The 72089-nt window shown below is 40.3% G+C and overlaps 2 protein-coding genes across 4 annotated transcripts; one reads left to right on the forward strand and one right to left on the reverse strand.

Annotated features, from left to right (window-relative positions):
* The first annotated feature begins 41034 nt into the window (after window positions 1-41034).
* On the forward strand, window positions 41035-45970 carry LOC136216894 (serine/threonine-protein kinase BSK3-like). 3 transcript variants are annotated; one of them, XM_066003437.1, is made up of 10 exons: window positions 41035-41670; window positions 41770-41981; window positions 42533-42668; window positions 42873-43006; window positions 43104-43209; window positions 43403-43488; window positions 43591-43779; window positions 44257-44406; window positions 44499-44612; window positions 45493-45970. In XM_066003437.1, exons 1-10 carry the CDS (start codon window positions 41583-41585, stop codon window positions 45745-45747), a joined length of 1470 nt encoding a protein of 489 aa, XP_065859509.1. In that variant the 5' UTR covers window positions 41035-41582; the 3' UTR covers window positions 45748-45970. The 3 variants fall into 3 exon arrangements, with proteins under 3 accessions (XP_065859509.1, XP_065859511.1, XP_065859510.1); XM_066003439.1 differs by having other exon boundaries at window positions 41039-41670; window positions 41770-41904; XM_066003438.1 differs by having other exon boundaries at window positions 41040-41670; window positions 41804-41904.
* A 1251-nt stretch (window positions 45971-47221) lies between these two features.
* Window positions 47222-49627, reverse strand: LOC136216896 (uncharacterized). Its single transcript, XM_066003440.1, has 3 exons — window positions 49188-49627; window positions 48643-48697; window positions 47222-47627 (listed from the first exon to the last, which is right to left on the reverse strand). The coding sequence occupies exons 1-3, from the start codon at window positions 49524-49526 to the stop codon at window positions 47368-47370; spliced, it is 654 nt and encodes a 217-aa protein (XP_065859512.1). The 5' UTR covers window positions 49527-49627; the 3' UTR covers window positions 47222-47367.
* Between the last annotated feature and the right edge of the window lie 22462 nt (window positions 49628-72089).

Consider the following 72089-nt stretch of genomic DNA (forward strand, 5'->3'; position numbering starts at 1 on the left):
CCACGTGTCAGCATGGACTTTGATCCAAACGAGTTTGGTGTTGGCCTCGATACCGCGGAGGAAGCTTTTGCTGTTGCTTCCGGATCCCTGGCATCGTTTTCTTCGCTTGAAGATGCGAACCAGGTGGTTCAGAGCATGGGTGGCGTGCTTTCGGCGCATGAGGACCTTGAGGTTGCTGGAGACATTCCACAAGGGATGCCCATGGAGGAGCAGGAGGCCGAGCAAACTGTTGAGGTGATGGCTGTTGAAGAGGAGCAGTTTGAGAAGCAGCTTCAGGGGCCCCTTACCCGGAAACGTAAGAAATACAAGGGTAAGGCCGTTGCTGGGATGAAGAGCGACCAAGTTCGTGCTGGAGATGATATTGGTGGAGAAACCGACATCTCTAAGAGAGCGTGTACCAAGGGTGGTTCCGATCTCGGAGCAGGGATGATGGATCGCGTAGGCGATCATCCGGAAATGATGAAGAGAATGGATGTTAAGATTGCCAAGTTCCGCGAGTATGTTATGGGCTTGTCGGTCCATTCGAATATGGCGACATCTGAACTAGCTCGGACGATGGCTCGCGTAGCTAAGGTCCCCAGGGAAGTTGTCCGAATGGACGGTGTGTCCAAGATGAACCTTGGCGTGGAGACCCTATCGGCGCTTGGTGTGGTAAGCTCTCTTGATTTGTTCGCCTAAATTTGTTTCTAACCACTGTGCACTAAGTTATGCTATTTTGATGCAGGCCATTCAAAATGCTAATACTGTCTTTGACATGTGTGTTAATGACGAGAACCTGTTTCGGGATATGGAGCAAGGCCTGCGAAACGCGGTGAAAGAGCTGGAAACGGCGAATGGGAAAGTAGCCGCCGTCGGGGAACTGTTGGAGCGCCGAGAGGGCGAGATTACTGTGCTGGCCGAGAAGCTAAAGGTGGAGACAGGAAGCAGGGTGGAGCTGGCGAAAAAATTGAAACTTGATGTGGAGAAAATTCGCTCTTATAGAGTTATGCTCAAGTTCGCCACCCTATGGACTCGCCGAATGAAGGAGAAAATTGACGAGAGAGCCAGGCAAGCCGACGCGCTGTCCGAGGAGAATGAGAAACTGAGGCAAGAGCTTGAAGCTGCTTGGAAGGAGGCTAGCGAGCTGCGCGCTCTTGCGGGTCAGCGCGAGGAGAAGCTGATCAAAATGGATAGGATGATGCTGATCACGGCTGCTCACTCCGCCGGGTATGACGTGCCTCCGGAGGTTATATTTTCTCCAAATGTGTACGATAAGGCGGCCCAGGCGAAAGTCGTAGAGTTCCGCGCTCGATTCAAGAAGAAGTGATTTAGACTGTTATCCAGTGTTTTTGTTTTTTAAAGGTGTAATAATTTCTGTACGGTTGGTATCTTTATGGATCTTTTGGCAGTTTAATGTGATCATCATTTTGCATTCTGATTTGATTTGAGCTTGCATGATGTGTTTTTCAAGTCTTGTCCTTCTTTTCTATAAATAGGAGTCGATTTTTGCTTGCGGTTTTCGTTCATGTGGTGCTCTTACTTCAAGCGCTCATATTTCTAGTTGCCTTTTTTACTCCTAGTTTCGTTGTGATGTCACTCCGAGATGTCGTGGATTCTACTAAGGTGCTCGAAGTCCATAAAGCTATATCGGCGATGCCTCATCCCTATGTGTATTGTCCCCCGAGGGATGATCACGAGCTGGATAAGAAAGTGCGATATGCTTCTCCTGTATGGATGAATCGGAGTCTTTCGCGGAGAAGTCGAAACGGGGAGAGTGAGAGTTCCGCACCCTATACTGGATCCGCGACTGACTCATGCGAAGTTGTTATCAGCGCCTTTTGTTCTACTGAGAAGAAAGTCTGGTCGCAGGATGGGATCGGGTTCTTGAACCCTGATGAGTCAGTGGTGCCCGTGACAAATCCTCATCCTGTCTAGGTTAGGCGGTTGTTGGCCGATGAACTAGACAGGGTTATGAACCTTCCTCTTGTGCTGGAGAACCGTCGTCCTGGGCGCCATGCTTCGCCGAGCCGTCCCCATAGGGCGACGTTCGTCGATCCGTTGAAACCTCGCAGCGTAGTTTTTCTTGAATTCTCGAGACAAGGATTTCTGGGGCCTATACCGACTGATCCGGCACACCGAGTGACTCATGTGGGGAAAGCATGCTTATACCATAGGCAGAACGGGCATAACACCGATGAATGCATTGATTGGCGAGCAGTGCATCAAGCCCTTATGGACGCGGAGGCAATCCCGAACCCTGACAGTGTCCGTGCTACTCTTGAGTGATTGCGACGTGTTTGATCTGTAGTTTTCTGTGTTTTGGCCGTGGTTAGGGCCTTTCTTCTGTTTATGGACTTGTGTAATGTTTGGCTTGTTCTAAAATATAAGTCTATGCAGTTTTGCTTCTTGGTGTATACCCTGAAATTTCTTCCTTAGTGAGCGTTTAATATGTTTGTCTAGTGCTGCTTAACGGAGCATGATAATGTGGTTATAACACGAGATTGTTTTGGTGGCCAAGAGACCACCAGAGGTGCTCGACTAGCCTTGTGGATAGCATTTTGATGCAACGCAATGTGGTGTCGACCCGCAAATCATGGATAACAATATGCAATTGCTAGGCTAGTTCGAAGGCGATCGAGATGCTCGATGGGCCTTTGGATAGCATATAAATGCTCTTGCAGCGGAAAACGCATCGTTGTGCCCGCTTTAGAGCAATCGATAACAATATGGGATTGTTGGTCGATTACGAAGGCGATCGAGATGCTCGATAAGCCCTTTGGATAGCATATAGATGCTCTTGTAGCGGAAAACGCATTGTTGTGCCCACTTTTGAGCAATCGATAACAATATGGGATTGTTGGTCGATTACGAAGGCGATCGAGATGCTCGATAAGCCCTTTGGATAGCATATAGATGCTCTTGTAGCGGAAAATGCATTGTTGTGCCCACTTTTGAGAAATCGATAACAATATGGGATTGTTGGTCGATTACAAAGGCGATCGAGATGCTCGATAAGCCCTTTGGATAGCATATAGATGCTCTTGTAGTGGAAAACGCATTGTTGTGCCCACTTTTGAGCAATCGATAACAATATAGGATTGTTGGTCGATTACGAAGGCGATCGAGATGCTCGATAAGCCCTTTGGATAGCATATAGATGCTCTTGTAGCGGAAAACGCATTGTTGTGCCCACTTTTGAGCAATCGATAACAATATGGGATTGTTGGTCGATTACGAAGGCGATCGAGATGCTCGATAAGCCCTTTGGATAGCATATAGATGCTCTTGTAGCGAAAAACGCATTGTTGTTCCCACTTTTGAGCAATCGATAACAATATGGGATTGTTGGTCGATTACGAAGGCGATCGAGATGCTCGATAAGCCCTTTGGATAGCATATAGATGCTCTTGTGTTGTGAGGACCGAATCAGGTAACTCGCTTCCGGTTGTCATCAAGATGGGGCTTTTCCAAAAAAAAAGGAAAACAGAGAACGAGAACCCTTCATTGATGATTTTCTTTACAAGCTATTGATAATACTTCTTCAATGTCTGGATATTCCAGCTATTGTCGTAGACCAAACCGTCTAAAGAGGCGATCTTGTAAGCTCCATTGCGAAGGACAGTGTCGATCTTGTATGGTCCTTCCCATAATTGTCCGAGCTTGCCTTGAGCCAATGGGGACTGTGCAGCTACGGCGTCTCTGAGCACAAGGTCTCCGACTTGAAAAGTGCGGGGGAGAACTCTCCTATCGTGATAACGCGCTATGTTCTGCTTATGGGCCGTGATGTGCAATAGAGCATTAAGGCGCTCCTCTTCTAGTCGGTCACTAGCTTCCGTGAGCTCCGCACTGTTGTCGATTTCTTCGAAACTGGTCTGCCGAGGGGAGCGAAGGATGACCTCAAAAGGTGCCATTGCTTCTGCCCCGTAAGCGAGGAAAAAAGGAGTGTGTCCGGTACCCGAGTGAGGGGTAATGCGGTATGTCCACAATATTGCCGCAATGTGGTCGGGCCACGCCCTACCTTGGTCGGATAAGCGTGTTTTAATTCCTCGCAGGAGTGTTCGGTTGCTTACCTCAGAATGTGACTCCTAGGTTATAGGGTTACTAACCACATTAGTAACTAATATGCGATTCACATTAATCCCAACCATATTGCCCATTAGTTTATGACAACATGAGTTTGCTCATCCAATTATCATAATCTAATTTAAGTATTACCCCATATTCATGAAAGAATGACTTTCGATAATTCAGGTGTTACCATAAGACCCCGAGCTTGAGTTTGCTCAACAACCCAAAAGCCCCCAGTACTGCCGGCTGAATTATAATATTAGGGAGGGGCAATCGATTTTAATAACTTGCTTATTTACTTAACTTTTTAACGAGGGATTTTATTTAAGTCTCATAATCTAACTTAGTCTTGATTTGCTTTAGCATACATCAGACACACATACATTCACATACATTGGCGTTATGGACATATCATCTAAATTATTCCGTCGAGCCAGAGACGGAATAAAAAGGGGCAAACCTAAGGAAATACTAACTATTACATATTTCTCTTTAGGTCCTCCGTCTTCTCCATGGAGCCTTGAAATTACATATTAATTTCTATACTACTATAAGAAAACTTCAATTGAATTGAAGGGAATCAGATGAGAGGAGAAATTACAATAGATAGTAGAAAGGCAGGACGCGCAGGCCCTATTTCAAAAATACCAAAAGACTAAAAGAGGGTCCAAATATGTCCATAACTCCAAACATGCATAGACTCAATTAAATAAATTTAATTGGTTGATTACATAACCGGCTTATGTAATATTTAGGTTAATCACATTAACTCGTCAAATTAACTTTCATCCAATTTTACTTCTAATCGTTTTGTATCTTTATATTAATCCTTAGATTAATATAACCATATAAAACGTCGATTATGCATGTCCAAATTATTTTGATTTCAATTCATTTAACACTTTGATTTACAACTTGGTAAAAACAAACTTTTAAACGAATTTTCATTCGATAATCAAAACAGAAAACTATTGATTTCCGAAACATATATATATATATATAAATTATTTACAAGCCGATTTTAACAATTAAAATCAAGTGGGATTCGGGCCGGGGGCCCGAAACTGGGCTGCTGCCGTTTGGCAGCAGCCCCGCGGCTGCGCACGCGGCTGCTGCCGCGAGGCAGCAGCCGCGCGACAGCGGCTGGTCGCGCCGTGAGGCGCGACCCGAGCCGCTGTCGTATTTATTTTTTTTATTATTTTATAAAATATATATATATATATCAGATTTTAAAACGGTTTTAAAAACGATTTTCAGAAATAGGAAAAACTACAATAGATTTCCGTTTTATCTTTTAGAATTAATAAAACTAATTTTATTAACCTAACTATAAAACTAATAGATTTTGTTATAATGATTATCAACCGAAATAATTAGGAACATACGCATAATCAATTTTAATTAACAATTAACTAAAATTTATTTATCCTTAGAATTAATTAATCAAACAATTTGTTAATTAATCCTAACCATAAATATTTATTCAATCCTATTGAAAAACTTCTAAATTTTCATATATGAAATAACGGATTTAACGATGGCTCTGATACCACTGAAGAAAATTAGGGCTAAGGTATAGCAGCGGAAATATAAAATTTTAGCCTACTTCCTTTTAACCATAGGATCTGTTAATCGTTATTTCATTTAAAGAGGGATAAGAAGAAATACCTTTTGAAGAACAATCTACCGTTGTTAAAGAAGCGCCCACAATTCTTCTCCGAGTTCCCAAGCACGAAGTATAACACGGTGAGGTTAAGTTAGAATCAACCGTATGAGATGCAACCAAAATAGATTGCCTCTAATTAACCAACACAAGATCAAAGAGAAAGAAAGATAGATGAAATTAATCGATCGATGGAAGCCGTATGAATTCTTGTCCACGAACTAGGGGATGCGAATTCACTTTCTCTCTCTAATTGTATGTTTCGAAAATCACAATGAGGGGAGGGGTTAGGCTTAGTCAAAATTCACATAAAGAGGGGGTATATATAATCACTTGTATCTAAACCCTAGTTAGATAGGAATAGGTTACTTAATAGGAATTCAATTCGGAATAGGATTCCCAATTATTATCTTATAATATATCTAATATATCTAGGATAATAATAAATAACCTAATTGGATAATAATAGGAGTATATTAATCTAATTAAAACTCCTAACTTAATTATCTCTTAATTAATTTAATTCACAAACCTAATCAAATTAGGATTAATGGAATTAAAATAATTCCTTATTTATTATATATAAATTTCGGCCCCCTCTATTTAAATGGGCCTTACTGGGCTCAATTGGGCTTCCATCTATTAATGACATCCATCTCTCTTTTGGTTCCAAGTCTTATGTGTGATCCATTAGGTTATTACTACTTCTGGCCGTATGCAACTATTAAATTAATTTCTTCAAGAATTATATTTAATCCTTGGATAACGGAATGATGTACTGAGTATGTTATTGGCAAGTCTGTAATCATTCCCCCAGAGTCCGTTAAGAAGACAGGTTGATTCTGTCGTTAACCCTTCCGTATTAGTTACAGTATAATTCGATCCTTTATCAACTACATCCTTGAACTGAATCTTATGACTATGGGTGATGTCAAGTCACATATAGCGAGACGTTCATTTTACTTGTACAGGCCGAGTCAACTCAAATAGATAGGTTAAGTGAAATCTGCATTTCAAGTCTTAAGCTATCACCTTGCAAGGATTTAGAGTCGGGTCTTCCACAAGCGATCCATGGACGTATCTCCCATTAATCGGGAGTGATAAATGCTCAATCCAATGTATAACTACCTGACATTACCTCCTGTGACACCCAACCTTTGCAGTTCACACCCTAGAGTCATCTCTGTTAAGGATCGTGGGACCGCAGGATCAAAGTCTCACATTCAGTAATTCAGGATGACCAATTAACATTCCTTTGAGTCTGAGGATTAGTTATACCTAGTAATACCAATGAGATGAACAGTTGACAAGGATGAATCTACCCATCCTGTTATCTCAAATCGGATCCCCAATCCTAATGAACAACATTTCATCGGATCTGTGTAACTGTCCAGATATCTATATATATGAAGCTCGTGAGATCAGCTTTCTGTCGGAAAGAAGACATTGTTACATACAAGTCTCAACAGTGATATATCAATCCTAAACATATCACTTGACTTGGGGTGGTTTTAAGTTTATTAGTTTATTATAAAGTTTTGTCTCACTTCATGCTTGTATGAACACTTTATAATCACTTTAAACAAACTTACGGATTTCCTTTTATTAGACTTTATTTAGTGCTTAAAAGGGATTGCCTTTATATAGTTATAAAACATATATCTCATTAAAACAAATGATATAAAGAACAATTCATTTACATTAAGTTTGTATCCTAGAACAATTGTCTATAGGACACCAAACCCCAACACGCACGGTAATCTTTCGGCTAGCAACAACTCTTTATTTCTTCCAAGTCACGGGATACACCATCCTAGCTTGGTTATAGAAAATCAACGTTTCGTTGAATCGTATGCTTATTCGAGGCATGGATATTACCGTTTTTTTTCATTTAGGCACGAGTTAAGCAAACACGCATGTCGGGCCATATTTCGTGTAGTTTTGGTAACGGTCGAAATGATCGAGCCATTAGTCAAACCCACAGTCTCGTCCATATGGTGCGATAATGCGGTTTTTTAGCTTAAGTCGGCTTCGTGATTTTAAATGGCGTATATATCAGTTCAAGGCACGTATTCAACGGCATTGGTTCATTTTCTTTAACTATTCTCGGGATGGATATATATCGTAGATACAGAAAGATTTTGGTCGTTTCATTTTCTTTTATTTCTTTTAGTCACTTTTGCGGATACATCCATTTCTCTTAAGAACAACACAAGGCGTAACGTAAGAGCTCGTTTTTCATTTGGAAGGGACGGGCCACATTTATGAATCTCTTTACGTTACAACAGCGTCGTTCGAAATAGAAATGTTCTTTGTTTTCGTTTTGTCATGATTTTGCTTTATCCCAACTATTTAAAGAATGTGAATAACGTCTACCGTTAATATAATCTTTTGAATCGAGATACAACTATCCTTAATACCAAACCGATTCATACTAATACGTGCTTACGTCATAACGTATTTCCTGAACATGTGCCTTCTTCGGGACACGGAAAGGGACCAGGCGGGTCGCACAAGTTCATTCATACGAGATGACTAAGTCGTCTTTAGTTCGAATCGTTTCGATGTTTTGGGGTAGTTTGTATATCGGTTTAAGAGTATATATTAACGTACCGTTTCATTTTCTTTACATATTTTAGGATTAGACACGTATCATGGCAATTTGAAAACACGAACTGATTCATTTATCACATCAAAAATAGTAACAGGTAATCCTATGGCAACTTCTAAGGCTACTATATGCTGACACGGCTGATCGCGGGACCTCACAGGACCGCACAAATTCGCCCCTAACGAATGGATGGGGACCCTTTAGCGCCTTAATGTAAGGGGGAACTTACACTAGCCTCTTTCGAGCGACGAATGGACTCTCGCTAGAGGTTTCGCGGAAATTATCCAAAAGGTTTGCAATAATGCGTATGAATGCATACGAAAAGAAATAATACGATCCGTCCCCGTTAAGGGCTTAATACACGCCTTCCGGAATCAAATTTCTCGCTTCCCCAGCAGAGTTGCCACTTGTTAGACAAGGTGCCGAACGGCCTCGCCCGGGCGGACCGGGGGGTGGACACCTCATGGCGACGTAAGCGGTGATTGGCGCTGAAAGCAACCAATCGTGGAATCAAGTTGCTCGGCAGGACCGGAGCTCGGAGTATGGAAGAGTCGCCACCCACGAATGGGAAAATGAACACTGATCCCTTGCAGGAGACCGGTGAGGGTTCGGGAAACTTAGGTACGAGCCGAGAAGGCTAGCTCCTTTCCGGAGAAAGGCTACTAGGCACCCCGACATCGCCCGGTTATGAACCACCGGCCTCCTACTCAGCGTGTTAGGCGATAAAGGACTAATCGCATATTTCTTTAAGTTTAAAATTCATTTGAAACCTTTTCTTTCTCGCTTTGAAAACCGTTTTGAGCATGTCATTAAAAGCCACTTGAGTAAAGAATCACCCATTTTGTATAAATTAAAAATACATAGGAGAGAGAGGGGGAGAAGAAAGAATTGATTTATTCACAGTGTGATTTTATGCTTTTAGACTATACACTAACTCTAAGCTAATCTCATTCCCCAAAAAACGAGTTTATTTACATGTTTCGTTCCTTAATCGCCGTTGGAACGATTTAGGCACGTTTCAAAACCCCGTTAATGACGTTCACTCGAATCGCCGTTGGAACGACTCGAGCGTTTGAAAACGTTGAGCAAACATTTTTAATCTAAAAGCGTGATTAAGCATTAAGTCAATTTATTTTGTACAAAACTGTTTAGTTAGGAAAACGATTCAAAACTTCATTATTTACAATGAAAAGAAACGATTTTAATTACAAGGTTCGCCTAACCCGTCGTTGGAACGAATTAAGGTTTTAAAACATGATGTTTAGGAAGTGGTTCGAAATGATAGAAAAAGCATTTTATTTACTCTTTAGGAATATCTAGAAAAACTTTTAGTTTAAATAAGCAAATTAAACTCTCTTTTTGTGGTTTGTTTTCCCTTTTTTCACTCAATTAACCTCTAATCACAACAATTAAGAAATTTAGTCTAAATCAACCCAAATATATTTATAGAATATATACATATAGAAAACCTAAAAGGAGAATAAATATACATATTTATACATATATACAAGAATGGTAAAAATAGTAATAATATATGTAAGTTAAATATATGGTAAGAAAAAATTAATAGTACATATATATAGGTGAAAATAGAGATAATACTAATTAAAATACACTTTGATTTTGATTTAAGAAACAATGTAAAAATAGAGAATAAAATCCATAAATAAGAAAGTTAAATTCATCCCAAAATATAGTTTTACATAATAAATATATAGAAAATAACCCCCACCCTAAATAATGGCTAATATAACTCAAATAAACCAAAAACTATATATATGTACAAATATGTTACTTTACAAAACTAAATTGATGTAAATTAAGTTTAAAATATAAAGTAGATAGATAAATAATATGTAATTAATAGTTATATAACCCAAAATAATTTTCATAAATACATTACATAATTATACACATATATATACAAGGACCAAAAGTCTAAAAGTTGAGAAAGAGGGATCAAAACAGCATTTTTTACATTTCAGCAGCTTTACCGACGGAAAATCCGTCGGTAAACAGCCTTTAGTGACAGAAAACGGAAAATTACAGAATCAGTCCAACAGTTTCCAGATTTATTCAAAAGCTTTATATTAGATCTATTCTATCGTTTTGGGTCCCCGAACTACCAAAATTGGATCATAGTCTATAACGGAGATTCCTAAAACGATGTTTTATTTCAAAACGTTATTTAGAAATATTTTCAAAAACTTATAATTACAACGTTTTTTAATCCCGAACTACCTTTGAATCGGATCACGGTTCGTATTGGGATATTAAAACGAGGTTTTTATTTCAAAACCAAAACGAACATTTATTTAATACGGGACGAGAATTAAATAAATACGGGAGAATAAATAAACGTGATAAATAAATAAATAAAATAAAGACTAAAGATAAAAATAAATAAATAAAATAATTAAAATAAATAACACGAGTCTAGTCCTCGGATAATACCTCAAGTTCGGTATTGACAGTTGAAGTCGGTTGATTCCACGAATCGTGATTTTCCGGTGTTTTTTGTGTTTTCGATAAAATTTTAACTTTTAGGAAATTCGGAATTTTTAGGAAAAAATGTTTTTTCCCAAAAAATAACTTTCTCTCTCTAAAAAATGTTTTAGAGTGAGAAGCTCTCCAAAAATCCTCCTCTTGAATGCATGGGGATCCGTGCCTTTTATAGGCACGGATCCCAAAAAAAATTGGGCGTAGCCCGATGGGCGTCGGGCTACGCCCAAAATGTTGGGCGGACGCCCAAAATCAGTTGGGCGAACGCCCAACATATGTTGGGCGCACGCCCAACTGATGTTGGGCGCGCGCCCAACTTACGTTTGGCGTTCGCCCAACGACCGTTGGGCGTTCGCCCCACGTCGTTGGGCGCTCGCCCAACGGCTGTCGGGCGTGCGCGCCCAGCGGCCGTCGGGCGTGCGCCCCGCGCTGTCAGCCGCGCACCGACTGCCGCGAGGCGCTCGCACCACATCGCTGAGCACTCGCGAGCCGTCCACTCGACGACCCCAACTCTTACTGACCTCTCATTTTTTATTATATATTTTTTTGCTTTAAAACTCCCAGAACCAACCGCTTCAACCGTCTTGTTATAGGTTTTCGTCACAGGTCCTCCGACTCGGTGTCTACAGCTCCGTCCCCTCTTCCTGAGTTAAAACGACTCCTACTGTTTCATCGGCGATGGTGAAGTATAGGTGAATATCCCGCTCTGGTATTGGCACCGACAGCAGTGGGGGTGTGGCGAGGAAACTTTTGATGGCGTTGAACGCGACCTGGCAGTCCGTAGACCACTTAAAGGGATGTTCCTTCTTGATTGCTTTATAAAAGGGCAAACACCGTTGTGCCGAGCAAGAGATGAAACGTCCCAAAGCGATGATCCTTCCATTGAGTCTTTGAACCCCCTGCAGGTCGCGCGGTGGCTCCATTGCCAAGATTGTATCGATCTTCGCGGGGTTAGGCTCTGATAACATCGTGATATTATCCCAAGGATCAAAAGGGATATTCGCCTAAAGAACGCCACGTGTTGGCATCCTGGTACGGGAATTCCGCGGCATATCAAAGTAAAGAGATCCGATGGGCGGATAACCTAGGACTCGCCAAAGGAGACCCACTAGCGAACCTGTGAGGCGGATCTCCCTCAGCTCTCAATCCGCCATAAGAACGGCTGAGCCAACCTTGCAATAAAGATCATTAATGAGCTATCAATTAGCTAACCGCCAACTTAAGGGTAACCAGTAACCGCCATTAATGGGGCATTAATGGAGACTTTCTAGTTACTGAGAGTTACAACTTCACAACTATATATAGCCTATGTCTCAGGCTATCAAGGTACACACATTCATCTTTACCCTTTGTCAATTCAGTTTGCACTCTTGTTCATCCTTACTGACTTTGGCATCGGAGCTTCCCCCCGTCGAACCCAACGACGCCCCCACAGGGACGGAAGCTGATCAGAATTTCTCCTCAAGTCATCAATTGGTGCGGTGAAGGTGGAAACCTTAACCAAATAAAGGGTTTTTCGTTCACTTTACAAGAATATGGCAACTGGAGAACCGAACCCCACATCGGGGGAAGAAACACCATTAGTAACACCATCGAGCCAACCTGTAACTAGTGCTGGGCACGCTGATTCAAATGCTCCCACAACACAAGCTGAAAGTAGTATGCCCCCGGATGCTTTCATCAACATGTGTGCAGAAGCAATAGGAGAGAAGTTTGGTTCTGAGACAGGTAATCGCCTACGGTCATTCATGACCATTCCTCCGTTTTGGAGCATGGTGCCCACATCTACGATATCTTCTTGGCCCCAGATGACGCTAGGACCAAATGCCCTCAATTCTTCATTTCTCCAAGCTCACAATACAGAATCCATGGTAACTTCCACGGCGGCATTTGGTGAACGACCGATCAATTGGGAATTATTCCCTACTGGCGTAGGAGGAAGTCAAAGGAATGATCAAACTCTTCCTGATGGATCTGCAAGCCATGGGATAAATCTAGGCGGATCAGATATCCCAAGGCGACCACGGTCGAATCTCTCCTTGGGTGGATCAAAAGGGCGAAAACACAAAAAGCGTAGAAAAGAGAAAAGTAGGCGGTCCGAATCGCCTTCGCCCCGAAGACCAAGATCCTCCTGCAAAGGTAGATCACCCCCATCTACTAGACGTAGACAGAGCAAAAGGCCAGTAGAGACACCACGTTCAAATGGGCCACCGCCACCACCACACTAAGGGAATGAGGGGCACATTCCTTCAGGAGGCTCTGGAGGGGGTAGCGGTCAAGCTCCCCCGGGAGGACAGGGTGGAGGAGGTGGAGGAGGTGGATGTGGAAACGGAGGTGGACGTGGAAACGGAGGCGGACGTGGAAGCGGGGGCGGACGATCACCCTCGGATCCGTCTTCGGGATCCAGCTCTTCATCTTCTCCAATCAGATCTCCACGGAGGGACCGCCCAAGGGCGGGTCCGGAGAATTTTGACGACAGAGTTCGAGCTGCGGTGCTCCGCATGAATGAGGAGAATGCCAGGCATAATCCGTTCGAGAATAGGGATTCGCCCTTCACGGCTTGGATCGAGGCAAAGGAAACGGATAGGCATGTTAAAATACCTAATCTCCCAATATACACGGGTGCTGACAACCCAGAGGCCCACGCCAGAAAATACCAAATACTGCTTCGCCTCAACCGTGCAATTGAACCAGTGCTATGCAAAATGTTTATCACCACGTTAGGAGGTCCCGCTTATGACTGGTTCCAATCTCTACCTCCTGGCTCGATAAACAGTTGAGATCAACTAAGCAGGGAGTTTTGTGCTAAATTCACCGGCTGTATCCCTCCAGTGGTCAAGTCATGGAAGCTTTTTGAACTAAAACAGAAGGCTAACGAATCTCTTCGAGAGTATGTAAACACTTTCAACAAATTGTGTATACAAATTGTTGATGTGGATATCTCCATGGCAGTGGAATCTCTGGTAAAGAACACAACTTGTAAGAGTTTACAGGAGGATCTAATTCGAAAGAAGCCCAGCAGCATGGCAGAATTAATGGAACGTTGCAAGGACTTTATGGAGGTGGATGACATTCGTCGCGAATCACTATCTCCGCCTAGAAAGGACAAAGGCGAATCTCGCCACCGAGATAGAGAAAAGGAGAAGCACCTCTAGAGGCCGGCGAAGGGGTTCCAAGAACAAATCGACGTTCGTCACGTCCTTCACGCCTCTCAATGCCTCTAAGAGCGAAGTGCTCATATGGATAGAAAATAGCCAGCACAAACGGAGCATTTCATACCCCGATCCAAAAGGGGGGGAGTACACCAACACTGGTAAAAATCCAAAAAATTATTGTAAATATCACAGGAAAAATGGCCATGACACAGACGCATGCTGGGAGTTAGCCCGGGAAATAGAGCGTCTCATTGAGAGAGGCAAATTGGATCGGTTCATCCAAAACGATGGCAAGAAGGGAGATGGTGATAGAGCCAGAGATGACCCAAAGAAGAAAGGAAAAGGGACCATCAATGTCATAACAGGCGGACCTGTGTACCAACCAGTACTGAAAAAGGCAAAGACCACCGCTCTTGACAGGGCATCACTGAATCGCCCCTTTGCAGATGTAGGTCCAGAGATCTCTCCTCATACAGATGCCTTGGTCATTACTATGATGGTGGAAGGCTGGGAGATGAAAAGAGTGATGATAGATACTGGGAGTTCGTGCAATGTCATCACAAGGGGAGCATTCACCAAACTAATGGTAGACCCGATCCAGGTGGAAACCACCATAGTAGACATCCTGGGAGTGACGGGACACACCATTCGCACGAAGGGCCAAGTAACATTAGATTGTGAGTTAGCAGATGACGAACAAGTCTGGAAAGGTGATCTGGAATTCTCTATCCTAGACAGTCAGTTAGCCTATAATATGATCCTTGGACGACCTTTTATCTCCGAAGCGGCTGCCCTTATCTCCATATGCCACTTAACTCTTTACATCCCCACGACCAAGGGAGGTGTAATGATCAAAAGAAGTCAAAAGGTGGCTCAGGAGACGTACTCAGCGTCACTAACGATTCGCCCACAGTCTAATGATGAGGACGAGGAAGAACTGGTCACAATGGCCTTAGGCGAAACGGAGATGTACCTCATGGCGGATGAAAAATAGGTACGAATGGCTAAAGGGCTCAAAGGAGAAATTAAAGAAGCAATCACTAAGGTTCTCCACGAGGCAGAAGATGTCTTTGCATGGAAGGATGAGATTCTTCCCGGAATTAGTCCAGATGTGATAACTCACAAACTCAACATTGACAAAGATGCAATTCTGGTTGCCCAAAAGCGGAGAAACCACGGCCTAAAAAGGCAGAAGGTGATAGAAGAGGAAATCACCAATCTCCTGCGAGCGGATGCCATTGAAGAGGTGCTTTACACACAATGGCTGGCGAATGTCATTCTAGTGAAGAAAGCAGGCGGATCATACCGTATGTGTATTGACTTTACAGATCTCAACAAAGCTTGCCCAAAAGACAACTATCCTTTGCCGTGTATCGACATCCTCGTAGACGGAACCGCAGGACATACTATGTACTCCTTCACTGACGTAAAGTCCAGTTATCACCAAATCCCAATGGAGCCTTCAGATAGAATCAAAACCTCGTTCGTGACTCACCAAGCCACTTATTGCTTCAAAGTCATGCCCTTTGGGCTTAAGAACGCAGGAGCAACCTATCAACGGATGATGAACAAGATATTCGTGGAAAGCAAAGGTGATAACTACTCCGTCTATGTAGATGATATGATCATCAAAAGCACCACTGTGGAAAAACATGCAGATGATATAAGGGAGGTACTAGGCGTACTCCGACGTCACAATATTAAGCTGAATCCGGAGAAATGTACCTTTGGTGCAACATATGGAAAGTTCTTGGGATTCATGATTAGCGAGAAGGGAGTGAGCCCAAATCCTGACAAGATTAAAGCCGTTCTGGAGATGCAAGCGCCACGGAACATCAGGGAGGTGCAACGCCTTAATGGGCGGATTGTAGCCTTAGGCAGGTTTATCTCATGTTCAGCCCGTAGATGTCAGCCCTTTTATGAGGTGATCAAGAAACAAAAGGCATTCGAGTGGAATGAGGATTGCGAAAAAGCTTTCGAGGGAATCAAGCGATTTCTCACAGAACCCCCCATGATGAGCCGACCTCTGAAAGGTGAGAACCTCTACATATATGTCTCTGTTACAGACAAAGCTATTTGCATGGTCATGATAAGGGAAGAGGACGGCCAGCAGTATCCAATTTATTACGTGAGCAAAGTATTAAAGGATGCTGAAACCAGATACTCCAAGCTTGATAAAATGGCATTGGCTGTTGTCACCACGGCAATCCGCCTTAGGCCATACTTTCAGGCTCATACTGTCATAGTTCGAACAAACATACCCATGAGGAAGGTATTACAAAAACCGGACACTTCAGGCAGATTGATGGAATGGGCAATCCGCCTTGGAGAGTTTGATGTACGATACGAGAGCAGATCAGCCTTGAAGAGTCAAGTCTTGGCAGACTTTGTGAATGAATTCACAGAAGAAGGGATGAATCTCCCCAAATCTTAGGTTGAGGAATGGACGATGTACACGGACGGAGCTTCCTCGGCAGAAGGAGCTGGTATAGGCATCATAATCACAGGTCCCCAATATATAAAACTAAGGTACGCAGCAAAATTGGATTTCATAGCAACCAATAATGCAGCGGAGTACGAGGCCTTAATATTGGGACTACGCCTGCTGAAAGAAATCACTCCCAAGCAGATCGTGATCTATAGTGACTCCAAGTTGATGGTCAACCAGGTGATCAGAAACTACAAAGTGAAAGATGAGGTTTTGGCCAAATACGTTGCTGAAGTTAAAAAATTGTTGGATCACCTCGAAGCCAAAGAAACTAAATGGGAATTGATCCATGTGCCTCGCAGATCAAACACTGAAGCAGATCATCTAGCTAAAATGGCTTCCAGTAAGGAGAAATGGGTAGATCCGCAATGTCCATTCGAAGTTAAGGCAGCTCCGGCATTCGCCTCGGAAGAAGTATCCCTACTCACGACAGTAGAGGGTGATTGGAGGTCCGCCATCCGCCTGTATCTCCTAGATGGAACACTACCTACGGATAAAGAAGAGGCTCGGCGGATAGTCAGGAAGGCGGCTTATTTCTCCATGGTAAATGACCACCTCTATAGACAATCTTTTAGCCATCCTTGGTTAAAATGTATTTTGCCAGAAAAGGGACAACAAGTCCTCAAGGAGCTGCACGAAGGAGCATGTGGAGCCCATGAGGCATCAGCCTCCATCTTAAAAAAGTCCAGGCTAGCAGGATTTTATTGGCCCACAGCAGAACTTGATGCACAGAAACTGGTGGAATCTTGCCATAGTTGTCAGATTCATGCGAATGAATCTCATACTGCCAAACATCTCCAAAGGCCCATCCTTGAAGGTCGACCCTTTGCCCTCTGGGGAATTGACATCATTGGGCCATTTCCTCCCACTCGTAGGCAAAGGAGGTATGTGGTAGTAGCCATAGATCACTTCACCAAGTGGGTAGAGGCTGAAGTTGTTTCCTCCATCACTGTTGAAAGAATAGTAGAGTTCCTCACACAATCATCACTGATAACGGAACGCAATTCAACTGTGGCGAGTTCAAAGCTTTCTGTGAAAAATGGGGCATTTTAAACAGATTCGCCTCCGTATATTACCCACAATCCAACGGTATGACTGAAGTCACGAATCGGACAATCGTAAAAGGAATAAAGAAACGACTGGGGGAGCATGATAAGAAATGGGCGGATCAGTTAACAAGCGTCTTATGGGCGTATCGTACTACTCCTCGCACGGCCACAGGCGAAACCCCATTCGCCCTTTCTCATGGCGTAGAAGCTGTAATCCCAGTCGAGATATTGGTTCCGAATGACCGAGTTGCATTCTATTGCGAGGAGGACAACGGTCAGAGATTAAGAGAAAGTCTTGATCAAGTGGAAGATAAGAGAGACAAGGCATATGTGCGTATGGTGGCTTATAAACAGCGGATCGCAGCTTATCATGATAAAAATGCCAGACTTGTAGAATTGAATGTAGGAGATCTCGTGCTCTGCAAGGCCGACAAAATCCAATCAAAAGAAGGGAAGGGCAAGTTAGGGCTCACCTGGACAGGTCCATATCGCATAGTGGACAAGATTGGGTTCGCCACATTTAAAATCCAGGACATGGATGGAAATACATTGCCACGCACTTGGAATCTCCAAAATCTCCGCAAGTACTTCGCCAGAAAATAGAATGTAAACAAGGTCCTGAGTACTCTTTTTCCTTTAAAAGCTTTTTTCCCATGTGGTTTTTCTTGTTAAAGGTTTTAATGAAGCTCACATATAAGACCCGCTTGTTGTAATAAAGCATATCTTATATCAATAAAAAGCAATTGTTCTATTGTCCATATTCTTTTTAAGTATTTTCTTGCAGCAATATAAATATTCCAGTCTCAAAAAGAGGGGGGATATCAAACGCTCTCCACATTAAAAAAGTACTGCTATCTCGTAGCTACTTTTTCTCCTCAAAGATAGGAGAACAATCTCATGGGCGGATCCATCGGTAGATGATTCCCATTCGAGATAGAGTTAAAACGTTCCTTGGACGCAAGGTCTTTACACTCTCTTACTCCCTTCCCAAACAAGGGTTCACAAAACCTACAGGCGGATCACTTCACCTCAAAGATAGGTAGCAAGTTGATCCCTAAAGGCAGCTTTACTTCCTCTACAGGAATAAAACAGCTTCAAACCTTCACAAAGGTTCGCTCAATGGAGTATGGCTGGCCACCTACTCCAAAATAAATCCAAAAATCCTATGTATATATTTACTTGCGCAAAGGAAGAATAAATAGCAAACGTAAGGGTTAAAAAGTGTACTTCAAGTTTTACAAACAAAATAAAACATCAAGTAACAACAAGAGCATCCTCCTTAACATTCTTCTCGCTAGAAGCACCTGCTTGAGAAGCTTCCTTCTCGACAGCCCTGGATACGCCCACCAAGGAAACCTCCTTTTCCACGAAAGGTGTTTCCCCAGGAAGAGGGGTGCCATCGGTTATCGGCTCCTCACCAGACTTCGGAGGCACTTCCTCGAGGTCCACTAACTTGACATTGGTGGCAGGTTTTCTTTCTTCAACGGGTCCCTTCATCCATTTCCGAACATAGTCACGGAGGTAGTCCTTGATGTCCGGGATTTTGTTAAATTTAAGAACATCTTCTGGGTCTGGAACGGCGAACTGCGGATCTTTGAAATCGATCTCAGGATGCGCCAGCGAGACATATGCCATGATCAGTTCGCCGTAAAAGAAAGCTTGCTCACCAGCCATGTACTCAGCTTCTTCTACAGCATTCTCATGCTCCTTGGAATCTGCCTCAATCTTCTCCTTTAGCTTCTTTATCTCAGCGTCCTTAAGGGCAATGGGAGACGTGGCGGATGCGATATTCGCCCTGGCATCAGCTATTTCTTTCTCCAACCTTTCTATGGTAGCCTTATCCGCCACGCCTTGAAGGAGCTCAGCTTCCATATCACGTATGCGAGTATACATCTGTCAAAGACAAATAGTTTTGTCAAAACAAAGGAACAAAGATATAACTTTTTCTAAAAACAGGGAGAGTCATTCTAGCAAAGGGATCTACCGTAAGAAGCTCTGTCTTTCCCCTTTGAGCATGGATTGATCCTGGAATCTGGTTCTGATTCCTCTGTACCTCGCCCAGCTGACCCAGGGCCTCATCTAGGTCATTGATAACAGATTCATTTTCTAAAGATCCCTGGACACCATACTTGGCGGACCAGTATCTGCCTAGGTCAGGCTTCGCCATCTGCACGAAAATGTAAGGATCAAAACTTGGATTCCAAACATAGCTAACAGATAAGAGATAAAGACAACCTACTTGTCCCATCTCCACCACGGGCATGGCGGATCTCATGGCATCTGCCATAATCTTCGAACCATCCGAAGCTGCTGGTTTCCTCCTTTTTAGAGGCGGATCGACCACTGTCTCCGCTGAACGTTTCCCAGTATCGTTTTGGGGATTCACCATTTGAGCTTTCTTACAAGCCTCATCCTCCATCAGCTTCCTACGCTTCTCTGTAAGAGCGTGATTGGCTTTAGATAAACCTCTGCCAAGGAAAACAACAAAGTAATCAAGGTCCAAAAAGAACACGAAGTTACCTTGGTCAAATTATGTAATCTTCGAGTAAATGAATTTGTCCCCATCCTTGCGAATCAGGGGAATATCGCTCATCATGAAATCTAGGGCGTCAGCATATGTCCAGGCATCCGCCTTGACACTTTTCATGAGCTCCGCCACCGCCTCATCACTATTCGTCAGAATACGCATATCTCCCGCCATATGTAAAGGTTTGGGATTCCAATATGTGGGGAAGCCTAGAGATTCGCCCTCATTTATCTTCACGTAAAAGAATTTTTCATCCCAGCAATGGACGTTGGACATTTTGCCACTAAACGGCGAATACGCTCCAAATTTTGCAAAAGTGAGAAAAGACTCCGACTTTCGCTTTGACGGTTTATGAAAGGCTCTGAAGATACGGGGAGTGTACACTACTCCTAAGTTCGAGGCCAGATAACAATCTAAAGCTATGTCTAACCAGCCATTAGGATGTAATTGGCTAACCGTAATGTCAAAATAAGCAAGGATGTCCGCCATCATCTTGGGAAGAGGCAGTCGAAATCCTCTTTCTACGTGACTAAAGTACACTGTCAAGAATCCGCTTGACGGACAGGCGGGTCATTGATGAGCCTCCGCCAATTGGGTCTCGTAGTTATTTATCCATGGGAATCTACTCACTAAATCCACTAGATCCGTGGCACTCATACGAGACGAAGTGGACTCCGCTCGAGGTTTCTTTTTCCTAGGTAGGGTAGAAGAAGAGGCCATCCTCCCGGAAAAATGCCTAAGATCTACGGCCGGAGCGGTTCCGGTGATTGGGGTTGAGAGGTTTTGGTTACTACTACCTAAACGAGTTCGACCGTGATTACACGCTGAGTCAAGCAACTCAGCTAAATCAGAGTTAACCGTACCTTCGAAGGAGGTAGAATTTTTCGACGAAGAAGAGGTCCAGCTAAATACAACCTCGGAAGGGGAGGACAAATTGAAAAATTCAGAGGTGGACCCAGAGGATAAAGAAGAACTTCTAAACATTCAAAGCACAATATACAGAACGAAAAGATGAACTTACATGAAGAGTAGAAGATTAAAAGATTCTGGAAAAACTATGAAGAAGCTCTGCACATAAGTCACAAAAGAAAATGGAGACGAAGAACGAATGAGGAAGAAAGAGAAAAGGGAAAGAGAAGAAGGCAATTTCTCTCCTCGGGTGATGCGTTTGCCACACGTGTCACTCCATGATTGGTATCGAACAGAGCGCTCATTAATGCAGGTAATCATGACGGTGCGCAAAGAATCTCAAAAGCCCTAAAGGACTTTAAAGGAACTTTGGGGGGCTTCTGATAACATCGTGATATTATCCCAAGGATCAAAAGGGATATTCGCCTAAAGAACGCCACGTGTTGGCATCCTGGTACGGGAATTCCGCGGCATATCAAAGTAAAGAGATCCGATGGGCGGATAACCTAGGACTCGCCAAAGGAGACCCACTAGCGAACCTGTGAGGCGGATCTCCCTCAGCTCTCAATCCGCCATAAGAACGGCTGAGCCAACCTTGCAATAAAGATCATTAATGAGCTATCAATTAGCTAACCGCCAACTTAAGGGTAACCAGTAACCGCCATTAATGGGGCATTAATGGAGACTTTCTAGTTACTGAGAGTTACAACTTCACAACTATATATAGCCTATGTCTCAGGCTATCAAGGTACACACATTCATCTTTACCCTTTGTCAATTCAGTTTGCACTCTTGTTCATCCTTACTGACTTTGGCATCGGAGCTTCCCCCCGTCGAACCCAACGACGCCCCCACATGGACAGAAGCTGATCAGAATTTCTCCTCAAGTCATCAGGCTCGATGCCCTTCTCTGACACCACGCAACCCAGGAATTTGCCGCTGCAAATTCCGAAGAAACATTTCTCCGGGTTTAGCTTAAGGTTGTAGGCTCTGAAAATCTTAAACACCTCCGCCAAATCTCATGAATGGTCGCCTTCTTCGGTTCTTAGGACCACCATGTCATCGATGTACACTTGTACTGTCTTGCCAATGAGATGGGCGAACATCTTATCTACTAACCGCTGGTACGTGGCCCCGCATTCTTTAACCCGGAAGGCATGACATTGTAACAATAAGTGCCTTCATGCGTAATGAAGGAGGTTTTCTTGGCGTCGGCTGGGTCTAGAAGGATCTGCTGGAATCCAGCGATGGCATCGAACTCAGACAAGATCTTACGACCAGCAGTTTGATCAAGGAGCTGATGTATATTACGCAGCGGGTAAGAATCCTTGGGGGCAAGCTTTACTAACATTTGTAAAATCTACACACATGCGGTACTTTCCGCTGGCTTTCTTTACAAGTACAACGTTAGAAAGCCAGTCCGGATAGTGGACCTCGCGAATAAAATTTACAGCTAGGAGTTTGTCAACCTCTGCCTTTACTGCGACCTGCTTGTCCTTTGCCTGTACTCGCATCTTCTGCTTCAAGGGTTTGACGGAGGGGTCGATGCTCAGTCTGTGCACTGCTTGATCAGGTGAGACCCCCGTGATGTCCTCGGTGCACCAAGCGAACACATCCAGGTGCTCTGACAGGACAGCCTTGATTTCGTCGGCCAAAGGGGATGCGAGCCTAGTCCCAATCTTCACTGTCTGGTTATCCCCGAGGACACAGTCATCGACCGGCTCGATGGGTACGGGATTGTAACCCCTCATGTCCATCAGGCCGTCCTCCAGGTAGAACGCTGTCCGAGGCTGAGTTGCCTCCCACTGCAATCTTTTGGCCAACATGCGATCTCCTTGGTGTTGGTCCCTTGTGATTAGTTCCAAGGGGGGGGTTAGGAACTAATGTAACTTTTTAGGTTTAATTAATGTGCTGACTTAGTTATTTGGTGAGTTTGTCAACTCAGCTTTTGGTCAGCTTGGCCAGATGTGTTACAAGACAGCTTAGGCCGGATATTGACTAAGGCTGCTTTACTTTGTGAGTTAGATATTGACACTCTTGGAGGTCAGCTTCTAACTCAACACTTGAAATTACTCAGAGTCAACTTTAAACAATTTTATATGCTGAGTAAACTTACAACACATGCAAATATATATATAGAGAGAGGGTTAGAGATTACTCAGTATCACTTATCCTGGTTCGGCCTCTCTGGCTACGTCCAGTCCCCAGAGTCCTCCGGTCTTTTAGAATCCAATACTGAGCTCTTTAAAGGTAGAGCACAAACCGATTACAAGGCAATTTAATATGCAAGAGTACCTTCCTCTATCCGTCTACTCAACTCGTACTAAGTGCTACAACCCAGCACCTAGATTTCTCTACCACTGAATGTTTACAACCAAACACTCAGCACAACACTCTCAATGTTACAATTGATAAAAACTTGTTCCTTTTGAAATAAAGAACACTTTAGAAGATTACAAGTAATCACTCTAGCATTTACACGAAGAATGGAAGATGGGTGTAAGATCTCTTTTTGTATCTAAGTGCTTTTGTATCTTTTCTCTCTTGTACTTTTGTTTTTTTTTTTCAATCGACAATGATCCAGGGATTTTGATTGTCCTTATATAGGAGAAAATCTGGGATCGGATCATTTTGAAATGATGTAGCCGTTAATGTTAAAACAGCTCTTTTAGGAGACAGCTTCTGGTCAGCTTCAAACTGTTCCGGCCATTCCCTTCCTCTGTTTTCCTTCAGACGTCAGGCTTGTCTTCTTGCGTCAGACTTGTCTTTTTTTGCCAATTGTCTTTTACCAATAATCCATTGACCCATACATCTCGGAATGTGTCTTTTGTGTAATTCCAAGGTTTCAATTATTGGTGCAGAGGGTTGGCAATCTTTGTCTTGTAGCGAACGACTCTTTCATGCTATCTTGAGGAATCACTCAGCTTCTATTACGTAAGTCATTGTCTTCGGCAATTTCTAAGTTGAGTATATTTTTAGTCAGCTCAGCTTCGTAAGACAGTTGTTCAGACGGCTTCTCATGCTGAGTTCTGTCTCACTAAGCTCTGTTGGATTTTAAGCCTCAATCTTTTGATGCTGGGTTCGTTTCCACTCAGCTTGATCATGAGACTTCTATACTGAGTATTATTCCGCTTAGCTTGTTCTGTCATCTTATGCTGACTTTGTCCTGTTTTACTTTTATATCTTTTTATATTTATATTTATACTCAACATTGAACAAACGGATTAGTACAATTAAAGTAAAGCACTTAAATTTAATTGTTTCTTAATCATGGATGATTTTGTCAAATCAAAATCTTGTGGAAAGGTGTTTCAACAAACTCCCCCATTTTGATGTTAGCAAAATGCATAATTATGGAACTCAGTTTTGAAATTCCCCATGATTGATTTATTTTTCATATTTCTGAAATTGCTCCCCCGTAAGGGTTGCATCTATTAACTTAACTCTAAATCTTTTAAGAAAAGATGCTTGTACTGACTAGGTTCAATCCTAGACCTTCTGAGATCTACTTGGTCAGTTTTTCAGAAATGATCATTTTTAGAAACATTTTATTACTTCAGTATACTGAGTATTATGATTTGTTTGTTCAATTTGGACAGATCAGTATATCTACTAAGCATGGTATTTAAGACAGGTTGGATAAAGTGATGCTTGTCATAAATTTACCATAAATGTACTTGATATGAGACACAAATATTTAAGCACAAATTTTAAACTAGACTAAGCACAAATTTTAAACTAGATTACTTCTTCTTCTTCAGACTGGCTTCAGCATACTTTCCTTTCCCTTTGTCTTTACTTCCTGATGCACCACTGGCATGTTGAGTTCCATCTTGGCTTTTCTCCCCCGTTTTGCCATCATCGGAGGGAGGAGGAATGAACGTATCATTTTTGGCAGCTCCAGACAGAGCGTTTGAATAACGCTTCAACCTTTTTGTACTCTTACTTAAGCCATCAATAACTGGAACATAGTCATCCTGAACATTTTGAGGAACTCGTAAGGAGCTGCCCATCATGCTGATGAGGCATTCATGAGATTTGCTGAGCCAAGAGAGGGACGCAGTGAGCTGAGCAAATGATTGATGGTACATCTTGAGCAGAGCTGAGTCGTAGAATTGTCGTTGAGCATTTGTATAGTGTACTGAGCGAAGTATGGTTTGTGAGAAGCTCAGAAGGGTTTCATGAGTGATGGGGTCAACATCCATCTGTGCTTTGTTTACATTGAGTAGACTTACCGCTTCACTCAGTTGGTCAATTGTACACTGAGAAGAAGAAGAAACTAACTCACGTGTACAAGTAAGATCAGCAGTCAGCTTGTTAAAGCATTATTGTAACTCAGCAGATGTGGCAGATTCAGGATTTCCCGTAGACCATAGATGGGTCAGCTCTGCAGTCAGCTTAGCAAAGTATTGGGCTAACTCAGCTGAAGTGACATATCCTGGATTGACCACACAAAGAGTGTTGATTTGTCCTTCAAGTGAATTCATGTGATTGACCATGAGAAGTAGCAGCTCGATCAGCTTCGCAATTTGGTCTTGCTTAGGTTGCTGTGTTTGAACTGATGTCATAACACTTATAAGGTCCTTGAGCCCCTTGATTTCAGTAAGAAGTTGAGCGAGGGATGAGATGTTAGATGATTCAGGATGAGCAGACCCAACAGCATCAGAAGTGTTGAACTCCTGGAGAAGGGATTGAGCAGTTTCTACGATGCGACGGCCAGATTGAGTTGCACTAAGATAGGCAAATTGACCAATTGGATTTTTCTCTGAAGCAGGTATGGAAGTTGAGCTGGATGGTGGTGGAGTTGGCTGCTTATCAGCTTGAGTTGAGTGATCAACAGTTGTTCTTTGAGGTAATTCAGTACCAGGAGCTGAGTTTTGAGCAGGTGGATTTATGGTTTGGTCTCCTTTTTGTGTAGCTGTGACTTCGAGTTCTTGCTCGGCAGATTTTGGATCCTCTAGAGTCTTGGCTTGTTCCTCAATATGAGTAACAGAGGCTTGATTGTTGGCCGGTTCTTTAGGAGGAGACTCAATGGTGTGGGAGAAGTATTCAAACTGAATACCAAACATATCGGTGATTGGGTCCAGATGTGGAGAATCTATGAGTAGATCAATAACTGGTCCCTTGAAGGCCTTCTTCTTGAGCCTTTTGAATGACTTAGCTTTGGGAGGAGACGGGTCAGCTTGAATGTCATCTGGACTTTCATGTTGTGTGAGCCTATCCTCTTGCTGATCATCTCCTTCTTGTTCAGCATCTTTTGCTTGATGTTGCTCAATATTATCTGACTCAGTATGAACTTCTTCCTCAACATCAGGCTGATTGGCATCCTGTTGCTGTTCTTCCTCTTCTTCTGTTTGCTCAACTGGAGTTTTCTCCAGGTCAATTCCAAGACTTTGAGAGTAGTGTGATTTTGGCATCACAACCCAATCAATGGGGTCAGCTTCCACAATGTTCAAGCCAGAATTTCGACCCTTCTTCTTCAAAGGTTGTTCTGGGGTTTCTTCACTTTCTTCTTCGGGCTCAGCTTGCCCTTTTCTTTTCTCAGCTGACTTAGGTGTACCCTGAGGTTGGTTAGCTTCAATGTTCGTCCCTTTAGACATAGCTCGTTTCTTCTTTGGAACAGCCGAAATGTCTTTGGAGCATGTTTCAAGTGCTTTTCTCTTCTTTGTTGCTTTAGGTGACTCAATAGGGACTTCCTTTGCTTGTTGAGGCTCCTTTTCTTGGTTAGCATCATGTTCTTCCTCATCATCTTCAACCTCTTCAAATCCTTTCAACGGCTGATTGTATAATAACCCAACCAATAGAGCCGCGATAATCTCAGTTCCCATGCTTTGGGTCTCATTTATTGTTTCTATCTGCTGATCCTCGAGGATTTTAGTGATTAAAGAGCCCAATCGAAGTTTCTTACCTCCTCGCTGAAGCGCACCAATTAGAAATACCGGAAGGTTGAGAGGGGTGTAGGTCAGCATGTGCCATATGAAGCACTGCTCAAAGTTGGAGGCCGATGAGGCTGAGTTGAGTTTGGGGAAGATGAAGTTGGTCAATATGTAGTGCGCCATCTTCTGGTTTTGCCCCATACAAGTGCTGGGTATTTCTCCTTTGTGATTTTTGGGTTTGCAGAATCCCTTCATCTGGTCAACTTGTTCCTTTGATACCTTTTCCTTTGTTGTTCTAAACTCTATCCCTTCTTCTGGTAGGGTGAGTACAGTTGCTAGGTAGGATGGGGTGATTATTATCTTGTGGCCTTTGACATGAGTTTCCAGGTAGTCAGCATCGTCTTCATCAACATACAGATTTGAGTAAAATTCCCTTACTAACCTAGGGTAGGTTTTCCCAGAGAGAGAGAAGAATCCTGCCCACTGGTTCTTTTCAATCCATTCACAGAATGGTTTCTCAGCGGTGATGAAGCTGGGAGAGAACCATCTGCATTTGAGAACTTCAAGGTTGTTGACGTTTTTGTGAACCTTGATCATGGGCCTAGCCATGGGTTGCTTGTCTTTCGCTGGCTTTTTCTTCTTGGAGGAGCTCGCTGGGTCAGTTTGTGAGTTTTTGTTTGGAGTTAGGTTAGACTGAGGAAAAGATTTTGGGTTTTCATCGGTGTGTAATTTGCCGGAATCACCAACGGAGATGTTCTGAGGGTTCGACATTCTCAGAGATTTTAGGGATTTTGAAATTTCGAGAGAGAGAAATTTGAATGTCAAAGGATTCACATGTGAAGAGGATTAGGTGGGAAATCTTCCACTATTTATAGAGATCTAAGTCGGCCCTATTCATTTAACTAGCTGTTTTACCTAGGGACATTCAATCGACAGAGATTCTGTCATTTATGACATCTTCGGCGCATGGGTTTTGCCATTATTGCGTACGTTTTCAAGGTGCTGGTTATTACACGTGTGGGCATTTAATGGTGCAAGTAGGCTTTAACTCAGTTCATTCTATAATGTGAAGCGTTTGTGATACTGAGTACCTAATTTTATGTAGAGGAATTTCCTATCTCTTAGTAACTCAGTATAGGGTAGTCACTCAGCATGTATATCTACTCAGCACAGCATATGCATCTACTTGTGATAATCACTCAGTATGTATATTAAGTCAGCATAGAGTGATTTTCTTCATTTTAAGCTTAGTATGTAGTATTTACTAATTTTGAATTCACTCCGCATGGCAATCACACAACATTCAATTTTTCATAGAGAATTATTGAAGGGGATTAGACATACCGATAGCTTCCCTTAGTATGTTGAATTGTTCACGTGCCAAAGGCTTGGTGAAGATATCTGCAAGCTGTTCATTTGTTGGCACATAGGTCAGCTTGATCTCATCTTTTAGTACGTGATCTCTGATGAAGTGATGCCTTATGCTGACATGCTTCATCCTGCTATGTTGGATTGGATTTTTTGACAGATCAATGGCACTCTTGTTGTCACATTTGATCTCTATTGTTTCAGTCTTCACTCCTTAATCCTCAAGCTGTTGCTTTATCCATAGAACTTGAGCAACACAGCTTCCAGCAGCCACGTACTCAGCTTCAGTTGTAGACAGGGCTACAGATGATTGCTTCTTGCTAAACCAAGATACTAGACAGCTTCCAAGGAAATGACATCCTCCCGAAGTGCTCTTACGTTCTAGCTTATCTCGTCCATAGTCAGCATCAGTATATCCAATGAGTGTGAAGTCATTTGAAGTTGGATACCATAGACCTGCATCAATTGAGCTCTGCAAATATCTAAAAATTCTTTTTACAGCCGTTAGATGAGATTCTCTGGGGCCAGCTTGATATCTCGCACAATAACATACTGAGTACTATATATCAGGTCTACTAGCGGTGAGATAAAGTAACGAACCTATCATACCTCGATAGAGTTTAGTGTCTATTGACTTACTTTTCTCATCTTTGCATAGGACATTATCAGTACTCATAAGGGTTGATATGGGTTTGCAGTCCATCATATCGAATTTCTTTAACATTTCTTTGGTGTACTTGGACTGACTTATGAAGATGCCATTCTTACCTTTCTTGATTTGGAGTCCAAGGAAGAAGTTGAGTTCCCCCATCATGGACATCTCGAACTCAGTTTGCATCTGTTTGCTAAATTCTTTGCACAAAGATTCGTCAGTAGCACCAAATATTATATCATCTACATATATTTGTGCAAGTAGGGTATGTTTCCCCTTTTTCTTAATGAACAAGGTTGTGTCAGCTTTTCCCTTGACATAGTTCCTGGTTAGCAGGAAGTTGGTCAACCTCTCATACCAAGCTCTTGGAGCTTGTTTCAGGCCGTATAGGGCCTTTTTGAGTTTATAAACGTGGTTTGGAAATTTTGGATCTTCAAACCCAGAAGGTTGATTAACATATACCTCTTTGTTTATGAAACCATTAAGAAATGCACTTTTAACATCCATTTGGTATAACTTAAAGTTCATGAAACTGGCATAAGCACACAATATACGTATTGCTTCTAACCTAGCAACAGGTGCAAATGTTTCCCCATAGTCAATACCCTCTTGCTGACTATAGCCTTGGGCTACAAGTCGAGCTTTGTTTCTTATTACATTTCCATGCTCATCTAGTTTGTTTCTAAAGACCCACTTAGTTCCTATGGGATTTTGATTTCTAGGCCTAGGTACTAAATCCCATACCTCATTTCTGGTGAATTGGTCAAGTTCTTCTTGCATGGCATTTATCCAGTATTCATCGTGCTCAGCATCGGCAAAGTTCTTTGGTTCATGTATTGACACAAAAGCAACATTGCTGAGGAACTTCCTAAGCTGATCTCTTGTCATTAGTTTGTTATCAGCAGCATCAAGAATTGACTTTTCTGAGTGTCCTCTTGGAATCTTTATTTCCTTGGGCAATGTTGTGTCGTTTGGAAGAGGTGTTTCTACAATCTCTACAGAAGTAGATTGGTTAGCAAATGATATTTCAGTTTCTTGCTTACCTTTGGTCAGCCCTTGTATACATGACACAGAGGCTCCTGGTTGGTCAGCGGAAGCTGAGCTTGGTTCATCTTCTTCGAGCTGAGTTGACTTTCCTGTAGGGTCAGTTTCATCGAACTCAACATGTACAAACTCTTCTACAACCTGAGTTCTTTTATTATATACTCTATATGCTTTACTGTTTGTTGAGTACCCTAAAAAGATCGCTTCATCAGCTTTAGCATCAAATTTAGCAAGGTTATCTTTTGTATTGAGTATAAAGCATTTACATCCAAAGGCGCGAAAGTACCCAATGTTGGGCTTTCGTCCTTTCCAAAGTTCATATGGGGTTTTCTTAAGTATAGGTCTAACTAGAGCCCTATTCAGTATGTAACATGTTGTGTGGACAGCTTCACCCCAGAAGTACTTTGGAAGCCTATTTTCACTCAACATTGTCCTAGCTATTTCGACAATAGTTCTATTCTTCCTTTCAACAACCCCATTTTGTTGGGGAGTTCTAGGAGCAGAGAAATTGTGGTCAATACCACTGGTTTCACAAAATTCATCAAATTGTTGGTTTTTTAATTCTCCACCATTGTCGCTTCTAATATGAGCTACTCTTAGGTCTTTTTGTCATTTTCAAGTTTCTTAATCAATGTGGTAAACATCTCGAAAGTTTCATCCTTGCTACTCAGCAAGATGATCCAAGTGTACCGAGAGAAATCGTCTACAATGACTAAGGAAAATTTCTTACCTCCCAAGCTGAGTGGCTGGATAGGTCCGAAAAGATCCAAGTGTAGTAATTCCAATGGTCTCTTAGTTGAGACAATATTTTTACTATGAAATGACTTTTTGGTTTGTTTGCCTTGCTGACAAGCTTTACACAATTGATCTTTTTCAAATTTTAATTTAGGTAATCCCTCAACTAATTGCTTTCTAGCTAATTTGGCGAGAAGGTCCATGCTGACATGCCCAAGTCTTCTATGCCATAGTCAGGAGTTATCCTCTTTAGACACTAAGCATATGTTTTTAGAAAACTGTTTTTCTAAATTTAGCATGTATACATTATCTACACGAGGGTCAGTTAAAATCAATTCATTTGTGTTCCCGTCGAGTATTTGACACTTAGTATCATCGAATACAACCTTTCTGCCGCTCTTGCAAAGCTGAGCTACACTTAGCAGATTGTATTTGAGACCTTTAACTAGGGAGACTGACTCAATAGTTGGGTTACTACCGATAGTACCTGAGCCGACTATCTTACCCTTCTTATTGTCTCCAAAGCTTACACTTCCACCTCGTTTAAGCTCTAGTGTGATGAACTGTGTTTCATCACCTGTCATGTGCCTTGAGCATGCGCTGTCTATGTACCAAAGTTTTGACTTCTCTACGCATGTCAAGCTAACCTGCATTTTAAACTATTCATCTTTAGGTACCCCAATTCTTTTTGGGTCCTTTCTTGTTAGTGTAAACAGGTGCAAAATCATATTTTAGTTTGTGACGGCATACTTTTATAGTGTGGCCATTTTTACCACAAAAGTCACAATAAACTACCCTTTGAGGGTGATGCTGAGTGTGGTCAGCATTGTTATGTTGAGCATGCCAACATACATTAGTGGTATGTCCTTTTCTTCTGCAGAAGCCACATTGGACAATCCTCTTGTTGAACCAACACACATCTTTTGTGTGTCCCCTTTTCCCGCAACAGTCACACTGGGTGAACTGTTTATGCTGACTGGTGCTTGAGTACTCAGCATGGGATTTATGTTTATTTGAGCCTTTTACTTGACTCTGTAGGGTTGTAACGTCCTTTCTAAGTTTCTTTGACTCAGATTGAACCTCCGTGACAAACTTATGCATTATTTGAATGTTGCTATGTAAATCTGCATTGTCTTGGAGGAGATATCTGAGGTCACTCAGCTTGACCTCTTCAATCTCGTCACACCGCCTGCTGAGTGATTTGATTATCTTGTTACACTTTTTAGTTAGTGTATATAAATCACTCAAGGCATTTACCATTTTGGATGTTAGTGAAGGAAATTAGGGCTAAGGTATAGCAGCGGAAATATAAAAATTTTAGCCTATTTCCTTTTAACCATAGGATCCGTTAATCGTTATTTCATATAAAGAGGGATAAGAAAGAATACCTTTCGATGAACAATCTACCGTTGTTAAAGAAGCGCCCACAATTCTTCTCCGAGATTCCAACCACAAAGTTTAACACGGAGAGGTTAAGATGAAATCAACCCTTATGAGATGCAACCAAAATAGATTGCCTCTAATTAACCAACACAAGATCAAAGAGAAAGAGGGATGAATAAGATTAATCAATCGATGGAATGCCATATGAATTCTTGTCCACGAACTAGGGGATGGGAATTCTTTTTCTCTCACTGAATAGCAATTTCGAAAATCACTAAAGGGGGAGGGATTAGGCTTGGTCGAAATTCACATGGGAGGGGGTATATATAGTTGCTTGAATCTAAACCCTAGTTAGATAGGAATAGGTTACTTAATAGGAATCCAATTCGGAAAAGGATTCCTAATTATTATCTCACTATATATCTGATATATTTAGGATAATAATAAATAACCTAATTGGATAATAATAGGAGTATATTAATCCAATTAAAACTCCTAATTTAATTATCTCTTAATTAATTTAATTCATAATCCTAATCAAATTAGGATTAATGGAATAAAATCAATTCCTTATCTCTATATACAAATTTCGCCCCCCTCCATATATTTGGGCCTTACTGGGCTCAATTGGGCTTCCATCTATTAATCATATCCATCTCTGTTTTGGTTCCAAGTCTTATGTGTGATCCATTAGGTTCTTACTACTTCTGGCCGTATGCAACTATTAAATTAATTTCTTCAAGAATTATATTTAATCCTTGCATAACGGAATGATGTACTGAGTATGTTATTGGCAAGTCTGTAATCATTCCCCCAGAGTCCGTTAAGAAGACAGGTTGATTCTGTCGTTAACCCTTCCGTATTAGTTACGGTATAATACGATCCTTTATCAACTACATCCTTGAACTGAATCTTATGACTATGGGTAATGTCAAGTCACATATAGCGAGACGTTCGTTTTACTTGTTCTTGGCCGAGTCAACTCAAAAAGATACGTTAAGTGAAATCTGCATTTCTACTCTTAAGCTATCACCTTGCAAGGGTTTAGAGTCGAGTCTTCCACAAGCAATCCTTGGATGTATCTCCCATTAATCGGGAGTGATAAATGCTCAATCCAATGTATAACTACCCTGACATTACTTCCTGTGACACCCAACCTTTACAGTTCACACCCCAGAGTCATCTCTGTTAAGGATCGTGGGACCGTAGGATCAAAGTCTCACATTCAGTAATTCAGGATGACCAATTAACATTCTTTTGAGTCTGAGGATTAGTTATACCTAGTAATACCAATGAGATGAACAGTTGACAAGGATGAATCTACCCATCCTGTTATCTCAAATCGGATCCCCAATCCTAATGAACAACGTTTCACCGGATCTATGTAACTGTCCAGATATCTATATATATGAAGCTTGTGAGATCAGCTTTCTGTCGGACAGAAGACATTGTTACATACAAGTCTCAACCGTGATATATCAATCCTAAACATATCACTTGACTTGGGGTGGTTTTAAGTTTATTAGTTTATTATAAAGTTTTGTCTCACTTCATGCTTGTATGAACACTTTATAATCACTTTAAACAAACTTACGGATTTCCTTTTATTAGACTTTATTCAGTGCTTAAAAGGGATTGCCTTTATATAGTTATAAAACATATATCTCATTAAAACAAATGATATAAAGAACAATTCATTTACAATAAGTTTGTATCCCGCAACAATTGACTATAGGACACTAAACCCCAACAGTTACCTCATTGTTGTGTTCCTCCTGGTCAGTTTCATCAGAGAGGTCAGCTTGCTCAGATTGAGAGTGATCAGCATCATCGGCCATGAAGCATATGTTTGCCGTTTCATTTGCATCAGCTTCGGATGATGTTGACTCATCACTGTCACTCCATGTTGCTACCATTGCGTTCTTATTTCCCTTCTTATCCCTTTTTAGGTTTGGGCAGCTTGACTTGATGTGCCCAGTCTGGTGGCACTCAAAACATGTGACGGACTTGGAGCTGTCCTTCTTATATTTGTCACTGGACTCAGCTTTGTACCTATCACCTCTCTTGTATGGCCGTTTGCTGTTTCTGTCATTTCTTCTGAATAGCTTCTTCATCTTTCTAGTAAACATAGCCATTTCCTCATCATCAGTTGACTCAGCTTCTGTGGAGTCAGCTTTCATCACTAGTGATTTCTGTTTCTTATCTTCGGACTTTTCTTTAGCTTCAAAGTTTTTCATAGAGATCTCATGGGTCAGCAAGGATCCGATCAGCTCATCATATTTGTAGGTAGTCAAGTCCTGAGCTTCTTCTACAGCCGTTTTCTTTGCTTGCCAACTCTTAGGCAAACTTCTCAAGATCTTCTTCACTTGTTCTTCTTTAGTGAAGTTCTTTCCAAGCCTTTTAAGCTCATTTATAATATTTGTGAATCTTGAGTTCATTTCAGAGATGTCTTCGTTCTCGTTCATCTCGAACAGCTCATAGAGTCTCATATGCTGATTGACTTTGGACTCCTTAACTTTACTAGTGCCTTCATAGGTCACTTCAAGCTTTTTCCAAATTTCATGTGCTGACTCACAACCTGAAATCTTATTGTATTCTGCAGCATCTAAAGCACAGTGAAACATATTTATAGCCGAAGCGTTATTTTGTAATTTTTTAAGATCATCCTCTGTCCACTCAGCTTCACTCTTAACAACTTTCTCATTGTTAACAGTTTTATATGGCACATGTGGACCTTGAACAATTGCAAGCCATGCACTCATGTTTGTGGCTTGAATAAAGTTTTTCATCCTATTCTTCCAGAATGTATAATTAGATCCAAAGAATAAGGGAGGTCTAGTAATTGATAATCCCTCAGGGAGTATCTGTGTTGTTTGGTTCCCTGGAAGGAAATGAGTGATGTTTTCAGCCATTTATGAGGATCCGCTCAAGATAGTTATATCTTTGAGTAGTTAGCTTAGGCTCTGATACCACTTGTTGGTCCCTTGTGATTAGTTCCAAGGGGGGGGGGGGGTAGGAACTAATGTAACTTTTTAGGTTTAATTAATGTGCTGACTTAGTTATTTGGTGAGTTTGTCAACTCAGCTTTTGGTCAGCTTGGCCAGATGTGTTACAAGACAGCTTAGGTCGGATATTGACTAAGGCTGCTTTACTTTGTGAGTTAGATATTGACACTCTTGGAGGTCAGCTTCTAACTCAACACTTCAAATTACTCAGAGTCAACTTTAAACAATTTTATATGCTGAGTAAACTTACAACACATGCAAATATATATATATATATAGAGGGTTAGAGATTACTCAGTATCACTTATCCTGGTTCGGCCTCTCTGCCTACGTCCAGTCCCCAGAGTCCTCCGGGCTTTTAGAATCCAATACTGAGCTCTTTAAAGGTAGAGCACAAACCGATTACAAGGCAGTTGAATATGCAAGAGTACCTTCCTCTATCCGTCTACTCAACTCGTACTAAGTGCTACAACCCAGCACCTAGATTTCTCTACCACTGAATGTTTACAACCAAACACTCAGCACAACACTCTCAATGTTACAATTGATAAAAACTTGTTCCTTTTGAAATAAAAAACACTTTAGAAGATTACAAGTAATCACTCTAGCATTTACACGAAGAATGGAAGATGGGTGTAAGATCTCTTTTTGTATCTAAGTGCTTTTGTATCTTTTCTCTCTTGTACTTTTGTTTTTTTTTCAATCGACAATGATCCAGGGATTTTGATTGTCCTTATATAGGAGAAAATCTGGAATCAGATCATTTTGAAATGATGTAGCCGTTAATGTTAAAACGGCTCTTTTAGGAGACAGCTTCTGGTCAGCTTCAGACTGTTCCGGCCATTCCCTTCCTCTGTTTTCCTTCAGACGTCTGGCTTGTCTTCTTGCATCAGACTTGTCTTTTTGTGCCAGTTGTCTTTTACCAATAATCCATTGACCCATACATCTCGGAATGTGTCTTTTGTGTAATTCCAAGGTTTCAATTATTGGTGCAGAGGGTTGGCAATCTTTGTCTTGTAGCGAACGACTCTTTCATGCTATCTTGAGGAATCACTCAGCTTCTACTGCGTAAGTCATTGTCTTCGGCAATTTCTAAGCTGAGTATATTTTTAGTCAGCTCAGCTTCGTAAGACAGTTGTTCAGACGGCTTCTCATGCTGAGTTCTGTCTCACTAAGCTCTGTTGGATTTTAAGCCTCAATCTTTTGATGTTGGGTTCGTTTCCACTCAGCTTGATCATGAGACTTCTATACTGAGTATTATTCCGCTTAGCTTGTTCTGTCATCTCATACTGACTTTGTCTTGTTTTACTTTTATATCTTTTTATATTTATATATACTCAACATTGAACAAACGGATTAGTACAATTAAAGTAAAGCACTTAAATTTAATTGTTTCTTAATCATGGATGATTTTGTCAAATCAAAATCTTGTGGAAAGGTGTTTCAACACTTGGATGGTGATCCTTCTGTGCTGAAGCGGCAAGGTCAAGCATAATCCGGAGATATCAATCGTGGCTTTCAAGGTAGCCAGCAGGGGCCTTCCGATGATGGCATTGTAGGCCAGGGGGATATCGACCACCACCCATTCTGCAGTGTCCTCGATTTCCTTGACTCCTTCGGCGAAGATAGTCGGCAATGCGATAACTCCCTTCACCAAGACTTCGATCTCTGATAGGCCAACCAGGGGGAAAGTTCCGGCTCCGAGGGCAGTGTGAGTATTCTTCATCGCGCGGAGTGCCGTCCAGGTGAGCAGGTTCACCGAACTTCCCGTGTCTACTAACACTCGGTGCATTTTAAAGCCGGCGATGTTGATGGTGACAACAAGGGCTTCCGAATGGCTGGTCCGGAGGGGTGGTTGTACTGTCAGGGTCTGTCCAACTTCCTTCCTCTTACGGGAGCTCTCCGGTGGCGCGGAGAGCACTGGCGCCCCCTCCCTTATGACGTGTATTTCCCCATGGTACCTTGGCCGTTTTGGCTCCTCTGCTCGACCTGCTTCTCGCTGCTTCGGGCTCTGCTCCCTTTGCCTGATCACCTTTGGTGGCGCGCCCTGCTCCGTGATCCGCTCGATCTCCTTTTGCAGCTGATAGCAGTTTTCCGTGGAATGTCCGGAGGATTTGTGATATTTGCAGTACTCTTTTTTTGTACGGGTCTTGCTCTTGTCGACGGATGGAATTTGCTGTGTGAATCGGCGAGGTTGGCTCTGAGCAGCGTAATGTACCTCCTTGCCACGGGATCGATCTCCCCTACGCTCCAAGTTTGCCCGCTCGATCCGAGCCGGAAAAGGCATTGGGGCCTCCTTGCGGGCTCGGGCCTCCTCACGTGCCTCCGGGATCGATCTGCCTTTTTCCTGCTTGTGCGTGTCTCCTCTGGCCTTGTCCCTGTCTGACTCCTCATACCCGATGGGCCGGTCACAGTCATCGTATCTGACGAAGGTCTGTGCCATGGTCATGAGTTCTTCGAAAGATCTTGACATCTTTCGGAAACATTTCTGCTTTAGAGGCTCGCATGAGGTCCCTTTTGCCAAGGCGTCATGAGCCACCTCCAGGTTGAGGCCCTTAACTTGTGAGGCCATATGGTGAAACCTTGAGAGGAAGTTGCGCAGAGGCTCAGTTGCTCGCTGCTTGAGCCCGTTGAGGTCCGAACTGATCTTCCTAACCTTCGCTGCTGCGGAAAACCGGGAGAGGAAAAGATCTTTTAGGAGATCAAAAGAGTCAATTGATTCTGGAGCAAGTCATCGATACCACTCTTGCGCACTAGACGAGAGGGTGGTCGGAAAGACCTTGCACATGATGTCCTCGTCCTTCGAGTATAAGTTGATGGTGCTCATGAATGATGCCACATGGTCGTTGGGGTCCTCGGTCCCTGAATATTGGGACAGTCGAGGAGCTTTCCAGTCCTGTGGGAACCTCGTCTCGATGATCCTCTGCACCAGCGGCGTTTTGCTGGAGGTGATGCTTCCTCCCATGATGCCCCCGAGGGCCCTCTTGTCTAAAAAACGCTGGATTTTTAGTTCCAACAAGTCTTCGCTATTCGCGGCTGCAGTCTCCTCACGCCGCGCTCCGCCCTCACCGGTCACAACGGTCTCGGCTCCTCTTCCTACGATGACCACCGGCCCCGCGGGCTCCCCTGGCAGCATCCCTTCTCTTTGCGTTTCTGTTGCCTCTTTAAGGTATTGCCAGATTTTGGCGTTCTCCTCCTGCAAGCTCCTTTGTTGGTCTATTGTCTTCATCTGAGCCGCCGTATGAACCGCCTGGGTTGCCTGAAAACCTTGGATTGCACTAAGGAGTTGAGTAGTGTTGTAGGTCTCTTCTTCTTCAGGGCTCACCTCCTCCATCAGTGGCCCTAGGTTTCTGGGGGAAATTGGAATGTTCGGGGTGGAACGCTCGGCGTGCGTCATGGAGCTAGTTGCTCCCATCTCGTGAACTGTAGTTGGGGTAGATTCAGTAGGGGTCTGCACTTTGTTTGAAGCTCCGAAGTCACTTGTCCTCCACCTTCACCGCACCAAATAATCAGGGAATGCGGAATAGTGATCCGGATCTCCGTCGGGGAGGTTTTGCTTCTTCGGGGGTCGGCTCTGCGCGGGGATCGGTCCTTGCGGACACTCCGAAGATTAAGACAGTTAGTTATTCTTAGAGAGTTTAGTAATCTAGTGTGAATGAAGTAGAGAGAATATGAGTTACCCGATCCGTTCTCCTTCCTTTAATGACCTATTTATATCGGATTGACTTGGGTCTGGGGCCCTCTGCCGTCCTGGCCCATTTGCTTGTCGGACGTTGGTGGTCCTATTGGGCCTCAAGGTGATATTCCAAATCACTTTATATATATTTATGATTTTTACAATATTTCCGTCCAAACATTTCATGATTTAAGAATGGACACGTACATATTTAAAAATTGACATGCTCTTGTTATTACATATATTTGATATTTTATTATTTTGTTAATTTATTTTGTTTATATAAAATTATATTGGAGATAAAAGTCACTAAAATTCACGGTGGATGCTTATAGGCTTTGGGCGAAACAAAGAGATGATGACCTTCTTGCCAAAAAAAAAAAAAAAAACTTAAAAACTTTAAAATAGATTTTAATAAGAAATAAATAAAATATTTTATTAAAAATTATATGAGTACGTATTATTTCATTCATCAAATAACCTGGATATAAAAACTAAAAAGGTGTTTCATAATTTTGACTTTATTTAGTAAAAAAGGTAAAATTAAAGATTTGTGCCATTTTAGAGGTTTTGACTAGTCAAACCCCTAATAATGATATTTGGTGAAGAGAAATTTGAAAGATTTTATTAAGTTCGAAAAACTAATTTTAAAAATACTGGGTTTAGAAGTCTTTTCAATTAGCTTATTGCTCTATCTTTTTTAAATGACATTTTTACCCTTTAATCTCAATAAAGTGTTTACCATGTTATTATTTATCATTTTACGCAAACATCTATTAGCAATCAGCTTTATACACCATCATCTAGATAAATCAGCTAGTTAAATCATTAACCAAAAAGATAACCAGATAATAATAACAACTATTAACTATTTACTAGATAAATCGTTATATTTTAAATATATGGTAAATTTTTTGAAGATAATTAGACAATCTCACTCGCTGTCTAAGATCGGGCCAGTCCTGCTACAATCTCAAACAAGACCATCAATTATCTAGAGGAAACACCGAAATTTGTATAACCCTAGCTTCAAAATTGACATCCAACTTTTTTGAGATAACTCTTTGAATATTTTCTCTCCTTTTTTTTTATCAATAAAAATTTAGATAATGATAGGTCTACCCACTTTCAAGACCAGGACAAACTACATATATCGATGAGAGTTTACACTGAAATTTACAGATTACCTAATATAAATATTTTTTCTCCTTTTAATTATATTTTATCTTTTTAATATAAATATATATTACAGTTGGATGGACTGAGGTGAATTCGGGAATTTTTTACCATAGCTTAGTCCATGTCCATCCAGATTTCGAAGCTGATGTAATATAAAACAGAGAAATTTACAATGATTTTGTCCACTTATATAAATGACATACATTTTAATTTTAATTTGTCCAATGAAATTTTGTTATGCAATATAAACTTAGTAAATTAATCATATAACTTTAATTAAGTTCTAAAGCTAACAAAACACTTTATAAATAATTTTTGGGAGATTGCTATATCGCATACCTATCGCGAGGACAATTAGGCTGCTGTCTGGATGACAAATTTCGCAGGATTTTTGGATTATCACGAGTGTGATTTGTCTCCTATAGGCCTCCAAGATAATTTTTACCGTAGATCAGCAGGGTCGGTCTACCAAAAATATCGTTGCTTTAGTTTAGTTTTTTTTTTTTGTTTCAGACTATGCCCTCCTTTTCACCCAAAAAAAAATTTAGATCAAGTTCATGAAATAGTGAAATAGTAATATATTAATATTAAACTTAAGAGTGAGTACGGTTCGGTACGGTACAATGCAAGGATTTAAAATTCTCTAAAATTGTAATTTGTATCTACTAAAAGCAACAGTATAATTCGGTCCAGTTCTTAAAAAAAAGTCAACGGTTTAATTTGATTTTGGATCATCTTTTATTCGGATATTTGATCATCTTCAACATATTTATTGAGTAATAGTAGATTAGAAATTTGAAAAAGTAAACAGTACAATTCAATTTGATCCTAACAAACAATTCAATTTTGAATTTTTTTTATTCGATTCCGTTTAAGAATCTCCAAAATTCATGTCGAGCGCGATAAACCTAATTCTTTTATAGAAAAACATGGGTCTCCCTCTTAGCCACTAGAAAGTTTTTAATGAATTACCTTTTTGATTGATCATTTAACAAAGAAAGAAAAAGATACAAACGCCACCAGAATCTTCATATGTTTCAAAATGTTCTCTAGTAGCTTCATTCATATATACATAGCTGTTAGGTCGGCTTTCATTCTCTTCCTTTACTTGTATTTGGTTATTACTAGTTTAGCGACCTGAGCTGGAGACGAAATGAAAACTGCGCCGTTTAACCCGACAACTGTGAAAAGCTAAGGAAAAACAGCAAAAAAGGGCAGAATGATGATGATTAAAAAAGAGAGGAGCTGATTGAAATGATTACGGCGGGAGCAATGCGAATGATGAAAACGAAAACGACTTTTAATCTTCCTTTTACTCATCTTTTCCCTCTTTTTCTCAACATTTCCATGTCCATCCAAACTGACCCAGCTGTGCAATGTTGAATTAACTAAACTAATCCCCTAATAATAATCATATCCATCACTGCTCCTCCAACCATAACTAAACAAACTAGTTCCTTTTAATATTCAACATCTCTCTATAAAAATTGGATGTCCTTGTCGGATTTATTTAATTATTCCATCTTATTCCTTTTTGTCAACTGAATAATTGGGGGTTTTTCTCTCTATTTTGAATAGTCAATTTTGATCAGATCCCAGGATTAATTAATTCAATTCCTAATCTGGGTTTGAATTTTTATGCTGTTTTGATCAGATCCCAAGATTAATTAATCAATTCCTAATCTGGGTTAGAGAAAAGATTGGATTTTTGTGATGGGGGGACAGTGTTGTAAGCTCAGTCCATGTTGTTCAGATTCACAATTTAAGGCAGCAGCAGTTGTCGAAGCTTCTGAAGCTGTCGGTGAGTTGCTGGTTTTGTTTTGTGTTTCTAGTTATAAATTGGGGGGGGGGGGGGTGGGGGGGGGGAAATTGTGTGATTTTGAGTTGGATTTATGTGCAGGGAATGAAGAAATTGATTATTTGCCTGGTTTCAGAGAGTTCAGCTTTGAGCAGTTAAAGAATGCAACTTCAGGATTTGCAGTTGAAAACATAGTGTCTGAACATGGTGAGAAAGCTCCTAATGTTGTTTATAAAGGCAAGTTGGAAAACCAGAGGAGAATTGCTATTAAGAGATTTAATGCAATGGCTTGGCCTGATGCTCGTCAATTCTTGGTACTTTATAAAATTGACTCAATTCCACAAAATTGGTGTTTGATTCTTTGTTTTTGTTCATGTTCTTGTCCTTGAATTAATTAATTTGATGGCTTTCATAAAGTTAAGGGATCAAATACAAATTTTCCCATACGGAAATAGATTCATCCTTAGAACGTCTCCAACAGCGTCTACAATTTGAGGAGAGTGGAGTTAAAAATTAGCTCCAACAGTCTCTTACTGGCTCCTCAAATCACTAGGAGTCTCTTCGTCATTTCTAACAGAGAGCATCTCTCTACATCTGGAGATATGTTTTAGTCACTTTTAAATCACTAAAATCAATTATTTCTATTATTTCTATAGAGTTCACTAGATGTTCTTAGGGTGCGAAATAATAAATTTATCCTTGGGTTAGTGGAAAATTTGAACGTTTTAACGGTTAATTTACTGCTATATTTGATTTTATGAACAAATTTATGGATGAACAGAAACAAGTTTCCTGTATTTTGACAGATTTTTTGTAACTGTGTTAGTAACGGAGTAATTTTTGTTGTTTTATCCTATAATAATAGGAGGAAGCAAGAGCAGTTGGTCAGCTTAGAAACCGGAGATTGGTAAATTTGCTTGGTTGTTGCTGTGAAGATGATGAAAGGTTACTTGTAGCTGAATATCTCCCCAATGAGACTCTTGCAAAGCATCTTTTTCATTGTAAGCATTTATGAAACACCATCAATCCCGTAATGCCCTTTGAACTTAAAACGTGTACTACATAAACCTGTCTTAGTATGCATTGAAATTCCATTAACAAATAGAATCGAAAGAATTTGAATCCTCGACCATTTGATAGATAAATTTCGTTAACAAATAGAGTTATCAGGATTTGATACGGGAAACATTTCATGTTTGAATTAGGGGAAACGCAACCGATGAAATGGGCGATGAGATTAAGGGTTGCCTTGCATCTAGCAGAAGCTCTAGACCACTGTACAACCAAAGGACGAGCTCTTTATCATGATCTTCATGCTTACAGAATTTTATTCGATGAGGTAAATATGTTTCTTGCTCCATTTCTTCTCAAACCATTCATTTCACTCCTTTTTCTATATCATTTACTTACTCCATTCATGTTCTTGAATTTTCCAGGATTGTAATCCAAGATTATCAAGCTTTGGTCTCATGAAAAACAGCAGAGATGGAAAAAGTTATAGTACTAATCTAGCATTTACACCTCCTGAGTATTTGAGAACTGGTGTGTGCTTACACATTTTCAATGTCTAGGCAAAAATCATTCCGCGGCTCTAATCATTCCGATTTTAGTGGATTTCGGTGTTTAAAAAGGGGCTTAATCGACTTAAAATCAGAATAATCAGGAGCCTCGGAATGTTTTTTTTTTTTTTTAATCTAATTTCTAATCTTACATTGAGGAATTTGATGTTGTTTAGGGAGAGTAACACCAGAAAGTGTAGTATATAGCTTTGGTACCCTTTTGGTTGATCTTCTTAGTGGAAAACATATCCCTCCAAGCCATGTGAGAGCTTCTTTTTATTACTAATAAGAACGGTATTTACTGTTTGTTTGTTGTTGCTGGTAGCGAATAGAAATTAACTGATTGTTTTGTTTATGATTACAGGCTTTAGACTTAATACGAGACAGAAATCTTCAAATGTTGACAGATTCTTGCCTAGAAGGGCGGTTTTCGGATGTTGATGGAACTGAATTGCTACGCTTAGCTGCCCGGTGTTTACAATATGAACTACGAGAAAGACCGAGTTGGAAGTTATTAGTAGCTGCCCTATCTCCTCTTCAGAAAGAGACTGAAGTAAGTCTCGTTTCATTAACTTAAGACATAGAGAAAGACGGGTAAATTACTTACATGGTGTACAACTTTTGTCATTTTTCATGCTTTGGTGTACAATCTTCCATTTTGCACACAAAACTGTAACATTTTGTTGACCTCCCACTAAAGTGTACAGCCGGTCAACGTGACGTCAACGCGCCATGTCAGCAATCCGACCTCCCTAAAGGTCAAAATTGCTGACATGGCATGTTAACTTCGTGTTGACTTTGCGTTGACCGGTGACAATTACGGTCTGTACACTTTAATGAGAAGTCACCAAAAGGTTGTACAGTTTTGTATGCAAAGTTGAAGGTTATAATTGAAATGGGGAACGTTATTTCTAAAACACATTAACATAGCCCAGAAATAGACATGAAACACTACTGAAGAGGAGTTTCTATGCAACATAGAAGAAGAACATAGCTTAGACATTTGATTTTGTTTTGGTTGACAATGCAGGTTCCTTCGCATTCGTTAATGGGTATTCGAAACAGTACTTCACTCTCGTTGACTCCGCTCGGGGAGGCGTGCTCAAGAAAGGACCTGACGGCCATACATGAAATTCTGGAGAGCATTGGTTATAAAGACGACGAAGGAGTTGCGAATGAGGTTCGATATTCGGATTAAATAGGAATACTCGTCGGCTATGTATTTGAAGAACATGCTGAAGTATATTTTTGTTTTCATGGCTTATGCTGCAGCTCTCCTTCCAAATGTGGACAGAAGAAATGAAGGAAAGTCTAACTTTTAAGAAAAAGGGTGATTTTGCTTTCAAGCAGAAAGATTACAGAGATGCTATTGATTGTTATACACAGGTTTGCCCCCATTTTATGACTCAGGTTTTTCCCTTACTTTCATAAATTTCAAACCCGGACATTGTAGTTCCGAGCTTTGCATTTTACTAACATCGTGGCCCTCCAATACCAGGTAACCCTCCATACTAGAGTCGATGTTGGTAAAAGAAATTGAAAATAGTGGTTTCGAAGAAAATGTGGTTGTAGACGATTTTGATTCTTGGAATTTTCCGTTTTGAGGTCGTCAATAGTTAAAAGAGTATTTAGGCTAAATACATCATGGTCCATGCAACTTGATTCAAAAAAATGATTGCCTCTTGAACTCGGAAAATGCTTCACTAGCCATTCGAGCTTACTTAAAACAACCTATTAAGCTCTTACAGTTATTTAAAGTGACTTATTGGTCCTATGAACTTACTTAAAATAACCTGTTGCCTCTCTAAATTTGGTTAAAGTGAAATGCGTTTCAGTTTGTCCAAACCTTATTTTATAGCGCCACGTAGCAATAGGGGTTGATCATATCACATTATGCAAGTTCAACAGGTTTTATTGAGACATTGTTACAATTTAGAAGGCCAATTGGTTTTTTTGGACCAAGGAAAAGGCATTGATTCAGCTAAGTGTTTATGTCAGTGCAGTGACAGATCCAAGATTCACTTTCTCTTGTGATTTATGAGTGCTAAATTCATACTTTTGGTGTTTTTACATAAAAATTAAAAAATCCATACACAATTTTCATGGAATTTTTAGCGTTTTCTAACAACTAGTGGGTGCTCAAGCCCCCCAAACCCCCCTTCCGGATCTGTCCCTGTGTCCCTTATATAGTTCAAGGAGTTTCCTGTTAGGTTTTGAAATGCAAAGACATAAAGAAAATAAGTTTGTATGTTGCTTCAACTTGCAGTTCATTGATGCCGGAACCATGGTTTCTCCGACGCTATTTGCGCGGCGGAGCCTATCATTTCTCATGGCGGACATGGCGCAAGAAGCTCTAAGTGATGCAATGCAAGTTCAAGTAATTTCTCCGGTATGGTATGTTGCATCTTATCTCCAGGCTGTTGCTCTTACTGGATTAGGAATGGAAAATGAAGCACAAGTTGCACTCAAAGAGGGCACAAATCTTGAAGCTCAAAAGAATGAAACCTGTGACCAGAAATGAAAATGGTGCATCATCATATACAGCTTTCATTCATTTCTATAATTTTTGTCAAAAAAAGAAAATTCTTTTCTCTAGCAAAGAATTGTTGTGATGGTTTTCTTCTAATTCTTTGTGAGGTTTGATTGAGTACTTCAGATTCTGTACTCTTATTCCAATTCCACTATAAATAGGGGAAGATTTGGTTTGTTTATGAATCATAAATAAATAAATAATTTATCTCGTATTGTACATGTGTTGGACAAAAAAAAATTGATATTTCGTGGAGCTTAATGGCATTTCATCTCTAAATCCATCATCAAATTGCAAAAAAAAATACAAAATTCTTTCTTTTTGAACCAATTGATATGTAACCAATGCAAACTACGGGAGCAAAATATGTGCTTCTAATATCTAAAATTGATCAAACTAATCAACATTAGACCCTTAAATTAGAGGTAAAGTTAATCTTAAATCTCAACGAGTCTATACAGCATAACCACACTATGAATTCGATGTGCCTAAAGCCTTGGCCGATATCAGAGGCAGAAAGAGAGGTGTGTCCGTTGCACCTGCGGCTGCCAAAATCCCCCTGAAAGGGATGGTTCCAAGCGGTTGACCGCCTAGTGTTTTCGCTGAAGGAGTTTTAAGTTTGCATTTATGTTGTCCGGATACAGATACGATTTTCAACACGGATACGGGTGCAGAAAACGTCATTTCTATAAAACATAGAACACAGAAACTTGTAAATATTAAATATTTTGGAGCACATTCATAAATATTATAAATCTATTTATATTTGAATTTTTGTAATATAACTAAATAAATACCTATAAAAGAAATTAAAAAAACTCTTACCTAAACATAATTATTAAAGAAATTTTTATAATATAACTAAATAAGTAACTAATGAACGATTAACACAAAGAAAGAATTTCACTTTGCAAAACACTGTAAATTTCAGAGAAAGAGATTTTAGTTTGTGATTCGTGGAGGAGATTACCGGAGATTCCAACATATTTATAGAGATTGAGAAGTTTGAGAGTCAGTTCGATTCCTATTAGGAATCGCATCACATCCTTTCGTCTCTCTATGCAATCCTTTGTATCTGCAACTGGTCTGTTTCTCTCTGAAACGGAACTGCAATCCCTTTTGGTCTCAGAAACGCATTTCCCATAAGGAATCGTGTATCCAAGTTTCCCATATTACGAAAACAGCCCCGAAATGTCTCGCACCTGTTTCTGGCCGTTTCTGTACCAGCAACGTGTCGGAAACACGAAGCACCTGTAAGTTCACGTTTCTGTGCTTCATAGGTTTGCACCCCTAGACCAAGGAAGGCCTAGCTGCAAAAGTAAGCTCCAACACCCGTCCCTTGATCAGTCAAGTTAGCATTCCCGAAATTTCTATCCTAGCTCCGCCACTGTTTGGTATATATACCAAGCCACTGAGGAGTTCTGATCAGTAAATTTCTTTTGAATACTTGCATATTGCACAACCATTCCAGCAAAGAGTTATATAGATACTACTACCAAGAAAATCTAAATCGGAGCACCCGATTGCATAATTTAACATAAATTGGTCAGAGTCGGAGCATTCTACACATGCGTTACTTCCATCTAACTAACAGCAAAACGCATTTACACCCTACAAAGCCGCTCGAGAAGCTCGATACGATTCCTTTGTTCTCCCATAGTAGACTGCTTTAGTGCTTGCAAAGGTGATAAAATTCCAGCCAAAAGCAGATCCCCCGATATAGCATGATTTCTCCTCGAGATCTATAGCTTCTTTATTGTCTGCAGGAAGCTGCTCGGGCTTTTGCGCAGCCCCATTTCCACTTGAACACTTTGTTACGGTAACCCCTTCAGCAGTCATCTGTTGGTATAGTTGCATAAGTAGCTTCATCCCTGCAAAGCACAGTTAGGATGGTCAAAAATCCGTCCCATATAACAGAAATTACATGATCATTGGACTGAAATAAGAGAGACAAAAACAAAGGCGACGTAGATAACAACGTGCAATCGATGTGTGCAATGGGAAGACAAATTGATAGCCAAGAAATCATGCTGAAATTGCTCCCACTGTAAATTACAAAGCATACATCTGATAAAAGACCGAAGAATGAAGATTCAATATAGAAAGGGAATAAAAGAGGGGCACGTGGTTATTCCTAGCTACAGAGTTAGGGGTTTAGCTTGAGTATTGAGGGAAGAGTGTATATAGGTATTGTACAGAGAGGGAAACGGGGCTTTTGGGTCTCTTAGCTCGTAGCTAGGAAAAGGGGGGAGAAAGCCCTCCCTGGCTGTGCCTGAGTGTCTCGTTACTAATTTGTATTTTCCATTACTTTTTAGTTCATCAATACAAGTTTATTATTCAATATTTTCCACTCGTTCTCTGTGTTTGTGTGTCTATTTGCTGTGTTTGGGGTGTGCCAGTTGAGGTTCTTATCGACATCTTATTGACAGACCATCAGAATAATATGTTGCCTTAAATTAAGGGGAAATTTACAAAATTGGCGATTAGAGGTCCATTTACAAAATTAAGCAAGTCTTGTTTTATTGGACTAAGCAAGTCTTGTTCAACCAACGCAAATTGAAGGTTGAATTGAATCTCAGAGTTGTATTTGGAATTGAATTGAAGATTGAATTGAATTGGGAGTTGAAAAAGATAGGAAGTTGAAGAGTCTAAATTTATTTTGGGTATACTTGAAAGTATCTAATTTGGTAACATGCCTTGAAATGGACCTGGAAATGGAAACTCTAGTTTTGCAAATTTCCCTAAATTAAGCCCGAGTTTTGAAATGATTAAACAGATAAGATCAAGCCCTTTTTTTTTGTGTGCACGGGCTATGATAATAGGGGATTCTTATGCAAGTAAGGAATATATATGGAAATATCTATAACTATAAATGAATATACTTACTATCTCGAAGTTCATCAGCTCCCTTGCAATTCCGAAAGTCCACAGCTCGAATCACCTTCATTAACACAGTAGCAGTTTAGGCCTTTCAGACTCGATGTAAATACACAATAGATGCTTAAAAGATGCAGTATAAGATGAAGGGGCGCTGAAACTGATAGCTGTTACAAGTTCCCAAATTGATCTTTTATAATGAGCTTTCTGCTCAGGAATTTCATATTCCCCATCTCAAATGCTGGCACAATCTAAGAACAACTGAAAGAAATTAGGTCCTGAAATCCGATTATTCAAGATCGAAAAAAAAATTGAGCAACGAATTTTCATGGATTTACGATCCCGCAAAGGAATCACCAGCTCCAAAACAAAACCCAAACTTCACAAACATCAAAAACTTTGAAAAAAGATAAGATCGCGACATATGAACCAAAGTTTTAACATAATAACAGATCAATCGCACATCAAATTGCCGAAAGCGAACCCCTCGGCTCCAGCAGAAATGCTGATGAAATTGTTAAAAATTGTAGACAGCTGCTAAGAGTAAAGTGTACCTCGAGCAAATGGGGTCGCATATCCTTGAGAACAGCACGAATTTTGAAGTAACTGCAGTCTTGGATTTGGGCATTACTCTCAAGAGGCCGTTTCTTGCTCCTGGGAGGGAGAGAGACACCTGCTGGTGCAGGCGGCGGCGGCGGTGGTGGTGGCATAGATACAGGCGCAGTTGCGGGTGGAGGCGGCATAGATACAGGCGCCGATGTGTGTGGCAGCGGCATTGATGCGGGCAATGGCGGCGATTGTTGTGAAAGAGTAGGTGAGGGTTTTGGGGGAGGATTTGGATTTAAATTGGGGTTTTGGAGTGGAATGTCGTGTACTGGTTTTGAATCTTCCATGATTAAATTCGTATAGCTGTAATTTGAAGATGATTTTGATTTTGGGCAATGTAAATTATTAACCAAATGCAGATTTTACTTGCCCATCCATTGGTCTGCAGAGAAACCGATGTTTGGTTGTGGATGTTGTTTTGTCCTTTTTAAACTAGTCCGCAACAGGGATTAAACTAATCCTGGTTTGGTTAAGACAACCTCTACTCTGATCTCACTCATCAACCTCCAAAAATTAAAGCCAAGTGCATTATTTTAGCCCTTATTTGAAAGTTTGAAGGTAATGGAGATCAGAGTTAAAGGAGATAATGGAAAGAGAAGTGAATGGATGGAAATGAAAAATAAAATAACTTTGTTTGAGAAATTATAGAATGTAAATGAAGTTAAGTGTTTAACCTGGTTTGAGAGTTTAATATGGAGGGAAAAGAAAGTTAAATTTACTCTCTAGAGACAATAAATTTTAAAAATCTTTACGTTACTCCCATTAACCTCAAATTTGGAGGTTAGAGTTTGGAGGTTAAAAGAAGTAAACATTTAGCTTTTGTTTGAGAGTTTGGAAGTTAATGGATGTGAGAGTTAAAGGAGGTAATGGAAAAGGAATGAAAGTGATGGAAATGAAAGTTAAAAATTAATCTTGTTTGAGAGTTTATAGGGTATGAGAGTTTAAATATGGGGAAAGAAAAGAGACAAGAAATTTAAAAAAAAACTTTAAGTTACTCCCATTAACCTCCAATTTGGAGGTTAGAGGAAGTAAAAGTTTAACCACATTAACCTTCATTTACTCTCAAAAACTAACTCCCAAACAAAGTTAACTTAATACTTAACCTTCTATTACTCTCATTTACTTCCATTAACCTCCTCCCAAACAAAGGCTTAACTTCCATTAACCTTCATTAACTCTTAAAAAAAATAACTCTCATACAAGGTTAACTTGATATTTAACTTTCCATTACTCCTATTTACTTCCATTAATCCCATCCCAAACAAGGGCTTACTCTTGTTGATTTTTATTTTTAACTTTATTGTATGACATTTACCCTTATTTTATTAAAGACATAAATTTGAACTTTTTTTTTTTGGGAAATGAATTATTCATTAATACAAAAGCAGCAACGTGCGCGGCGATTACATCCGTAAGCTAATTTGGCTCTATATCAGAATTAAAGTCATTAGCGTTGGAACATGGGTACTTAACTATAATACATGTGCAACGTTGTTCACTGAACGGGAATAAACTTGATTGAAAAGTCAAAATTTTCAATAAGAATCTTCTTGCAATGTTGAATTAAAGCACTAAAATTCGATAAATCCATGACGATGGAATTAGTGACGTTTTCCACTAGCCTTTCAATCTTAAATTACGATCAACAATTTTTTTTGTTCAAGACTAGATCGTTAACGTCTAACTTCTTCACTAGGATCACATGATGTCTCATACAACATCAGTTACACACGTGCTTACAAGTCTTAATCATTTTCATTATAAAACTATGTCCTTCAGTTTCCATTTTATCCTTAAATTAATCTCAATATCGTTTACAAATTCACTTACCACATAGTTATTTTATCTTGATTAATTTGATGTATATCAACTTCAATCACATATAGACATTTTCTCACTAAATATCTATGTTAGCCTTTCATATTATAATAGGAAATTTTTTACAATTTACAATACATGTTTAAGTCATTATCTTACATAGAGGATTCACAAAACAAAATACATCAAAAAACTCTAAAATGCATAAAAGAGAATTGACTATCACTGGCGGTGCGACCTTAAACAAAAGAACTCCATATATTCTGTAAAACTTTATTGACAAAGGATGAGTTGTCTACTCAATAAACATATTACACACATATAAAACTACTTTAAAGAACATAAATATATCATCATTCTCAAGTTAACATTATTATACATTCACATAACAAAGTCACTTACTTAATTCACGTATTACAATAATAAATAATCATTATTTGATTAATTATGAACCTCACTCTACTTAGATGACATATTTAAAATGGTCATCAGGCGCAATCTGTATATCCCGATACACTAATTTGGCATACAATCATTTGTACTATGGAGAGTGAACTCAACTCACATAGTCCGCTATGGATATAACACAACATATATACTTCTAGCTCACTAATTCGAAGGACACACTCAACCAAGACCATTTCACATATCCATATATATAAGCAATCTCATATTATTTTCTCATCCAACCATTATACAGTTCAAGTATATGCATAAAGCTCAACATGCCACATTTCAGCTCATAACATCACAACTCACTCCATCATATAACTTTCATATCTATCACAACATATTACAAACAGTCACAACATTATTCACATTAGCTTCAAACACATCTCACGCCTAATAGGTCATAAGCCACAATATGTTTATTTACATTTATAAGCAATATGCTTGCCGTTGCACTCGACTTGATCTATTCTACATGATCGATGTGAGTTCAATTGCATTTTGTCCTCCTAAGGTCACATAACATTTATATAATTAGCCCAATGCAAACTTAATGAAAACGTAAAACTAATGCATGCTTTATGATAATTATAAGATACCAACTCCACAATTTTCATGCAATCTAACTTTTTTCTCTTAGATCCTCACATGACCTACTTGCACATATTATGCCTTAACTCTCTCTATAATAATCCAAATGTCATGTTTTTTAACATAATGAAATTATAAAGATATGGGTATAACAGGGTAAATTACATACGTGGTGTACAATATTTACCTATTTTCACGCTTTGGTGTACAATCTTAAATTTTTTACACTAAAATGTACAACCTTCAGGTGACCTCCCACTAAAGTGTGCAGCCGGTTTTTGTGACCGGTCAATGTAGGTCAACGCTGCCACATCAGCAATTTGACCATTCTAAAAGACAAAAAAATTAACACCCTTATGAAATTACTAAAATAGACTTATCACATTCCTTTCAACTCCTCTCAAACATTTTTTTGAACAAATAAAACTCAAAAATCGCAATCTTCTGTTTTCAGTGTCAGTATGCTGCAACTTCATCAAATCCTCATCTTACTTCTTCCACTCATCTTCATCCTTTAGCTTATATACTCAATCATTTGGATCTCTCTCAGAATCCAGCATCCCTTCAACAACTAAGGAATCACCGGCCTACTTACCGTCCTACCGTCGGAAATTTCGCTGAGATCCGTCGCATATACGTTCAAGCTAAATCCAAATCGATATCATGTTTGAATCACAATGTGCTTCCTCACGTGGCTCCATTTTACCACCGGTGGTATCAGATGGACGGGAAAATGTTCCTCTACTGGTTTGGGTGGGAAGGCGAGGCTGGCTTTTTCCGATCCGGAGATAATTAAGGACTGTTACCAAAATCCTACGTTTTCTGCTTCGTTTGGACTGTTCTGTAAATATTTTCTATTTTAGGCTTGATTGAGAATTAGATTGGGTAAAATATAGGTAAATTGCATTATTGGTTTCTTATTTTAATAAATTCATTCCAAAATTATTAAAATAGGGACAAGGAAGGTTTTGAAGAAATTTGAAACTCAAAAATTGAACCCCATTATGAAGAAATATTCATTTGGGTTAGAGAGAGTTGAAGAAACCCAGATTTAAGACTCGTCATGGTTGCTATCGTTATTGGATCGAACATCGCCGCCTTCAAATCTTCTGGAATCTCGTCTTATCGGTCAGCCGCTGCCCCATATAATCGAATGATGTGAAAGCTTTTTAGAGAGAGGGGATTGAGAGATGACTTAGAGAGGGAAATGGAAGGAGTTGTAGAAAATTGAAAAGAGAGAGAGAGAGGAAGGATGTTTTAGAGAGATAATGATGGACATAAATTTTAGAAGAGAGAATTGGAAAATTCTTTTTATTAAGGGTATAAAAGTAATTTAATAATATTTGGGGATCATTTTTAATCTTTAAGGAGTGAAAAGTGATGAGGTGTCACGTTGACCAAGTGGTTAACATGGTTGACCGATCATTTTTACCTATCGTACATTTTAATGGGAGATCATAAGAAGGTTGTACACTTTAGTGTGAAAAATTTAAGTTTGTATACTAAAGTATGAAAATAGGTAAAAGTTGTACACCACGTATGTAATTTACCCGGATATAACATATCCAAAATTCACATTAATATATAACCTCTACACAAATTAGGGCATGCAAAAGGATTATGTCCTATTTCGAGCAAGGAAATAGACTACCCAACTTTGCATCTACCCTAATACAATCAACACCATTTATTGCCAAATCCTTTTATATGTATAAATTTTAAGTAGTTAGGAACAATGTTTTATAAATATACTTCCCATAATTATGACCTTAAGGTCATCGTAATGTCATCTTACTATGGCTACCTCACATGACATTCAATTCAAGGCAGTCGTGATTTGCAAGCTTAACTTCATCTATATATTTTAAATCCCTGTATTTTACAGAGAGTTAGTTAAAATATATATATGAAAACTTTTTATGGTTTATGGTTTTCCAAATTCGAACTCTATCAAAAAGTAAAATATGACTGAAATAGGATAACACTTGATGCATACCTTTCAATTAGATAACCTATAACCAATTTAAACACCATAAAAACTCAACAAAATCAACCATAACTGTTGAAACACGAACTCAGAAAATAGGAACAGACCGAACAAAAATTAAATGGGCAGAGTCGCGGACAATGTCGCTTTCTTTAAGACGTTCGCGGAACTGCCAGAAATTAGCAAACAGTATGAACTCCGGTCGCCTCCAGGATAAAACAGCCCTCTTAAATACGATTTTGTATTGCACCGTACAAAAATCGTTTCTGTAATACACTCTGTAACTTGCTCAGTTTCTGTAATCGAAAGGGGAAAGAATGAATTCAATTGTACTTTTTTTGTATGCCAGTCTCACCTATTTATACAGGGAAAAAATAGTTGTTGAGCTCTGATTTCATGGAGAAGGTGAAGGAGGAAAATCAGGAAGACTGGGTTAGGAGAAGACACGTTCAAAAGAAGAGAGACGAATCGAAAGGGGAAAGAAAAGAATGAATTCAATTGTACTTTTTCTGTATGCCAGTCTCACCTATTTATACAGGGAAAAAAGAGCTGTTGAGCTCTGATTTCATGGAGAAGGTGAAGGAGGAAAATCAGGAAGACTGGGTTAGGAGAAGACACGTTCAAAAGAAGAGAGACGTTATGAATAACGTTCTCAAAGACTGAATCAGAGGCAAATAAATTTAATAAAAAGTGAAAAAACGAATTTAATAAAAAAATATTATTATTAATTAATTTTTTTTCAATAAAAAAATATATTGTTTACACCACACCACACCACACCAACCCGGCCCGGTTCGGTCGGTCGGACGGACGGCGCGCGTGTGTGGTGGTCAACTAAAGAGATAGGTCCTCACCCTTTCACAAAAGTGGGTACCCCTTGGGGCACACCCCAAGCATGTGAGGACCTTCATTATAAACATCTCCACCAAGTGCTTTGAAAGCAATGTGGGATGTTTTTCACTTGATAAAACTTAAAACCACTTGGATGGGCTTATTTCATAAATTAAAATTGGGCCAAGCCCAACAATCCCCCACTAGAATTTTTGAAATCGTTTTACTGAGCAGTTACATAAGGTCAGACATAAACAGAGGTATCTTTCGATTTGAACCTTTGCGTAGTGAGTATAGTTCAGATTTTACTAGAGTGACTCGTAGTCTTGAACTCTATCTCTGATGTATATCACGCCATAACCTTTTCAGAGTGTAGTTCTAGTAGCCCGTGCGTTTATGGCCATGCACGTCTATCCCGGTTTAATGAATGCTCTAGAGTTTTGCCCTAAACTCATAGGAAGCGGCCTCACTTCCACATTCATATAGGTGAGTCTATCAAAAGTACTCCTGTAGCTATGTACTTCACTCCAAATGGAGTATAGACTTCATTAAGAGTTTCTATTATCTCAATCTTAAGTCGCTTCAGGATATTCATGCTTCAAATTGCATGATCTGACACATATTACAACACAACTTGTTATTACCCATTGAACCTATTTCTTGGGATCTCCAGTCTATAGGTTGGGTTACCATTGTGTGTAACTCATCACTGTAGGGGCATAAGTCCCATACTCTTTGCCGTATTATGGACTTTCTCTCTAGCTAATCCTTTCGTCAAAGGATCGGCTAAATTCTCTTCTGAGCGTATGTGATCCACTCTAACAGCTCCTTTAGTGAGTAGCTCTCTCACAATGTTGTGCTTACGACGTATCTGTCATTTTTTATCGTTGTAATAACGATTCTGAATCTTAGCAATAGCCGCGGTACTATCGCAGTGGATCAATACAGCTGGAATTGGTTTTTCCCATAGGGGAATCTCAGCTAACAGACTTCTCAACCAACCTGCTTCTTCACTAGCCACAACTAGTGCAATCAGTTCTGATTCCATGGTTGATTGAGCTAGGATAGTCTGTTTCTTAGACTTCCATGAAACAGCACCACCAGCTATATTGAAAATATAGCCACTAGTAGCCTTGGAATCATCTGATAAGGTATTCCAGTCAGCGTCACTATATCCTTCAAGGACTGCTGGAAACCTTTGATAATGTAGTCCAAGTTTCATGGTTCTTTTAAGGTATCTCATGACCCTTTCTATAGCATTCCAATGCTCCACACTAAGTCTACTAGTAAATCTGCATAGCAATCCTACGACATACGCGATGTCGGGTCTAGTACAATCAGTGGCATAACGAAGACTGCCAATTATGCTAGCATACTCTGATTGTCTTACACTGTCTCCAGTGTTCTTAAAAAATTTTATACTAGGGTCGTAAGGTGTACATGCAGGTTTACAATCAAAGTAGTTATATTTCTTTAGAATCTTCTCAACATAGTGAGATTGATCTAAAGAAATTCTAGTTTCAGACCTAGTTATCTTTATGCCAAGAATGACGTTCGCTTCTCCTAGATCTTTCATGTCAAAGTTTTCACACAACATTGACTTAACAGCATTCACAATATGAATATTAGATCCAAAAATAAGCAAGTCATCAACATATAAGCAAATAATGGTGCAAAGACCATTTTCATATTTATAGTAGATACACTTATCACTTTCATTCACCTTAAAGCCATTTGAAATAATCAAGTTATCAAACTTTGCATGCCATTTCTTAGGTGCTTGTTTTAGCCCATATAAAGACTTATCTAACTTTACATACCTTATGGGCTTGACCAAAGACTACAAAGCCCTTAGGTTGATCCATATAAACCTCTTCTTCTAGTTCACCATTCAAAAACGCAGTTTTAACATCCATTTGGTGCACCACTAGATTGTGCACAGAAGCAATAGCAATCAAAACACGTATAGACATAATCCTAGTGACAGGTGAATAAGTATCAAAGAAATCAACATTTTCTCTTTGTCTAAAACCTTTAGCTACAAGGCGAGCCTTAAACTTATCTACTGAACCATCAGGTTTCAGTTTCTTCTTAAGGATCCATTTACAACCTATTGGTTTACAACCTGGTGGTAAGTCTACTAAGTGCCAAGTTTGGTTTGACTCAAGTGAGTCCATTTCATCATTAATGGCTTCTTGCCATAAATCAGCATCTAATGAGGTTAAGGCTTCTTGTATAGTAAGTGGATCCTCTTCTACTGTGAAAGCGTAAAAGTCAGAACCAAAGTCTTTAGATACTCTAGGTCTCTTACTTCTCCTAGGTTCAGATTCCTTAATCTCTTTTTGTACTATAGGTCTAGTAGCAGGTATGCTACTCGATGATGCACCCCCACTATTTCTTAATTTAAAAGGAAACCTATCTTCATAAAAGTCAGCATCATTTGACTCCAAGATGACTTTTGCATTCAAATCATAGAACCTATATGCTTTGCTATTCACAGCATATCCAATAAACACACATTCATAAGCCCTACTAGCAAGTTTGACTCTCTTAGGGCCAGGAATCCTAACATAAGCCAAACAACCCCAAGTTCTAAAATATGATAGACTAGGTGTTTTATTTTTCAAGATCTCATAAGGAGAGATTTTGCTTCTAGATTTAGGGACCCTATTTAGCACATAGCAAACAGTCAAAAGGATTTCTCCCCACCAATGTGAGGCAGCACCTGAACTAAGCATAATAGCTACTACAGATTCAATAAGTGTCCTATTTTTTCTTTCAGCCTTTCCGTTCATTTCTGGTGAATAAGGTGATGTGGTTTCATGTATAATGCCATGTGTTTTATAGAAATCAATAAACAGGCTAGAATTATATTATGTGCCTCTATCGCTACGAAGTCTCTTGACTTTCCTATTGTATTGATTTTCTATTTCAACTATGAACAACTTAAACATATCAAACGCTTCACTTTTATTTTTCATAAGATAAACAAAAGTAAAGTCAGAACAATCATCAATAAAGGTTATAAAGTACCGTTTGTCATTTCTAGTCAACTTTCCATCTAATTCACATATATCTGAATGAATTAAATCTAGAGGTTCAAAATTCCTAACAACAGATTTATGAGGTGTTTTTGTGATTTTTGCCTGACTACAATAATCACATTTAAGAAATTCATTCAAATTCAATTTTGGAATTAATCCTAAGTTACTCATATTTTTAATGATACGCTTATTAACATGACAAAAATGAGCATGCCAAACATTAAAAGTACACAAGGAGTAAACAGAAGCATTCACTTTATTAATCTCAACATTCAACTTAAACATGCCTTCAGTAGCATAACCTTTTCCTACAAATACATTGTTCTTAGTCAAAGTAAATAAATCTGCTCCTATAGTCTGAGTAAAACCAGCCTTGTTGAGAAGATAGCCCGAAACCAAATTTTTCCTCATTTCTGGAGTATGCATCACATCCTTCAAAGTTAAGGTTTTTCCAGATGTGAAGTTCAATTCCACACTACCAATTCCAGCAACAATAGTGGTATGGGAATCACCCAATAACACTTTCTTATCTTCGGTCATAGCACTGTATGTTTTGAACATACTTCTATCATAGCAAACATGGCGAGAAGCACCAGTGTCTACCCACCACCCATCTGATCCACCTATGAGGTTGATCTCAGAAATCATAGCAACAAAATTATGTTGCTCTTCAGTCAGGTTAACACTAGGAGTAGTGTTTGGCCTGTTCCTACACTTACGTGCCATATGACCTGGTTTCTCACAATTAAAGCATAGGAAAGCAACATCATTTCTAGGTGGTTGTTACTGTAGCCTATTTTGGTTCCTTTGAAGGTTCCAATTCAAATTAACTCGGGTGTTGCGGTTTTGGATTGGTTTGCGGTTCTGATTCTTAAAATTCTTTTGAGTGGGTTTCAGAACCGCAGTGGACCTTTTAGTGCTATTAGAAACAATAAGCACTTCCTCTTTTAAATCTTGTTTTCGAGCTTCCTCCTCAATTCGGAGGCGAGTAATCAAACTTTCCATTGAAAATTCTTTTGTTTTGTGCCTCAAAATATTTTTAAAATCTTTCCACGAAGGAGGCAATTTATCAATAATGACAGCAACTTGAAATTGATCATTTAGAGGCATACCTTCTGAAATGATTTCATATGCTATCTTTTGCAATTCATGAGATTGAATTTCCACCGACTTGTCATCCGTCATTTGAAATTTGAGGTAGCGGCTTACAGCGTACTTTTTCGATCCGGCCTCCTCAGTGTCATATTTCCTCTGCAGTGCTTCCCAAATTTCTTTGGCAGAATTTTCTTCAGCAGTGTAATAATCATACAGATCATCTGTCAGCCCATTGAGAATATAGTTTTTGCACAGAAAATCATTTTCTGTCCATCTTTCAGCAGCACGAACATCTGCCTCATCACCATCTTCAGGAACAATTGGTTTTTCAGAAGTCAGAACAGAAGCTACCTTCTTTGTTGTGAGGTAAAACATCATCTTTTGTCTCCATCTTCGGAAATGAGCTCATTCAAACCGGAATGGTTTGTTGATCTCAGCAATCCCATTTGATTATTTGGTAGCCATCAGCAGTGATTGAATCGTCTTAAAATTGTTGAAACACGAACTCAGAAAATAGGAACAGACCGAATAAAAATTAAATGGGCAGAGTCGCGGACAATGTCGCTTTCTTTAAGACGTTCGCGGAACTGCCGGAAATTAGCGAACAATATGAACTCTGGTCGCCTCCAGGATAAAACAGCCCTCTTAAATACGATTTTGTATTGCACCGTACAAAAATCGTTTCTGTAATACACTCTGTAACTTGCTCAGTTTCTGTAATCGAAAGGGGAAAGAATGAATTCAATTGTACTTTTTCTGTATGCCAGTCTCACCTATTTATACAGGGGAAAAAGAGCTGTTGAGCTCTGATTTCATGGAGAAGGTGAAGGAGGAAAATCAGGAAGACTGGGTTAAGAGAAGACACGTTCAGAAGAAGAGAGATGTTATGAATAACGTTCTCAAAGACTGAATTAGAGGCAATTAAATTTAATAAAAAGTAAAAAAACGAATTTAATAAAAAAATATTATTAATTAATTAATTTTTTTTTCAATAAAAAAATATATTGTTTACACCACACCAACCCAACCTGGCCCGGCCCGGCCCGGTTCGGTCGGACGGACGGCGCGCGCGCGTGTGTGGTGGTCAACCAAAGAGATAGGTCCTCACCCTTTCACAAAAGTGGGCACCCCTTAGGGCACACCCCAAGCATGTGAGGACCTTCATTATAAACATCTCCACCAAGTGCTTTGAAAGCAATGTGGGATGTTTTTCACTTGATAAAACTTAAAACCACTTGGATGGGCTTATTTCATAAATTAAAATTGGGCCAAGCCCAACAATAACTTATCCATACCAAATCTTATAATCATTCTACGGATTTGAGGATTCGAATCCCATAGAAAAAGATGGTAAAACAGCCTACTAACCTATTATGCTTCCTAACTTCACATGTTTACCTTGAAAATGGAAGAAAATGAAAGTTTCCTTTGGAGGATGTTAGGGTATGAAAAGAAAAGGTTTACATCCAAGGAACTCAAAACTTTAAGGTTGGAATAAAATGAATGAGATCTATACATCTTTTTGAATCAAAGATGTGTAATTTGTCCTAATTGAGTGACACCTCATGCTTAGTGAGGTACTTGTTTACCAAACTTCAATTCCAGCTTCCTTAAGTCTAATTTAACCAATTAAGGTCATATTTGTTCATTCATTTAGGCTCTAACTCATTTAGCTTCCACTAACCAATTATTATTACATCTTAACAACACACTAATCGCCTACTAATCGCATCTTAATCCCATCTTGCATATAAAACTTCTAATGAAAATGAGATGAATCTAAAATGTATTCATATGAACTTTGGAAAGGACGAAAGCCAAATATTGGATACTTTCGTGCCTTTGGCTGTAGATGTTTTATTTTAAATACCAAAGATAGCTTAGCAAAGTTTGATTCAAAAGCTGATGAGGCTATCTTTTTGGGCTACTCAACAAACAGCAAAGCATACAGAGTTTTTAATAAGCGAACTCAAGTTTTAGAAGAGTCAGTACATGTAGAGTTCGACGAAACTGACCCTGTAGGTAGATACCAGCCACTGACCGAAGATGATCCACACTCAGTAACCACCGCTGACCAAGAACCAGCTACTGAGTCATTCACGAAAAGGCTGACCAAGAGTAAGAGTGAACCTAAGATTACTTTTACTGACCCATCTACTTCTGCAGAGATTGTTAAAACAGAAACAGCACAACACATAAATCTACCCAAAGAAATAAGGATTCTAAGAGGGCACTCAGAAAGTGCAATCCTTGATTCTGCTGGGAATACCCTGATGACGAGGAATCAACTCAGGAAGTACCTCAGCAATGTTGCTTTCATCTCAGTACAAGAACCGAAGAATTTCGCTGAAGCTGAGTACGATGAATTCTGGATGATCGCAATGCAAGAGGAGCTCGATCAATTTAGAAGAAACTATGTATGGGAGTTAGTGCCTCATCCAAAGAGTCAAAAGACCATCGGAACAAGATGGGTCTTCAGGAACAAGATGGATGAACAAGGAAACATAGTCAGGAACAAAGCAAGGCTTGTAGCTCAGGGCTACAGTCAGCAAGAAGCAAACAAATGCAGACTGAGTTTGAAATGTCCATGATGGGAGAACTCAACTTCTTCCTCGGTCTTCAAATTAAACAAGGAAAGAATGGCATCTTCATCAGTCAAGCCAAATATGCCAAGGAGATATTAAAGAAATATGACTTGGAAAATTGCAAGCCAATATCCACTCCTATGGGCACTGTCACTGTCCTCTGCGCTGACGAGAATGGTAAGTCAGTAGACAGCAAATTATATCGAGGTATGATAGGCTCTCTACTTTACTTAACAGCCAGTAGACCGGACATTCAATTTTCAGTATGCTACTGTGCTAGATATCAATCTAACCCTAAGGAATCTCATTACATTGCTGTAAAAAGAATCCTTAGATATTTGCAAAGCTCAGTGAACGCAGGTTTATGGTATCCAAATACTCATGATTTTACACTCATCGGATACACTGATGCTGACTATGGACGGGATAAGCTAGAACGTAAAAGCACCTCTGGAGGATGTCACTTCTTAGGAAGCTGTCTTGTATCCTGGTTCAGCAAAAAGCAGGCGTCAGTAGCCTTGTCTACCACTGAAGCTGAGTACATTGCTGCTGGTCATTGTGTTGCTCAAGTCCTATGGATTAAGCAACAGCTTGAAGACTATGGTGTTCAAACGAAGACAATTAAAGTCAAATGTGACAACAAAAGTGCAATTGATCTTTCAAAGAACCCAATTCAACACAGCAGAATGAAGCATGTCAGCATCAGACATCACTTCATTAGAGACCATGTACTCAAGGGTGAGATCAAGCTGACCTTTGTCCCAACGGATGAACAGCTTGCGGATATCTTCACGAAGCCACTGGCCCGTGAGCAGTTCAGCATACTGAGAGAAGCAATTGGTATGTTTAATCCTCTTCAGTAAATTCTTGTGCTAAATGAATATGAATGCTGAGTGAACTACTATGCTGAATGATTGATTGTTTGCTGAGTAACTCATCAAAACTGACTGAACATCAAATACTGAGTAAACTTGCACACTGAGTAAATTAGTTTAAACTTAAACTTTAAAATCATCCGTAAATGCAATACTGACCACTCAGAATATCAAACGCTTGACATTCTAAATGCTGAGTGTTAGATCCGTTAGCATAAATGCAATAACACGCGTATAGCCCTAGGATGACGTATTCGCCGTATGTGTCATAAATGCCAGGATCTTTGTCGGTACACAATCCCAAGGCAAAACTGACACATGGATTTGATTAAATCCACACCGCTCATTCCATCTATAAATAATGGGTAATTTCCCATCTTTTATTCTTTACGCTTAATCAAATTCTAAGGCAAAGAAACTTTCTCTCTCAAGATCCTTCTAAACCTTCCCCATCCTTGAAAATGACTAAGATATCCTACAACGTCTCCGGTGCCGGCCACCAAAAGACTAACTCCGATGAACCTACTGGAAATCCTCCTACGCCGAGCAAAGGAAAAACTGGCCAAACCTCTAGTCAAGGAAAGACTGTGAAAGTCCGAACCTACTCCAAAGTTTTTGAGAACGTACGAGAATGGAAAGTTGAGCCCTCCAGATGGGTCTCAGAACACTTCGTACAGAACGAACAACCTTTCTGCGAATAGATTTCACAAAACGGATGGACGGAGCTGTTTTCGGTTAGGGATGAAACCTATCCTGACCTAGTGAGGGAGTTTTACCACAACCTCAAAGTTGCCAATGACAACACTGACTACATGTGCACTGAGGTGAAAGGCAAAACCATCTTCATCAACCTTCTCTACATAGGAAATCTTCTCAAGCTAAAAACTGAGGGAGCAAGGCTGAGAAGATCGGGAGATCAGGACAAAACTAACTATGCACACAACTTTTGCAAACCTGAGGGTCACTCAGGAGAAGTATCAGCTTCATCAATGGGTTAGCACCAGAAGATGGCTCACTACTTGCTGACCTACTTCATCTACCCGAAGATCAACTGCACTACATCAGCAACAAATTTCGAGCAGTGCTTTATATGGCACATGCTGACGTACACTCCCATCAACATGCCGGTCTTCCTCGTTGCTGGTTTCCTTCGAAGCACTGGCACGATGCGGCTTGGATCACTCATCACCAGAATCCTCATTGACCATAAGGTTGATCTTGAAGGTGAGGAGAAAAATCGAGGATCTGAGATAACAGCTGCCTCACTGAGGGCATTGAAGTTTGGACAGCCCTTGAAGAAAGGTAAAGCTGCTGCTGCTGGCCAAGCTGAGGGAACTGCTGAGCCTAAGAAAGGGTGAAGGACTAAGGCCCCAGCTTCCCGCAAGAGGAAAACTGCTCAGACTCCTACCCAAAACGTTGAGTCTCCAGCAAAGAGGCAGAAGTCAGCTGGTAAGTCAGCTGAGAAAAGAAGCAGGCAAGGTGAGCCTGGAACTGAGGAAGCTGTGGAGCAACCTCAGAAGAAGCAGAAGTCTTCAACACTGACTCCACTGAACGCCATACCTACGGACTTCGTTGTACCGGGTGACTCTCACTTCACCCAGTGTCAAGGTACAGAAGCTGAGCATGATGAACATGAGGTTCAACTAGATGATCACTTCATCTCTCAAGTTGAGGAAGAACTTGATGGTGACAGTACTGAAGAAGAAGAAGAAGAAGCCAGCGGTCAGGATGACGCTGAGGACTTTGAGGAAACAGCCAGTGAGATTGAGGTTGAGCATGCCGATACTGAGTTGGCTTCTCGAGTTGAGCAAGTACTCGACCAACACACTGTTGATCCTGCTGAAGAGCAAGCTGACCAGCCTCATACTGAGCAACAAGAATCTTCCCCTTCTCACTCAGGAGAACCTGATCATACTGACACTCCACCTCGTAGAAGGCGAAAGTTGGTCAAGGCCAGTGAGAAGCTAGTCAGTGAACCTCCTGTGCAACTACCAACTCTTCCTGACTTTGTCGTCTCAAAGACAACTAAGGACCCTTCTGCCGTCAAACTCAAGTTTTTCAAACGCCAATCCACTTCCACTACATCGGCGCCATTAGAAAAGCAAGCCTCTGTTTCTTCTCAACAGGAACATGCCGGCCCCAATGCTTCTGCAACATCAACAAGTCAGGTTGAGCCGTCTACTGTTCATGCTATTTCCTCAAGCATGGTGCTGACTCCACACACCTCTGCCGTCAGCACAGACAGTATTCGCATTTCCGCAACTCAACTCTCTGCCGATCAATCAACTATCCCTAAAACTCAAGTGCAAATTGAGAATACTATTCCAGTCACTGACCTGGTAACTCCTTTCACTCCTCTTCCTTCCGGTCATACTGATATCCCTGAAGGTTCACAAAGCCATCTGAATGCCACTGAGTCCGACAAAAAGATCATTGACTCAGTGCAAGCATTAATCAGAGACCTTCAACATTCCACTTCTCCTGCTGCTGGATCTTCAATTCTTGAGACCACCCAGCTCTCCCAGGTCACTCAGCTTCTCAACGAAGTTAAGGGACTAAAGGATCTGCTGAACGTCGTCTTATCCTTCCAACCACAGCAAGCTAAGCATGATTCAATTGCCAAGCTGGCTGAGATCCAGCTGACAACCGTGCAACACCTGAACTCTCTCCATCAACAAGTCCAGAAATTGTCAGCTGTGAACACTGACTATGCCACTTCATCTGAAATCAAAATGCTCTTTGCTCAGCTTCATACTGAGCAACTTAAGACCAATGAGCAAATGGTGTCGTACAGTCAGTGCTCAGTAGAGCAAATTGGTGAGGCTATAAGGTTGCTTAATCTGAATAAGCAAGAGATGGATACTGACGCAATGAAGCAGAACGAGATGATGACTCTCGCACAACAAACTTTCAACCACATTCGTCATAAAAACATTCAACGTCAGTATTACGACACAGCTCTCTTAAAAACCTTCCACCAAATCTTTGCTGGCCTTACTGAAGCTCTTATCTGGCAAGGCAAAGCTCAAGCATTCAGCGTCAATATGCTCAGTGCTGCTAATCTCAAAGTACCCGAAGAGGTCTCAGCTAATGGAGTTGCCATTTTTGATGGAGTAAATGAAAGCGCTGAGAAGCTTAAGGAGCTATCCCAAGAACTGACTCGCGCTGTATTAACTGATGCTTTCAGACTCCCCGAAGTTGAAAAAATGGGGGAGAAAGAACATGCAGCAAGAGCTCAGCATGAGCGAAGTCAGTCATCGCATCACAAGAAAAAGAAATAGATAGGCTAGCCCAGTTTTAGACTGAGTCACTTGTAATCTAATTCTATTTGCCTTATCTATAAAATTTTTGCTGTGTAATTACTGACTTCTATCTATATATCATATTTGCATCTCTTATTCAAATCCTGAGTTATGATATATGTTATTAACTACTGAGTCATTATGTATCTTCAATTAAATCAGCTATGTTTAATACTTGTAACATTTATTGACTAAATGATATGCTGATAACATGTTTGACATTGACCTATGTGTTTATAAAACATTCTGATAAGAACTCATTGAACAACAAATTACTCAGCGCGCTCTATATGACTAAAACTTCCGCTTAATACTGAGTAAATAGAATATGTTGATATAGCTGACCTATATCTGAAAACTGACCTTAGACTGAGTCATTTAAACCTTTTAAATGTTTTGAGTAAAACTAAGTCAGTAGCTCAACCCTTACGGGGGAGTTTGCTAAATTATACTAGGTCAACTATCATGGGGGAGCTCATACTGAGTTCCTCGCTGAATAGTTTTGCCAACATCAAAATGGGGGAGTTTGTAGAAACACCTTTCCACATAATTTTGATTTGACAAAATTATTTAAGTATAATTTAAAATACATATTCTAAACACGCTAAGTTTAAATGCTTTGATTTATTCTACTAATGTGTTTGTTCAATGTTGAGTTAAAACTGTTATAAGACATAAGAATCAAAAGGCCCAAGCCCAATATGGAAGCCAAGGCCCAAGTCAAACAACTCAGTACAACTCGGCCCGCGTATGTCAAGACGTTGCCGTTTCGAACAAAACGCAACTCAGCATAAGGAAGGATCTAGAAGACCTTCGGGAACAACTTCAAGATGAAGCTGCTGAGTAGTCTCGACAAAGCGTACAAGACAGCAGCTGGCAAAGGAAAAATTCCAGACAAAGTATTTCCCCTTTGGGCAAAGTTCAGACGACACAGTATGCTGTCCAGTTGACTTTACCATAAAAGGAGAGACAGTCTGCTGAGCTGACCGAGGACAGAAGATACACAATTCTGATTGGCCGAGAGCTCTGAGCAAGTCAGGATGACAACGACATGTAGCCATTTCCCTCCAACGGTTAGTTCGAAATTCGAAATGACCGATGCCCAGACGTCTCTATAAATAGTGCCATCAGAAGCTTCACTCAACACAGAACTTGATCAAACCATTACGCTGACCAAATTTCTACAAGTTCTGCAAGCAAAGAAGCAAAGCAAAATCTTACACTACAATTCTTATATCTGTGTAAAAGTCTAGAGTGATTGTTTCAATCGCCTAAAGTGTCTTAGCAAATCTTTGTATAGGACAAAACACTTATCATTTCTAGAGATAGAAAGGAGAGGCTGAGTACTCGGTTTTAGTACTCAGCGAGAGATTAGGATTGAGTAGAGGTATAGAGGAAGGTACTCTTGTCATACTCAGTTGCTGATATTGTAAAAGGTTTGAGGCTCTACCTTTAAAGAGCTCAGTAGAGGATTCGAAATCTCGGAACGTGTTCCGGGGACAGGACGTAGGCTTAGAAGAAGCCGAACATGGATAAATCTGCTGAGTGAAGTATTTCTTACCTTTAACTCTTTATTTATATTGCTTGCTTAAAATAACCAAAAACTGACCAAGTAAAGAGGTCAAGTTGAGTTGTGCGCGTTGAACGTCTGAGCTCAGGAATAGACTCTAAGTGCTATCTCCTGACTCAAGCTAAGAAACTGACCTAGTCACCAGTTGACTAAGCCAGTATCTTGCTGTTTACTCAGCGCCGCTGTTAAAACCTTTTTCCTTAGAAAAAGAAGTCTGCCCTAATTGCAAAAAAAGTTTAAATAGTTCATAACCCCCCCTTGGAACTATACTTGCAACCTTTCAATGGACCAATAAGTGGTATCAGAGCTTAAAAGCTCACTCTAAAAGGTCTAAAAACCTTGAGATGATCCCTACCATGGGCAAAAATAGCACTCGGTTTCTCCCTCGAAACCAAACAACTCAAATACTGCCTGAGGGGCTGTCCATTACTAGGCCTGCCCTATTCTTCGGGTCAAACTATACCTTCTGGAAGAATAGGATGAAAAACTTCATTCAGGCTACAAACATGAGTGCCTGGCTATCTATAGTCCAAGGCCCATTTGTACCTGTCGAGGTTGTGGCTAGCCAAACAGTTGTAAAAGCTGAGGCCAAATGGACAGAGGATGATCTTAAGAAGCTCCAAAACCATGCTTCGGCTATCAATATGCTTCACTGTGCGCTCGATGCTGCAGAATATAATAAAATCTCAGGTTGTGAGTCGGCACAAGAGATCTGGAGAAAGCTGGAAGTCACCTACGAGGGAACCAATAAAGTAAATGAGTCCAAGGTGAATCAGCAGATGAGACTGTACGAGCTGTTCGAGATGAACAATGATGAGGGCATTTCAGACATGAATGCAAGGTTTACCAACATCATTAATGAGCTCAAGAGACTTGGGAAAATCTTCACTGAGGAAGAACAAGTCAAAAAGATACTCAGGAGTCTTTCTAAAGACTGACAAGCAAAGAAGACAGCAGTTGAGGAAGCTCAAGATTTAACCACCTACAAATATGACGAACTCATCGGTTCATTGCTGACCCATGAGATATCCATGAAAAACTTTGAGGTGAAGGAAAAATCTGAAGACAAGAAGCAGAAATCCCTTGTCATGAAAGCTGACTCCACTGACGGGAGTTCAACTGACGATGAGGAGATGGCTATGTTCACAAGGAAGATGAAAAGGCTATTCAGGAAGAGTGACAAATACTCTAAAAAGCCTTACAGAAAGTTTGATAAGTATAAGGCTGACTCAAGTGACAGCAAATACAGAAAGGACAGCTCAAAGCCCATTACATGCTTTGAGTGCCATCAAACTGGCCATATTAAGTCAAACTGCCCCACGCTGAGGAAAGACAAGAAAAGTGGGAAGAAAGCAATGGTGGCTACTTGGAGCGACAGCGATGAGTCTTCATCTACAGAAACTGAGGCCACCGAGTCAGCAAAGATATGGTTCATGGCTGACGAACTTGCTGAGCCATGCATCTCTGAGCATGCTGACCTATCAGAAGACGAGGAGCAATCAAATGAGGTAATTTCTCTTCCCCAGCTCAGAAACGATATGGTTAATGCCCTGAGTGATCTCTATACACTTGTCAAGAAGTGTAATAAGAAAGTTAGAGCACTCAGCAGGCGCTGAGACGAAGTGGAAGAGGTCAAACTGAGTGACCTCAGATACCTTCTTCAGGACAATACAACTCTGCATGATAACATGAAGATCATACATGAGTCTGTCTCTGAAGTCTAGTCAGTTTCAAAGAAACTGAGTAAGGAAGTCACAACTATCCAGAACCAACTAAAGGTTCCAAATAAAAGAAACAGTCCTCTGAGAACTCAGTACCAAGGTACTAAGCAGAGATGGAATCCCCAGCGAAAAGTCCAGTGTGACTTTTGTGGGAAGTTAGGACACACCACTAAGGTGTGCTGGCACGCTCAGCACTGGGATGCTGACAAGTTAGTGAAACATCCTAAACAGAAGGTCAGTTGTGACTTCTGTGGAAAGAATGGCCATACTGTCCATGTATGTCGCCATAAAATAAAATAAAATATGATGCTTTACCTGTTGCACCTAACAAGCAAGGACCCAAAAAGAATTGGGTACCTAAAAGTAACTAGTTACAATGCAGGTAAGCCTGAGATGTGCCGAGAAGTCAAAGATGTGGTATATTGACAGCGCATGCTCAAGGCATATGACGGGTGATGAAACTCAGTTCATCACGTTTGAGCGTAAACGAGGAGGGAGCGTAAGTTTTGGAGACAACAAGAAGGGTAAGATAGTAGGGTCAGGAACCATCGGAGGTAATCCTACTATTGAATCTGTCTCCCTAGTCAGCGGACTCAAATATAACTTACTCAGCGTAGCTCAGCTATGTGACAATGGGAGAAAAGTTATATTTGATGCTACTGGATGTAAAATATACGAGGGTAAAACAAATGAGTTAATATTAACTGCCCCTCGAATAGATAATGTCTTTATGCTAGATTTAGAGAAAAAGTTTTCAAAAACTGTGTGCTTAGTATCAAAGGAAGAAAATTCCTGGCTATGGCACAGGAGACTTGGTCATGTAAGCATGGACCTCCTGGCCAAACTAGCAAGAAAGCAATTGGTTGAGGGACTGCCTGAACTTAAATTTCAAAAAGATCAATTATGCCACGCTTGCCAAGCTGGAAAACAAACCAAACAATCTTTTCATAGCAAAAATATCGTCTCAACTAAATGTCCGTTAGAGTTACTACACTTGGATCTCTTCGGTCCAGTCCAGCCGCTGAGTCTGGGTGGAAGAAGATTTTCCTTGGTCATTGTAGATGACTTCTCTCGGTATACGTGGGTTATCTTGCTGACCAGCAAGGATGAGACCTTTGAGACATTTTCAAATTTGGTTAGAAAAATTGAAAATGAAAAAGACCTAAAATTAGCTCACATCCGTAGTGATAACGGTGGAGAATTCAAAAACCAAAAGTTTGTTGAATTCTGTGAAGCCAACGGCATTGACCACAATTTTTCTGCTCCTAGAACACCTCAACAAAATGGGGTTGTAGAAAGGAAGAACAGAACTCTGGTTGAAATAGCCAGGACAATGCTGGATGAGCATAGGCTTCCAAAGTATTTTTGGGGAGAAGCTGTTAACACAGCATGCTATATTCTTAATAGGGCTCTAGTTAGACCTATACTCAAGAAAACCCCCTATGAACTTTGGAAAGGACGAAAGCCAAATATTGGATACTTTCGTGCCTTTGGCTGTAGATGTTTTATTTTAAATACCAAAGATAGCTTAGCAAAGTTTGATTCAAAAGCTGATGAGGCTATCTTTTTGGGCTACTCAACAAACAACAAAGCATACAGAGTTTTTAATAAGCGAACTCAAGTTTTAGAAGAGTCACTACATGTAGAGTTCGACGAAACTGACCCTGCAGGTAGATACCAGCCGCTGACCGAAGATGATCCACACTCAGTAACCACCGCTGACCAAGAACCAGCTACTGAGTCATTCACGAAAAGGCTGACCAAGAGTAAGAGTGAACCTAAGATTACTTTTACTGACCCATCTACTTCTATAGAGATTGTTGAAACAGAAACAGCACAAGACATAAATCTACCCAAAGAAATAAGGATTCCAAGAGGGCACTCAGAAAGTGCAATCCTTGATTCTGCTGGGAATACCCTGATGACGAGGAATCAACTCAGGAAGTACCTCAGCAATGTTGCTTTCATCTCAGTACAATAACCGAAGAATTTCGCTGAAGCTGAGTACGATGAATTCTGGATGATTGCAATGCAAGAGGAGCTCGATCAATTTAGAAGAAACGATGTATGGGAGTTAGTGCCTCATCCAAAGAGTCAAAAGACCATCGGAACAAGATGGGTCTTCAGGAACAAGATGGATGAACAAGGAAACATAGTCAGGAACAAAGCAAGGCTTGTAGCTCAGGGCTACAGTCAGCAAGAAGCAAACAAATGCAGACTGAGTTTGAAATGTCCATGATGGGAGAACTCAACTTCTTCCTCGGTCTTCAAATTAAATAAGGAAAGAATGGCATCTTCATCAGTCAAGCCAAATATGCCAAGGAGATATTAAAGAAATATGACTTGGAAAATTGCAAGCCAATATCCACTCCTATAGGCACTGACACTGTCCTCTGCGCTGACGAGAATGGTAAGTCAGTAAACAGCAAATTATATCGAGGTATGATAGGCTCTCTACTTTACTTAACAGCCAGTAGACCGGACATTCAGTTTTCAGTATGCTACTGTGCTAGATATCAATCTAACCCTAAGGAATCTCATTACATTGCTGTAAAAAGAATCCTTAGATATTTGCAAAGCTCAGTGAACGCAGGTTTATGGTATATAAATACTCATGATTTTACACTCATCGGATACACTGACGCTGACTATGGACGGGATAAGCTAGAACGTAAAAGCACCTTTGGAGGATGTCACTTCTTAGGAAGTTGTCTTGTATCCTGGTTCAGCAAAAAGCAGGCGTCAGTAGCCTTGTCTACCACTGAAGCTGAGTACATTACTGCTGGTCATTGTGTTGCTCAAGTCCTATGGATTAAGCAACAGCTTGAAGACTATGGTGTTCAAACGAAGACAATTAAAGTCAAATGTGACAACAAAAGTGCAATTGATCTTTCAAAGAACCCAATTCAACACAGCAGAATGAAGCATGTCAGCATCAGACATCACTTCATTAGAGACCATGTACTCAAGGGTGAGATCAA

The sequence above is a fragment of the Euphorbia lathyris genome, chromosome 2 (genome assembly GCF_963576675.1).
Source record: "Euphorbia lathyris chromosome 2, ddEupLath1.1, whole genome shotgun sequence".
Lineage (NCBI taxonomy): Eukaryota > Viridiplantae > Streptophyta > Magnoliopsida > Malpighiales > Euphorbiaceae > Euphorbia > Euphorbia lathyris.

Coding starts and splice junctions, on each gene's coding strand:
- LOC136216894 (XM_066003437.1), top strand. CDS start 41,583: ATGGGGGGACAGTGTTGTAAGCTCAGTCCATGTTGTTCAGATTCACAA. Junction 42,669..42,872: donor TGCAAAGCATCTTTTTCATT/GTAAGCATTTAT, acceptor TGTTTGAATTAG/GGGAAACGCAACCGATGAAA. Junction 44,407..44,498: donor ACGAAGGAGTTGCGAATGAG/GTTCGATATTCG, acceptor CTTATGCTGCAG/CTCTCCTTCCAAATGTGGAC.
- LOC136216896 (XM_066003440.1), bottom strand. CDS start 49,526: ATGGAAGATTCAAAACCAGTACACGACATTCCACTCCAAAACCCCAAT. Junction 48,698..49,187: donor TGCGACCCCATTTGCTCGAG/GTACACTTTACT, acceptor GTGTTAATGAAG/GTGATTCGAGCTGTGGACTT. Junction 47,628..48,642: donor AGCTGATGAACTTCGAGATA/GTAAGTATATTC, acceptor TGTGCTTTGCAG/GGATGAAGCTACTTATGCAA.